General features: G+C 38.8%; 4 protein-coding genes across 4 annotated transcripts in view; 2 read left to right on the forward strand and 2 right to left on the reverse strand.

Moving 5' to 3' along the window:
* Window positions 1-3189: 3189 nt before the first annotated feature.
* LOC113440660 (lanosterol synthase-like) lies at window positions 3190-29866 on the forward strand. The gene is made up of 20 exons (XM_026707209.2): window positions 3190-3322; window positions 4087-4195; window positions 5046-5170; window positions 6130-6226; window positions 7898-8033; window positions 10692-10800; window positions 12277-12395; window positions 12594-12691; window positions 13159-13186; window positions 14183-14236; window positions 14927-14998; window positions 15823-15873; window positions 17079-17228; window positions 19012-19108; window positions 20799-20904; window positions 24532-24597; window positions 24976-25056; window positions 25791-25961; window positions 26752-26830; window positions 28325-29866. Exons 3-20 carry the CDS (start codon window positions 5101-5103, stop codon window positions 28502-28504), a joined length of 1764 nt encoding a protein of 587 aa, XP_026562994.2. The 5' UTR covers window positions 3190-3322; window positions 4087-4195; window positions 5046-5100; the 3' UTR covers window positions 28505-29866.
* A 1589-nt stretch (window positions 29867-31455) lies between these two features.
* Window positions 31456-43945, reverse strand: TTC22 (tetratricopeptide repeat domain 22). The gene is made up of 7 exons (XM_026707210.2): window positions 43217-43945; window positions 40605-40660; window positions 39209-39324; window positions 36939-37057; window positions 34914-35075; window positions 34075-34227; window positions 31456-32196 (listed from the first exon to the last, which is right to left on the reverse strand). The coding sequence occupies exons 1-7, from the start codon at window positions 43772-43774 to the stop codon at window positions 31666-31668; spliced, it is 1695 nt and encodes a 564-aa protein (XP_026562995.2). The 5' UTR covers window positions 43775-43945; the 3' UTR covers window positions 31456-31665.
* A 2501-nt stretch (window positions 43946-46446) lies between these two features.
* On the forward strand, window positions 46447-71223 carry CIMAP2 (ciliary microtubule associated protein 2). Its single transcript, XM_026707290.2, has 10 exons — window positions 46447-46569; window positions 52140-52227; window positions 53769-53939; window positions 55418-55540; window positions 58826-58954; window positions 59462-59605; window positions 62366-62530; window positions 62878-63006; window positions 67677-67807; window positions 69461-71223. Exons 1-10 carry the CDS (start codon window positions 46520-46522, stop codon window positions 69513-69515), a joined length of 1185 nt encoding a protein of 394 aa, XP_026563075.1. The 5' UTR covers window positions 46447-46519; the 3' UTR covers window positions 69516-71223.
* Window positions 71224-71868: 645 nt separating this feature from the next.
* Window positions 71869-72089, reverse strand: part of DHCR24 (24-dehydrocholesterol reductase) — a 21096-nt gene continuing 20875 nt past the window's right edge. The window contains exon 9 of the mRNA XM_026707242.2: window positions 71869-72089. This exon is cut by the window's right edge and continues 3669 nt beyond it. The gene's annotated coding sequence lies outside the window, so the exon portion shown is untranslated.

A 72089-nucleotide genomic window follows, 5' to 3' on the forward strand; every position in this document is an offset into this window, starting at 1 on the left:
ATTAATATAGGCCTTAATTTGGGGGGGGAGGGGCTTAATTTCATTTCATGCCTATAAAACATGCTGGGACTTCCTATTGGGGAGGCCATATTGTTGGAGAAACAGGGTAAATAATTTGTAAAATTAAGAGGAACCTGATTCTGGGCAATTTTGCTTGTCTTTTTGCATTTCCTGAAAATCTGACCTGCGTGGGTCAGACAGGGCCTCATAAGTCATAACCTGTTATTTTCCTGTGCTGCTGGGCTGGTTTTATCAGTTTATTACTTTGACCTTGGACACTTCCTACAATGTGAATTGTGGTAGAATAACAGATAAATACATGTTCAGAATTATCAGAGAAGGAAATTCATGGCAGATTCCAGAGAAAGATAATCCCTGTGAAAGAAGCAAGTTTACAGTTTCCCTGTACATATAATAGAGCGCAACTGCAACTCCGCCCATTCCTAATTCTAGCCTATCCTTAACTGAACCTGGTTGGTGCCCTTGTTATGACTAGTCAGGTACCACAAATCTGCTTAAGTGAACCTTAAAAATTTTTTTGATGGATAAGAACTCAGGTATTTTAGAGGTTGTTACAGTAGAATCTGATGCAGAGTTTCTGAGGGGAGGAGGAGCTAAGAGGCAAATTAGTCTGGAATCCTTGGTATTCAGGAAGAACTCCAGAGTAGACCCCCTCCTAACCACCCAATGAGTATATCTGACAGTTATGGAAGTTGTGCTTTAGTCTAACAAGGTTCTTTCGATGGGTGAACAACAATAAAGAAACTACTCTGAATACATCATAGTGTTGTTCTTGATTCCTTACATCTGACGGTCTCTTCCTATTCCAAGGATATTGGGTTTATTCCAGCAACTCTGCACCAGATTTCACTGCAGTTGTGATAGTTCAGAAACAACATCTCAACTTTAGCTTTTGAATCACCAGGATCTTGCTTGGCAACTGGCCACTCCAAAGAGTGAATCACCAGGATCTTGCTTGGCAAGCTTTGGAATCACCAGGATCTTGCTTGGCAACTCTTGGCACTCCAAACAAACATCTTCGGAGCATTCAAAGCAGGTGATTTCAGATATCAAGCAAGAGAGATGTCGGATAACATGTAAGTTCAATTTCCCTGCATATTATGACTAGAAGAATATATGTGTATCAGGGTCTACTCTGGTGTATTGGGAATGGCTAAAATGTAAAAGATCCTTAGCGTTACGCAACAGGGTGAACTGAATAAGCTTAATCAAAGAATGTATTTTGAAAGATATCAACCCTAATGAATAAATGTATGCTAAAAAAGCAGGGAAAGTGCAAAGAAAGTAAGTTTGACTTTTCTTGATGTCGAATACTGCCAACAGTTGGGATGAATGGATTGCAATTCACTGCACTATTAATAGGAAATGAGTGGTTATATAAACATTGTGCTTAAAATCCAGTTTCTTATATATGTGCTGATGAGTGCTATGAGTCTAATTGAATGGGTTCACATATCACCCTAAGCCTTTATGGGATTGGTTTGATTTTGTTTTTGTTTATAATGTTAGCTAGGTTATATAGTGGGTTAGTCAGAAAATTACAGTTAAACAAGCAAAAGTTTAGCATAACATGAAAATCAAATGTCTATAGATATGAAATTGTACACTATTCTTGATAGTTTGCTATGAATATTTAAAGAATCAATGAGCTGGATACAGTACATATTAAAAGATGAATGTTATAGTAATTCCGGTGGTTTTAAAATTACTATTTATATATATTGTATATTAAATTAATATTTAAGCATATTGCTTGTGTAATGTGTTTTGTTCTTACATGGGTATACTAAAGAGGAATAGATTCATAATAGCAATATCTATAGTGCTTAGATTTATATACCACTCCATAATGCTCAGCACTCCCTGAGCAATTTACAAATCCATATTGCCCCCAACAATTTGGATCCTCAGATTTTTGATCTTGGAAGGATGGAAGGTTGAGTCAAACTTGAGCCGGTCAGGATCAAACTCCTGGCTATGGGCAGAATTAGCTTGCAATACTTCGTTCTAACCACTGCACCACTATGCATAATCCTGTACATATTATTGAACAGTTTTATTGATGATTATGATAGTTTTTATAATATTAGGATATTTGAGAAACCTATAAATTGAAGTAAATTAATTAAATATATCAAATATAGTTTTAGAAATCTTTAAACTGGAATCCTGGTTCCTGAACCCGATTCACCTGAAGATCTTTCCATTTTACTTTCTTTATTGTTTAATATATTTTGCATCTTGCTGTTTTAAGTAAGTTTAGAATGGGTTCCTTCCTGAATTTGAATAACAAAATAATGATATGGTATCACTGTTTAAACCTTCTCCTATCTTATCAGGCTTTCTCTGTACAAAGGAGAAGGTGCAAATAAAATCGAACCAGAGACAGATCTGACTCGCTGGCGACTGAGCACAGTGGAAGGACGACAGAAGTGGTATTACGTGCCTGAAAATGAGGAATGTGCCAGGGAACAGAATGCACTTGAAGCATATACTTTAGGGCTAAATACAGTAAGTGGCTGATGATCATTACAAGTACACAAATAATGTCCACAGTGGCAAAGAAAAGCATGAATGCTACCAATAAAGGGCAGCCTTGATGCAATTTAGCAAGTACTGATGGTCTTTTTTCTGCTTGTGGTTTCTAATCTGACATGTAGTTTAAGGTTTCTTATAGTGAGAAAGGAACTCAGTCTTGTGTATCTACCACCCCAATATCTGTACCTTCTTGTATACTAACTAGAACCATTACTGGTGCAACAATCCTGATAGCCGTAGATATAGATAATGTTAAACGAGTGTTTGTATCTGAAGTGAAGTGATTTGTGCTTTTAGAAAAGGAAGATTCATGAAGGCTCCTTTCATCTTGAGGCTGTATTAAGTTGCTGACAGTGTAAACATTTCCCATCTCGCTATAGAAATTTTCCCTAAAGAATTTTAAACTGAAAAATGGGTAAAAACCCTTTGCTCCAATGTTTTAAAAAAGGAATGTAGCCAGAATAGAAAGGGTAAATTTCTCTTCCTCATTACCAAGATTCCAGACCTCTTGTTGTCTTCTCTGTTAACTTAGATAAAATGTCCCTGAAAGAAATATAGTGAATATATTGAAAAATGTGACCTGACAGGAATATATTTCTCTTATCACCATTATTTATTTTACAGAGTAAATTTTTTCCAGAGTTGCCCAAAGCCAGCACGGCCCAGGAAGCAGTCCTGAAAGCAATTAAGTTTTTTTCAGGTCTACAAGCTGAAGATGGCCATTGGCCTGCTGAATGTTCTGGCGTGCTCACCCTTGCTCCAGGTATACATTCATTCTGTGTTAATCAACCAGTTAAAATTATGTCTGTGCTGTGAATTAAGTTCTCTTTTCACCTATGGAATAAGCACACAGAACTGGGAAAATGGGAGGGGGTGGAAATCCTCAGCTATGTAAGGCCAAGTGGGCCACGGCTCCTGCTAGATTAATGTTGCCTCTCTTTCCCAATTTGGTATTTTCCAGATATGTTGGAATTCATCTCCATAACTCCCATTTTTCTGTCAGTGCACAGAGTTACAGTCCTCACCAGGTTGAGATAGGCTGCTGTACAGTTTTCTGCCTTTCTCATTTGATTCATTTTGGAGATGCAAAGTTTGAACTGGGATCTTGAATTTGGATTCTTTCATATATGAAGGGAAGAGGGAAAGGTTATTCCAGAATAATAGGTTGTTATGATTTCTGAGAAGCAGAAACTATTCTTCCGTCCAGTCTCTGGCAGGTGTCCAGGCGTTTGAGGAAAAATTGGATAGGCGGTCTGCTTTTTTCCTCCTGAAATAATGATAGTTATCTGTAGGCTTTTGTGTTTTTATTTAAAAGTAATAGATTCCAGGAATATTGGAGAAATTACAATTGAGAAAGTGCAGAGATTCTTTGAATAAAATTTTACTATATTTATCCCCCCCCCTTTTTTTAAGGGAAATAAAAATACAAATTTTCCCCATAGATTATGAAACAAGGTGACTTTTAGCGCACAAAAAAATTCCTAACTCAGGTGTTATTGAATAGCCATGGTCTTTTTCATCAAACAGGTCTTTTGATTGCATGCTATGTTTCTAAGATTTCCCTGCCAGAAGAGATAAAGAAAGAAATACTACGATATATACGTTCAAGACAGCTTCCAGAAGGTGGCTGGGGTCTGTGAGTGAAGTGAAAATATTGTTGCTTTTTTCTTTTGGGCAGGGGCGGGGGGAGTAATTTCTGATAAATTCCAAATAATGGCAGAAGGTTATCTGACAACTTTCTATACCCGCTTCTGCTCCCTTGCTTATACTTACCGGTATATCAGTGTCTACAATAGAATGCAAAGTACATCAGCTTCTACTATTTCTTAGTTCTTGAATTACTTCATTTTGTTTTGTTTTATATGCTAGATCAAGATAATGGTGGACGATTAACTTAAATATGACATTAGCTGTGGAATAACAGCTTGCAAATTTCCATACTCCTTTCTGCTTATTTATTGATATACTTATTGTATCAGCACCTACAATTTTCCATGTTAGTTATTCGTTTTTCGTATATGTATAGGTTGCTTCAATGGTCATCTACTCTAAAAGGTTTTAAAACTTTAAAACTTTTCCAAATAGATCAGCATTTTTCAAACTTGCCTACTGTGTTATTTTCAAAAAAATAAATATTTATTGGCTACTTAGACGTTCTGAGAGAAACCTTGTACTTTTCACACTAGATATTTCATGGTAAATCTTTATTTTACACTGTGAGTTGTAAAATAGCAGAAAATGTCAGTTGTCAGTAGCAGTTAAAGTTTTAAAAGCATCTTAAATGTTAAGTTTTCTTTCTAATCCCATCTACATTCTAGCAAGGATTTTGTAGTTCATTAATCAAATAATACTAACAGATATTATCAGAATGATAGAAAGTGGTCAAGGAAGGTAATTTGTAAATTGATTTGTAGATAGGGGAGTTATATATCCAGGACATTTGTGTCTTTTTTAATATATATATTTTCTAACTCTCTATGTGGTAGCCATCTCAGGGAGCAACAACCAACCATTTTTGGCACAGCCCTCAACTATATAGCTATGCGAATCCTTGGATATGGACCTGACCATCCAGATATAGTGAGGGCTCGAATCTCTCTCCATAAAAAAGGTGAGAATCAAGTCAGAAATATCTAGAGAGATATTAAGCCATGAAAATGATCCCTCCCCATATGTTGTCAGATGGTTTCCCATCTAGAATCTAGATGACTTTTATGTCTTTGAACATGTAAGCATCTTTCCTTTTTATTATAATGGCACCTTTAAATAAGGTTGCTGTTCCTATATTCTGACTGAAGCCCGAGGTATTTGCTTCCCCTTTATCTGTATTAAGGGCAGAAGGGTTTTGATAATGTGTTAATCATTGGGTATAGGTCAGGGTGGGATTCAAATTTTTTTACTACTGTTTCTGTGGGTGTAGCTTGGTGGGCATGGTGTGGCTTGGTATGCGAGGCAGGGGAAGGTTACTGTAAAATCTCATTCCCTCCCCTACTCCATTCTCCTGTGCAAGGCAACAAAAGCGGACCCAGCCGATCAGCTGGGACTCGGGAAGCAGATGGGGGCGGGCTAACCAGAGGTGGTATTTGCCAATTCTCCCAACTACTCAAAATTTCCATTACCAGTTCTCCAGAACTGGTCAGAACCTGCTGAATACCACCTCTGGTATAGATGCTTTTTGCTTCAAGCCAACCAAGCCAAGGAGTTCAGCAACTTGTCTAAAAGCAATTTTCATGGGTGTAGAGAGATGGCTAACTAAATGCTAAATCCGCTGGTCATTCTAAGCTTATTAATCCTTCTTCTCCCTATAGCACAAAGGGCAACAGTATTTAATTCTCTAACTTTATACAAATCTAATCAAATCCAGTAATTAAAATCTAAATAAAGGTGTATTATGCATGAAATACTGAGAAGGTAACCAGCTGCACCATTATCTAAGCAAATCAAGTAATATATCAGCAAGTTATATAATAGATAGATCTATAGATTAGTGAAGATTTGTGGTTCTTGTGTTGCTTCTACATAGAGTGAGTGCTGCTTTCCTCTTACCCCGATTGACAATTCTCTTTCCAGGTGGAGCTCTTGGAGCCCCACATTTGGGGAAAGTCTGGCTGGCTATTATGAATGTGTACAGCTGGGAGGGAATGAATGCACCGTTTCCTGAATTGTGGTATGCACTCTAAAATTGTGTTGCATTTTGTTTTGATATCAAGGAGCCATTGAATAAAATTAGCCAACACAGTATTATATTGCCTAATCTGTAAAACCCTGAAGATTTCAACACAGCTGTACTCTTTCCCAAACTGCAGATGAAGACAAGATGTGCAGTTTAGAAATATGAAATATAAGTAAATAAATACCGTGTTTCTCATATAATAAGGCCGGGTCTTATTTTTTTTTGAGCCCCCCCAAAATGGCTAGGCCGTCTTTTCAGGGGTGACTTGATTCCCCCCCTTACATCTTCGGGCGGGCGGCGACGGCTTGGATGTTGACCTCGGCATTGGTGGGGCACTTCCTATCGGGGTCAACACAGGCAGCACCATATCCAGGTGTGCAACAAAAGTACTTCCTAATGGCAAGCCCCCCCCACCATTCCCCCCATTTCGCATATTTTAATATAGGCCTTAATTTAGGGGGAGGGGCTTAATTTCATTTCATGCCTATAAAACATGCTGGGACTTCCTATTGGGGGAGGCTGTATTGTTGGAGAAACAGGGTAGATTCAGGTTATGTTGCATTTTGTTTTGATATCAAGGAGCCATTGAATAAAATTAGCCAACACAATATTATATTCTCTAATCTGTAAAACCCTGAAGATTTCAACACAGCTGTACTCTTTCCCAAACTGCAAATGAAGACATCTGAATTATATTTGCAACAATATTGGCTTCTAACCCAGTTTTGATTCTACCAGGATATGTTTACAAGTTTTTCAATTTATAAAAGTTAACTCTTTGTGGCTGCCTCTTTGAGAGAGATGTGCAGTTTAGAAATATGAAATATAAGTAAATAAATAGATTCAGGATTCAAGCTGCAGTAGCCTAGAAATTCAGAAGGACTTAGCATGGGAGGGCCATACAGTGTTAGCAAATATTAATGCTAGCCGATAAGACTAAGAAGTTAAAATGCCCAGTTTTGAATTATTTTGAACAAAAGATTATTCTAAACTAACAAATGAGTAATTCGGGGGAGTTATCCAGAAATGAAGTCAACTCAGCCATTGGATGGAAATGGGACTTGATTTTAACAACATGAATATTAAATCATCTTCCAATTCAAATTGTACTGGATTATATATATGAATATTTCACAGTATCTTCGATTTGTACAGTGTATATGCTGTGATGGTTTTTCTGTAAGAGACTGAAATGTATTAGGCTACTTTTGTTATTTGTCATCTCAGCCACTGGCAATACTTAGGCAACTTTAGTTTCTATCAGAAGCTAAACAAGATTTGGCCTGAATAGTTTAAGGATACATGATTGTCTAAAAATTATATACTTCTGCCAAGAAAACTACGTGAATGCAGGAATCAGGTCTGAATTCAACATGTCTAAACTTACTGATTCCATCTTCAGCAAAGTTGAAGGCCTCCAAAGGCCTTAATATCCATAGATCAGTAAAATCCAACCTTTACATTAGTCTTAGAAGCTCTGCTCTCTTTTAATGTTTAATGTTTTTCAAAATGGTTGGAATTCCTTTATGAAGCTCTAGAAATTACAACAGGGAGAAATCAAATGTTCTGAGATATGTTTGCAAACCAGGCAACAGTTTTACCTACTATATTTAAGATTCCTGCCTATCTCTTTATGATCCTATTGCTTCCCTCATTCCGAGGCAGGCTGTTACCTACCTGGGTGCCAGGCCATCCTTCTACTTATTGGTGCCATGCCCGCCATATTTTGCTTGCAACGACCTACTGCCAACTCAACCGCCTGAGTGCAGAAGAAGATGAACTGGTCCGGAGTCTCAGGCAGGTAAAGGAACAATATTCACATAATCTCTCACTTATTCTGTATCCAAACAGGAATAACATTACTTAAGATACAGTATAATTGCTGCCCTAATGAGAGTATACTGACTTCTGTTTTAAGCAAACGCAAGAACTTTTTTATATTGAATCTCTTTTATGATATGTGAAAGACTCATAAGACATGAAAAAGCAAACTTGAAATATTATTCCACAGCATTGCTAGCATTTCCAATGAATAGGTCTTTTGACATGAGAAGATTTTTCAAATGTTGGCCATTTGTGTGTCTATTACGCTTGATTTTGGTGAAGAAACTATATCGTGTGGTACTAGGAAACTTTTGGTTTCCTCAACAAATGAAACATATAATTTGAATTGCATCTTGATTCCTTTTCCTCTTTTATACTTCCAGAAAAGCAAATATTTTGCCATAACTCTATTTTAGAGAACTTCCAGAGCTAGCTAGAGATGATTAATTTAGGTAGATGTTGCTTTATGGATTATTTCTCTTTGTTTTTCCCACATTTGCTAATCCAAGAAAGCTGTTCCCAAGGTAAACTCATAGCCAATGCATCCTTGTCAATTTCTTACCAAATTCCTATCAGGGAAAAAAAAACTTGAACTAAAATTAATTCTTCAACCAATAACCCTTCAACCATCAGGGGGAGCTAAGGGATGTTGTCTCTACCCAGACCCAGTAAAAAGATGCACTCATTTTCTGATTACAAATAGACAAGAAGTTTTACTTGAATAGAGCCACAAATAAAGAATTTTTATATTTCACTGTTTGCAATGAAGCAATAACCATTCAGGTCTACAAACAGGTTATAGAGGCATGAAACTAGCTTTATGCATTGTATAATAGCTACAGAACTGAATTCAGTGTGCTGGAATGTCAGTTTCTGGGAGCTTGCTCAGCAAATTAAATGCATGTTATAATTTGTGTAAGCCTATAAAGAGGGACACTAATCTCCACAACTTTAGGCTTCTCTTTGCCTCTTGTACTGACTCTGTCCTGCAGTGAGGATGTGCTGACCACTGCTTTTAAACAAGCTCAAAAATCACCTTGCACTGGCAAGCAAGTGAGGAAAGGGAATTATCGCCTTCTGCTCAAGCCCTATGAATTTTCCTATTGTACCGTGTTTTCCACCTTCTGCATCAAATGCTGGACTAGATGGACATAATCTGATCAGGCATGGCTCTTCTTATATTCTTAAGCACAAAATATCGACACCTCTCCATTGTTTATGTGGTTTGTATTTAATATCTGATTCTGCAGATGGAAACTATCTCAATTTCTCTGTGAATACTTAGATTTGTCTAAACCTAAACTTGGCTAAAAAACAAAACACTGAAAATAACATACATACATACATGCATACATACATACATATATATATATATATATAAATATATATATATTCTTAAGTTTTCGCGGGTACTTACATGTATGGCATTCAGCTTTGTTTGGGTATTTTCCCATGTCATTGTAGTTGTGCTTTTAAAGTTGTAGCAACGTTTCGGCAGAATCTCATCTGCCATCATCAGTCAGACTTTTACAGTTGTTTCACAGACTGACTCACAAACGAACACAGTACAGAAGCCTGATGATGGCAGATGAGATTCTGCCGAAACGTTGCTACAACTTTAAAAGCACAACTATAATGACATGGGAAAATACCTGAACAAAGCTTAAGAAAACACGCACGCGCACGTGCGCACGCGCGCGCACACACACACACACACACACACACACATATATATATATATATATATATATATATATATATATATATATATATACCTTTTAAATTTTGAAAGCATGTCTATGACATTAGATGAGATTTCTGTGAACACAGGACAAAAAGAGAATTAGTTCATCTCTTCTTTGAACTTTATGGCATTTTAAAACTGGGGCTTTCACAAATCATAATCCACTTCATGCAGGAAACCATAATCTGGTTAATTTTATTATTTCCAGTTTGTTGTTGTATTACTATTTCCTTTTTTTTTTGTGTGTGAAAATGCTTGATTTTTTCCTCCATGGACTGCCATGTCGAAGAAAGAACAGATCATTAATGTTAAAGTTGCTGTAGGCTTTAGCAAAAGCTACTATAGTTTTGATATTGTAGTTCTAATAGTTGGATCCTCAGTGGATCTGATATGTGAAAACAAACACATCCAAATGGCTATACATCCAAATCTCATATTTTTTTAGGGATAGCATAGCATAGTATAGCATAGCATAACATAGCATAGCATAGCATAGCATAGCATAGCATAGCATAGCACAGCACAGAATACTTTATTTGGCCAAGTGTGATTAGACACACAAGGAATTTGCCTCTGGTGCTTAAGCTCTCAGTGTACATACAGAACAACAGAGTAATAATTACAGAATACATTAATATATTACATTAATCATTACAGGATACATACTGTAATTCATTTAACTGAATTACAGTACCAGCTGTAATTTCTCCTGCCTAGAGAACCAGAGAGAATCATTAGGGGAAAGCACGAGGTTGTTCCAACCACACAAATATTTTTAAAGGGTTAGCATTGTGTGTGTGTATATATACATATGTAAAACACAGTTGTACACAGGTTAAAGATGTTTTAGCAAGTGGACCAGTCTCATGTCTTTTCATTCTTTTACTTTAGGAACTTTACGTGGAGGATTACTCGAGCATTGATTGGCCAGCCCAGAAGAAATATATTTATGAGGCTGATTTACAGGCACCACATACATTGGTCCTGGATGTTCTTTTTGGTAAGTGGCACTCAGAACAGTACAGCTTCTAAGGGCTTGTGTTTCCAGTTGAAACTTCCTCGATTCGTCAGTCACAGAAACAGACCAGCTGCAGTTGGACTCTTTAAATGCCAGACGCCCCGGATTATTAAGGGCCACATCAGGGTTGCGTTTGACCTTGGGGGGAATGAGTTGGCATGGCTGGGGTGGGTGTGGCCAAGATAGGTGTGGCCAGCTCAACATCCTACAGCCCCCTGCCAGCAAAAATGGAGCCTGCGGCCCTCCTGAGCTCCTTTTTCACTGGCAGAGGGCTGCAGGAGGCTGTCACAGCCAAAAATAGAGCCACGTACAGCCGTCCCAAGCTCTGTTTTCACTGGCAGAGGCACCGCAGGTTGGTCATTTGCTGTTTCCAGGGTGGTCCCATGGGCCAGATCTAAGCACCCTGGGGCCAGATCTGGCTGTGGGCCTTGAGTTTGACACCCCTGCCTGCCCTAGATGGCAAGTAGAAAAAACTTGATGGCACATAATCAGTCAATTAAACCATGAACTCAGACTGAAGGTAGAACTGTAATCCATCTAATGCAGAGGTTGCCAAACTTTTGGACCGCAGGGACCCCCAAACTCATAATTTTAGATCCCAGGGACCACTAACTGGTTCTGTGGGTGTGGCTTGCTGGTCATGTGACTAGCTGGGCATGGCTTGTATGTAAATATTATAAATATTTATATAAATATTGAATTTTTTATTAAAAAAAACAACTTTTACCCAAAATCAGGCAAAGCAGGCGGGCACATTGAGTTGCTCACAGAATAACAGATTCATTCAGAGATCTATCTATCTGCCATTAACTAGCTCAGTCTGTCACATGAAATTTGCTTGCAAGCAAACTCATAACATTTGCTAGCAAGCAAGCTCACAAAATTAACTCACAACACACCGTGCATGTAAATATTGAATTTTTTATTTAAAAAATGAGCAACTTTTACCCAAAATCAGGCAAAGCAGGCAGATTGAATTGCTCACAGAATCATTCAGTGATCTATCTATCTGCCATCGGCTAGCTCAGTCTCTCATATTTGCTTGCTGTGAGTCTGAAGTGAATTTGCTTGCAAGCAAACCTTCAGTCCTAAGGGAGGTTCGGCTGTGCTGAGCTGAAGATTTAAAGACTAGCTAGAAAACAAGAAAACCAACCATTTCCTGCTTCCTAGCTAATCTAAATCTCTCAGCACAGCAGAACAGATGATGTCAGAAAAAGGAAAAATAGAAATTTAGCAGGCAAGTTTACCAGGTAAGAAGTGAGTGGCAGGGAGGGTTCCGGTGGGCCATGTGGGCGGCGCAGCCTTGTGTTTCTGCACAGCCTGGATTAATTGCTTTGTGGGGGTGCTCTGGGGGTGAGATTTCCCTGTGACCCACCAAAATTTTCTCACGACCCACTGGTTGGCAACCACTGATCTAACGGCTCTGCTTCTAGAATGTCTCTTTGCTCCTTTTTGCAGCCCTCTTCAATTTGTACGATAGATACCACCTCACCAGTCTCAGAAAGAAAGCCACCGCTGAGATCTATGAACAAATCAAGGCAGATGATATATTCTCAAACTCTACTAATTCTAGCCCGGTAGGTCTTTTGAAAATACCAGACAGAAATGACTGTTTCTGGAATACAATTCCTTCAGATGGAGTCAGTTGTCTCCACATGTGAGCTCTTGGCTTAGTTTCCTTTCGGACAGAGAGCTATGCTTGGAACTTACTTATTCTGTTCTCTGGAGGACTGTGGGGGTTGCAAAATGCCTGATGGAACTTTTTCATTCTGTAGATCTGCAAACCCTTCCATGTGTTGATCTCATGGCACGTGGATGGTCCCAATTCTGCAGCCTTTCAAGAGCATGTCTCCAGAATCTATGATTATCTTTGGTAAGATTGCTGATGCCAAACCCTTTCAAAACCTGTTTTCACCACATGTGAAATATAAGAGAGGTGTTTGTGGATCATGAGGACAATGGAAGATCAGATGCCAATGAAAGACCAAGTCATCTCCTGTCTAATCCACCCTATTTTCCACTATTTTAAGTCCTCCAGCTGCAACACTTGAGAACCCCATCAATCATTATCAACAGCCTTGCTTGATGGGGAATCTAGGATTTTTAATCTATCACTGAGACATAATCTTCCCCATTTCCCCAAGAGACCGGAGTTGCCACTGTTAATACTGTTAATTCCAGAGAAGTTTCATTCATGAAAAGAGACTTTAGAAAGGTGTTATCTTCCACTTCCTATTTTTAAATCTTCTGCATGCCATCATACTCCCATACTATGCCCTGAAAATTAGTCTTCTAGCCTTTGCACATACTATAATCTGTCTTTTTTATACATCTATGCAGGTTGACAGACGAAGGTATAATAATGAAGGTAAGATTGTGGAAAGAAAATTAGTTATTGTTAAAGCCCATCTATACTTTTATTGCTTTGCAGGCTGGACTCAATTTTTTTTACAGCAATAGTTTTTTAAAGAAAAAATAAAAAAATTGATTATTTTGATGATCCCCATGCACCTTTTTTACCATGATAATGTTCATAAGTGATCTAAACCATAATTTGTACGTTGTTTAGGAGGTTTTGTAAACCCAGCCATTATGGTGTATTTGATATGGCATATTATTTTGGGGCATTCTGAGAACTCAAACAATATGTAGCCTGATCCCCGATTTTGGATCAAAAGGTAAATTTGCACCATGTAGAAATATAAACAGCTTTGAGGGCCTCTGAAGTACTAACTTTTTATTATGGCTTCTGTGAACGCTAGTCTACTTCATTAAATGTGTAAAATGTTATCATCAGTTTTAGTTAGATCATGTTAATATGGAGACGGAAAGAAAAAAAACCTAAGGATTTCTCTCCTCTTATTGTCACTTGCTCTGTTTTGACTCTGCAAAAGTCTAGACTTGAAGAGGAGTGGATGTTTGACACGGCATTAATGTGGAAGCACTGTAAATTTTTAAGTATGGCCTAATTCAGAACATGAGTTCCTAGGTGGCAGATTTTGGTTGAGTGCTGTGAAAATTTTCTCAATAGCAGGAGCACTGTTTCTCAAATTTGACCATATTAAGATGAGTAGACTTCAACTACCAGAATTCCTCAGCCAGCAAAGCTGTCTAAGGATTCTAGATGTTGAAGTCCACATATCTTAAAATTGCCAAAGTTGAAAAACAGCGAGTTTTTTAAAAAGACAGTAGACTACCCTTTGTTACATGTGTTTAAGTGGAAAATAGAATTTATCAGGGATGCTTTAATATGGATTACTGCATTGAGTGGACAAGTTGGACTTGATGATATTGATGAATAAAAAGAGGAATTTGTCTTTTTTTAAAATAAAAAATTAAACTATGTCTATTTCTTTTACCTAAGGTGATGGGATCTCAAACCTGGGATGCTGTATTTACAGTTCTGGGTTTTCTAGAGGTATATTTTCCTATTATAATCTTGTTTAATTGTCGTGCTAGGAAGGCTTAACATAGTTTTAAAAAGACAGCTTTTCAAAGTTTCTGGCCATTAACATATGTAATATATCTCAATCTCATCTCCAGACTAAGAAGTGTTTAAAGAGACAATCAGGATATTTGACAGTTTCTGATCTGAGGAGACAATGTCAAAAGGATAGGGCAGATTGCATTAATGGAAGAAAAGTGTTCAATAACTGTTCAGGCAAAGCTTTATTTACTCCAGGAAGAGATACTTCGATGGCTTCCATCTGTTTTGGACTTACAGATCTTTGATCATTGATCAAATAGATTGATTTTGTGGGAGTTGCAATCTAAACAATATCTGGAGGCACCAGATTGGGAGATAGACACAATGCAAATATTTGCAAGTTATTTTTGAATTGTCCTGGCTCATGATAGTCATGTCACTTTCACATAATTTCTAAGAAACAGGAATCTTATTGATATAGAAATATTTATGTGAAACATGTTCAGTAAACAGAGCATTAATAAAGAAAAGTTTCATTCATGGTTGCTACTCACTTATTATTGAAAAACATGCATTTCATTAAAATGCTGTATAAACTTTTTTTGCTTTCCTGTAAGAGGCCTGTATTTTTTAATCTGTTGACATTTATCTATTTTATAATTTTTTTTTTTCATTTTCTAGGCTGGTGTCCACAATGACCCTGAGTACAATACTTGTCTGAAAAAAGCTCATTCATTTTTGAAATGTGCTCAGGTAAGAAGCTGGCTTGGAATAACATATACTAGACATTAATATTGATTTTAGAGGAGTGCCATCAATTTGATCCCACAAGAGCAGGGCGTAGTAATTGCAGTTGTTTAGAAATCATGTCATACATAATACATGGTGGCTGTTTTGAGGTAAGCAAATACTTTTAAGGCATCCGCTAATTCCAGATCCAGTTTTAAAATTGTTTATACTGAATGGCCAGCTGCTCCTTTGGATTACCCATCTCTCAATGGCTTCTGGTCATAATTTACAGTTTTGATAAGTGCAATAAAACTATACTATTGGGAATACAGTATTTGTTGTTCATAATGTCCTCTCCTTGATTGAAACCATGCATTTCTATACCCGGGGATCTTTTCCTCACAACTCAGAAAACAGAACTTGAACACACCAAAGCAAATTTATATATGCTATATAAGTAACCCTTAGAGAGCCAATGTGGTATTATAGTTAAGGTACCAGGCTACAGTAGAAACCGGGAGACCATGAGTTCTAGACTTGCCTTAAGCATGAAACTAGATAGGTGAGTTGGGTCTAGTCAGTCTCAAATTAGGAAGAAGTCAATAGCAAACCATTTCCAGAAATATTGCCGAGGGAACCTTGAATCAGTGAGAATCAGGACTGACTTGAAAAAAAGTAATCATTACTGAAATATGCCTCACAAACCTGTGGGTAGCAGGGGCCTGGCACTGAGTAACAGCCTTCACTTTGCTGCATGGACATGATGTCAGATGAACCAAAATATGTTTTGTTTTGTTTTTGCCATTGTAAATTGCCTTGGACTAAGATGCTATTAATGTCTTCTTTAGATTGTAGATAATCCACCCAACTACCAGAGATACTATCGTCAAATGAACAAGGTACTTTCAAAATCATAGCCAATAGAAAGGATACAAACTAGTAGAAGCTATAAAGAAGAGAGAAATAAATATTTGACGCTTAGTAGCTTTTCACCTTTTCTCTTAAATCAGCAGCCCTCAAGCTTTTGGGCACCAGGGAATGGTTCTATGAAAGGCAGTTTTTCTATGGACGTGGTGGAGACTGGAGGAGAGATGATTTCATGCGCTATCTGGATCCTGTGCATGCACAGACGGGGCTTTGTTCTCTTGAGCAGCCTGGTTCCTGATTGGCCGTGGACCAGTCTGGGAGTTGGGATGCCTGCTTTAAATAAATATTTGTGGCCCAGAAATGCCTTTCCTAAAAACCTTAATTAATTTGAGTGAAAGAAAAATTAATTTCTTCATTAGTTTTTATCAAGTTGGCTAAATCCTTCAGGAAGAATCCAAACCATGTTCTAAATGTTTTGCTTGCTTTTATTTCTTTCCTTTCAGCTGTATTCTGACAGAGTTCTAGCACAGAAGTTTAAGAAACAGCTGTGCAATAAAGTATATAACATATTAAAAGGTTCAAATGCATTAAAGTAACTCTCCCTGAAGCTTAAGTTAAGAGTTATTGGATTGTATTAAATGATAATAAATTTAATAAAGAATACGGTGCCACCTAAATTCCATACTAATAGATGAGGATCAAAGATACTTGCACCAATACTTTATTATTCAATCATTCATTCATTCCCCCCCCACCACCATCATACCGTAAGGTAACTCTGGGTGGCTTACAGTCATAAAATATATATCTACATTAAAACATAAATTAAAACCAAAGTCTAAAATCTAAGGACATATAGGGAGGGTGGGGCAGAATAGGAGGAGGGGTTGTTACTTGACCAACCACTGTGCTGTTTCCCCACTGGTCCCAGAGCCAGTTCTTTAGGCCAAAATGAAAGAGGGTTGGGGCCAATCTCACAAGATGTTCCTGAGGGCAGGAGCAAAAGTAGAAAAGGCCCTCCTGCTGGACCCTGCCAGCCAAAATAATCGGGCCAATGGGACCCACAACATGCCTCCTCTGCTGGCACAAGTGGGATGGGACAATCCCAGTGGGGTGACACAGTTCCTCAAGTAACTTCCAGAACTGAGTCTAGAGCTGAAATATAGATCCTTTTCTTTTATGGAAGCAAGCAATCTACAAAGAAACGTCTTCTTAATGTCTTTTTCAAAATCACTAGGGAGGATTCCCCTTCAGCAATCGGGACAACGACTGGATGGTCAGTGACTGCACTGCTGAAGCAATTAAGGCATTGATGTTACTTGAAGAACAATGTCCTTTTATAGAAGATCGCATAGCTCCACAATGTCTCTTTGATGGCATCAATGTGGTGGGTCCAGGGAACCCCCAAGGAGATAACATGGGATTGGGCTTAATGGGGTTTCTAACAGTGGTGGGATTCAAAAATTTTTTACTACCAGTTCTGTGGGCTTGGTATGGCTTGGTGGACGTGGCTTGGTGGACGTGGCTTGGTGGGCATGGCAGGGGAAGGACGCTGTAAAATCCCTGTTCCCTCCCCACTCCTGTGGGAAGATTACTGCAAAATCCCATTCCCTCCCTACCCCATTAACCTTCTTTCCAGCTCCGTTCTACTGTGCAGGCAAACAAAAGAAGACCCAGCCGATCAGCTGGGACTCGGGAGGCTGAGAATAGATGGGGCGGGGCCAGTCAGAGGTGGTATTTGCCAGTTCTCCGAACTACTCAAAATTAGGACATTTTTTTAAAGGAAGGACTAAACGATCTGCCCTCGACTTTCCTCCACATCAAATATCCATAAGTAACTACAAATATTGAATAGGCAATATATAAACAATAAGAATGTAAGCACTGGACTTTTCCCCTTCACTCGAAAAGAATGAACTTCTGGAAATAAGCATTTCAAAAGGAATTCTTTATTGCAGGGGTCCCCAACCACCGGGCCATGGACCGGTACCGGTCCGTGGAACATTTCCTACCGGGCCGCCGATTTGCTGGGCGCCGCCATCTTGTTTGACAAGAAAGTGCTTCCGGGTGAGCTTTTCCGGTTGGAAAGCGGCATTTGGGTCCTGAAGGAATCCTCGCGCCTTAGTTTCATGGAGGTGGGGGCTTCGAACGAAACTAAGGCACGAGGATTCTTTCAGCACCCAAGGCAAAGCGAGCCGAGCAGCCGTCCCGAAGCCGTCCCGAAGTGAAGCCCATTGACAAGGTACAAAGGAGGAGTTGAAGGTGGCGGGGAGAAGCGGGGGACGGCTGGCTGGCCGGTCGTTTGGCTCGCCTTGCCTTGTCATGCGTGCTGATGCCGGTACCGGGCCGCGGATCATTTTGTGATGCCGGTACTGGGCCGTGGCACAAAAAAGGTTGGGGACCACTGCTTTATTGAAAGGGAATGATCCCAGCACTAGTCAAAGCAGAATCTACGATGCTTCCAGGCATACAGGAGTAGATAAAGGGAGTTACAATCTCTCCCCTTATTGAGATGTGGATTTAGTCAAACAAAACAATTGTTAATTCCCCCCTCCCCTTCTCTGGGAATGTATCTTAGAAGAGTTCCTAGTGGTATCTTCCAGAGCTGGAATTTTTATGGTCCCTTCTCATCTTGTTATCTCTCCAAGAGGTGACAAGTTTCTAGACATCTGGCTCCAGTCCTCCAGTGGTATATCGTGTGCAGTTATACAGAGTCAGTACAAGATTTAATATAATCAGGTTACATCAAAAAGGATTACTTGTACCAACTCCCCCCCCCCCCATCTTCTTCCATTGAAGAATGGCAGATACACAGATCTGACAAAGAATGGTGATCTACTTACTCTTGAGTTTTAGGACATCTTCTATGTGTATATAGATTAACCAAGATGTTTTGTTGCTTGATGTAAAGGAGAAGGTGATGCCTTCTTTCAAAAGCGAAATTTTACAATATTCTGATATTGACAATGGAATAACATCCATCATTGTATACACAACTGGGCCTGCTAAAAACTTGCTATTATTCCTGTGTGTTTTTTTATTCAAATCAGCTGTGTAATGATAGGATGAGCCTCGAATTTGTGCCTAATTTTTGTGGGAGGTGTCTAATAAGGTCACTTCTAATGCCATGCCACCTGTTTCTTCCTGCATCTATTTCTATAAATATGCAGCTCCTGAACATGACAAATTCTGATGGTGGTTTTTCCTCTTATGAAACCAGACGGGGAAGCTGGCTATTAGAGGCCATAAACTGTGCAGAGACCTATGGTAAGAAGAAATTATCAGGTGTTATGTGCAAAATTCAGAATAGAGACCATGATTGGAATGTAGCTAGTTTTGAGGGCATGGATGCAGGCTTAGGAATTGAGTAAATCCTGCTAGTTTCATTCTGGATTGAGAGATCACCTGAACTCTCAACCTGTGCTAACAGACACAAGTCAATCAAAACCAGGAACTGTGTCTGAAGAACTCAATAGGCAGTCCAGTCCAAAATAGTAATTGATTCAAATTCAAAGAAGGAAAATGAGATGAAGTAAGGAAATCTCTCAAACCCTTTGAGCAAAAAAGGCTATTTAAACCAAAAGACGTGAACATCATTTAAAACCAAGCACAGGAAATCATCATTTAATAACTGACTCATGCAACAACAATTTTCAGCTACAATTGTGATGAAAAAACTAACTTTTCAACCAGTCCTTGCATTCATGACTACTGCAGGCCTGTCAAGGAAAGAAAAGCTGAAATAAGACCAAAAGCACAGTTTGGTTTCACTCAGAGACCACTTCGCTTGATGAGTTGCTGGTCTAAGTTGTGGTTACTAAATGAGGACTTCCTGTATACTCCTAAGTCATTTAATGGAACTGAGCTGAGGAATCACAATACTTTGTCTAATTGTTGTATTGATACTCCCTTAATGTAGCCAAAATGAAGTCAGTTGGTTTCTTTGCTCACAGAAAAGCTAAGATACTGCAGCATTGCTGCTAAAGTGTCCTGTTTGAGTTTCCTAGCTTCCTCAAGCTTGCCTTGGAGATGGTCCAGAAATTATAGTGAGATCACAGCGCAATGATTACTCTCTTGATTAAAATGCAGATAGACATATAAGGTTGTGCAAGTCATTATGCATGTTTATGAGTTTAAGGAATCAGGTTTCAGATCTTACTAGTAGTAGATGACCATGCTGAGCCCAAGGAAAGAGTCGAACATGTTATCAGCCTCGAGTTCCTTTGTACCCACAATAAATCTGTACCGGTAGTCCTAAATTTATGACCACAATTGATCCCAGAATTTATGTTGCTAAGTGAGAAATTTGTTAAGTGAGTTTGCCCCATTTTACGACTTTTCTTGCCAGATTTGTTAAGTGAATCATTTGAGTTGTTAAAATTAGCAACGCGGTTGTAACACAAAAAGGGATTGCATCACTCTGGGACACTGCAACCGTCATAAATATGAACCGGTTGTCAAGCATCTGAATGTAAATACCTTGACGATGGGGATGCTTCAGCAGTCATAAGTGTGAAAAATGGTCATAGGCCACTTTTTTTTAGTGCTGTTTTAATGTCAAAGAGTCACTAAATGAACTGTTGTAAGCCAAAGAGTACCTATAGTCATTTGAACAGCCTTGCTTCTGGAGTTACTGCTCTTGTCACACTTCTTTGAATAGTAATTTCCTGCATGAAAAATATGATTTTTGACTAGAAAGGTGGAGACTTTTCTAAAGTAGAAGCTATACCATGGGCATGATACTTGATAGTTCTTTTGCAAAAAGAGAACATAAAGTCTATTTTCCTGCAGGCTTTAAGAAGAAAAGTTAACTATTGTTCTCACCTTGTTTTCATCACTAGGCTTGCTATTTTTCAGTGAAATGTTTTTAAATTATTGGTGTTATTATTGTAGCCTAGATCATTAATACAAAACAATAGGACACCTGTACTTCAAAAACTTTCTTTATGTTTTCCAGCTGACTGTATGGTAGATCACACCTATATTGAATGTACCTCATCCGTAATGCAGGGATTGAAACTTTTCCAGAAGAAATTCCCAGATCACCGGACAGAGGAAATCAGGTAGCTGAAACAGAGGAGATTCCCCTGAAACTAAGAAGGAAATCAGTGTTGTAAATTGCTTAGAGTTTAATAATTATGTACTTACAAATCTGATCCACATTGCCTGTTTGGTGAATCTTGCGGCCATGTGCCTTCACATTCTGAAATCACTGTCAAATTTCAGTGTGAATTTTTTTTATGGTTCATTTTCATGTCCTGCGAACCACAACCCATAAGTATCCCAGTAACTATTTGTACTTGATATATTCTAGAGACTTTGATGTCTCAGCCTGGCTATTTTTGAACACTGAAAGAATGCTAGACTTGTGTTAGCCAATAGCTTGACTTGACACCCAGGCAACTTGAAAAGTGACTAAATAGTTTTTCTGAATACTTGCTCAAACTTGCACATCACCAACAAACATTAGAAGAATTATTGATGATTGCTTTCCCTCCTGGCAAGGGATTCTCAGTGGGAGGGGAGACAAACGAGGAATCTAGAAATTTTCTGACAGTGAGAGCAATCAACCAAAGGAACAGCTTGCCTTCAGAAGTTGTGGGGACTTCATCACTGGAGGCTTTCAAGAAGAGATTGAACGGCCGGATTCCGGTTTGAGCCTCTTCATGGACAGACCAAAACTGCGATCATGCATGGTTTTGGTCCGTGCTCACCACTGGAGTGCCCCGAGCCTGCTGGTTTGGGGGCTAAGCTACCCTGTAGAGGTGGTGAAGAGGGGGGAGACTGCCAGCAGGGTTGAGGAAGCCGCATCTCTCCTCCTCAGCTGGCCATTACTCCCTTTCCCGAAGGCAGTTGCAGTGGTGGTCAGAAATGGCCACCTCAAAGAAGAACTCGACCGGAAAAGAATGTGCAGGAGGAAGATAAGAAGAGAAAGTTTTGGTTGACCGGGTTAAACTGCACAAGCAACAACTAAGGTACCCTGGAATTTAAACTAAAAAAAAAGTAACATTGTTCCCAAAGAAGACTTTGAAGCAGCGAAGGAGAGAGAAAAGGGAAAGGATTTGGTTTTTCTTCTTCTCTCCCTTTCCCTATACTGACAGCTAAGAGATTTAAATAAGAAATTGAAAAAAAAAAAATCCACTTTGACATCAATAGGCATTTAAGCTGAAAATAAAATGTCAAAGGGATAATAAAGATTTCTGGATACTTAAAAGCTTTTAAAAGCAGGAAAGGAGAAAAAGAATAAAAAGGCGGGATCTGGAAAAAAGGGAGGAGACTGCCTAGAATTAAAAGTGTTTAAAATGGCACTACTTTTAGAAGAACTGAAAATGGAACTTAAAAAGTACAAAGAAGATGCACAAGAAGGGAGAGGTTCTTTTGGCTTCATATTTCAATTCTTAGAAATAGAGATCTGGAACTATGAGAAACAACAAGAAATGCCTGCAGAACAAGAAGATTGGGACAAAGAAGAAGCCATCTTTAATGAACAAGTAATTTTATGTGGGGGGAAAAAGGAAAGTGGGGAAAGAGAATGAAAAGTTTAAGATTTGAAAAAAAAACCAAGAAAAGGAAGAATAGTTTGAAAAATAAGTACAATATTAGAAAGCAACAGAAGAGGGGAATACAGAAGAGAGAATTAGTGGTAGAGAGACAAGGGGGTAAAAAGGGGAGGGAGAAGAAGAGAGGGAAGAAGGAAAGGAAAAGAAGTTATAAAGGACAGAAACAAGATATGGAGAAACAGGGCCTATTTAGAGATAATAGGTGAAAATTTAATTGAAAAAGGGATTCTGCAAAGGTACATAAGATAGTATTGTTATATTAAAAATAATTTTAGAAAATATGAAGCAATGTATGATTAAAAAGATGGATAAAACAGTTATTATAATCTAGTGAAATGTTTGTTAATAAATAAAGGAAATAAAATGAATGAGAGAATTGAATTAGGAAAGGATGGGAACATTTAAATTATTTAATGTTTTATAAAATATAAGGGAAGAGAAATAGGGGGAAAAAATTAATTATGGAAAGCTTATAAGTGTTCCCAAGGAAGTGTGATATTTAATTGAAAAGAAATGTTAAAGATGTTAAGATTTTAATGAATATTAATAATAGAACTGAATTGGAATGGAATGAGCATTTTAATTACATATATTTATAATCACTTTTTAAGAATATAGTGTGTATTTTAAGAATGTACCAAGCAGAATTCGACTGGAAGTTATGTATTATATTGAATGTTATAACTTCAAGGTATATATTGAAGCTTAAATAAGAGTTAAATGGATAAAATTAAAAGATATAAAGGTGTCATACTCCAATTAGTAACTACAGGAGAAAATTTGTTTAATGAGAAAAGAAAATATGAAATTGAAACAGGACAGACAAAAGTATAAATATAATAATTTGAATTGAGATAATTAAAATAAAATTGAGAAAATTAAGAGAGGAGAAAAACTATGCAGTAAATGTAAAACAGTAATAAGATATGGAATAGAACATAAAAGTGAGCATGAAATTGAGTTTGTGTCTCTATGAAGAAGTGTAACCCGGGACCATGCTATTTTCAAAAAAAGATGTTTTATTTGTATTATGGGGTTTTTTTTTTTGTGAAAACCCAAATAAAATTTTCAAAAAAACAAACAAAAAGAAGAGATTGAACGGCCATTTGTCAGAAATGGTGTAGGGTCTCCTGCTTGGGCAAGGGGGTTGGACTAGATGACCTAAAGGTCCCTTCCAACTCTTAATCGGTATCTACCAGTCACTTTTCTTAACTCGTCACTCATTAAAACAGCAAGGATAGCAACGTCTTACTATTGAGGCAAAAAGAGATGAGGGATGAAGGCAAAACTGTGTGTGCCGCTATACTTTTCTGCCATTTCAAGGACTAATAGATTACACTTTAATACTGCTCAAGAGTGCCCCAAAAGTTAGCAATTAAGTGACATCTCCTTAAATATTTAAAACACAAATACCTTCCCCATCAGAAAATGATTTAAAGATTGGATAGTTCACTAGTGATTTAACGTAGATAAAACATAGAAGTGAAATCCCATTACTGAAAAGATCATAGTTGCAATTCTGTTACTTATTCTGGAGTAGATTCAAGGGAAAAGAGGGAACTATTACTTTAAGACTATAGTTTGAAAATATAAATTCCCTCTTTATAATAATTAATTAATTAGTTTGCTACCCATCTCGCTGCAAGGCAACTCTGGAATATTCCTGGAATTCTGCCTAGATTAGATAGCAAGTGTCACAACCTTCCAATTACTTTATATTCAGTAGTAATCTTCAAATGCCCACACATTTTGGTACAACCTTCAGGTACGCTCACACATTGCACAAGTCACAAATATGAGACTTTTGCCAAGCATCTGAATTTTGATCACATGGCCATGGGGATGTTGCAGTAGTTGTGTGAAAAGTGGTCATTAGGTACTTTTTTCAGTGCCATTATAACTTCAAACGTCACTAAATTAATTGTTGCAAATTAAAGACTACCTGTACGTTTGAACAATGAGCAAGTGAATCTCAAACTTCTCCTGGTTTAGAAGCCAGTCCTTGGTATCCAAGTTTTAGAGCCTTGATCACTGAATGCCATTCTTTCTGGTGACCCACTTTGATTAAAATTCCATCCAGAAGATTTTCAGTTCTATCATAACCAAACCCTTTGGTTTCTTTCTCTGCAGTGATACTATCCATAAGGCCCTGCAGTATTGTCGTAATACACAGAAACCAGATGGATCTTGGCTAGGGTAAGTTGCTTCTCATTGCTACTCAGTGATTTTAGTTGCACTGTGCTGATAAAATTTGAAAACGATTCCTTTCACAAAAGGAAGGCATCTCTTTTGGTTGTGTTCATCCAGTGTTTTGCATAAGGGGCATTTAAAAACATCCTTCGTTAAGACACAATGACTAAAAACATGTTCAGTTATAGTGCTGTGCAAGTTGAACCAAGTGGAGGGTTGCAGCAGGGGATCAGGGCCCATTTTTGATGAAGACTTTGTAGGAGATAGTGGGTTTAAAGGTATAAAAGCCTCCCAACTAGTTGAACCATCACACTATATGTACTTCGTTCAAAAACCATTGACCTTAATATATTTCAATGGTTCATGGATCTCTTTTCCTTGCAGGAGATGGGGTGTGTGTTTCACATATGGCACCTGGTTTGCATTGGAAGCATTTGCATGTTTGGGATACATTTACCATAATGGGTAAGTAAGTTACTTTTCTGGCAGAAAATTAGGGTCAGTGATTGACTGATAGCTCCTCGATTTTTTACTTTGGAATGAGACAAGGGGACATAACTTTATTCTGCTTTGTTGAAAATTCAGTGTTAACTCCCTAAAATAATCTGGGTAGCACATGGCCCTTCCCATATTTCATATTTTTATAAGCTTTAGAAAAATCTGATTCTCTTTAATAGAGATAACTGTACCAGGCAGCAAATACAAAACAAATAAATGAACAAAAAAAAAGCACACATGTTTTGGTGTGGTGTACACAAAACGGTATGGTAAGGAAGAATAACTGTTTAACAAACAGCACTTTTAAAAGCATGTTATTCTATAATTCCGTTCTTTCATTTAGTTTCCGAGTTTGGAGAGGAATATTGTGAAAGTTTGAAGGTATGAAACAGTGAGATAGGAAATAATCATGCAAAAGATAAAGCCATTTTTTAGTGTTACATATTTCTGATTTCCTGCCACTTTCTTTATTATATATAAAGAAAAATAAATCCTTTTACTGGTAGTTTCTTCTTTCATCCATACCCTAAACCTTGTGTTGCTTGCTTGAAATTCACTTGGAAGCAACCCAGTCCCATAATGTAACAGATCAAATCACAGAATCATAGCATTAGAAGGGACCTTGGAGGTCATCTAGTCCAACTCCTGTTATCAACTGTATCATTTTTTAAAAGAAAATTAGTATGTGTCGTATTTTTCAGACTGGCATGCAACGAAGTAACCAGGGCCTGTGCCTGGCTGGTCTCCAAACAAATGAAAGATGGCGGCTGGGGAGAAGAATTTGAATCCTACAAGTTTCGCAAATATATTCAGCATACCATTTCCCAGGTCCACCAAACTGCGTGGGCTCTGTTGGGGCTGATGGCTGTTAGGTAAGTGCAAAGACCTAACAGTGTTTCTTTTAGGGAACCCTGATGTGGAGGAAAAGCTAATATATATCAAGGAACACAAATTAGGCCTAGGCCAGAGGTCTCCAAACTTGGCCACTTTAAGACTTGTGAACTTCAACTCCCAGAATTCTCCATCCACCTCCATCCGCCAAGCTTGGAGACCCCTGGTTAATACACTGGGTTGGAGGTTAAATAAAATGAAATGAAGTTTAATTTTTGTCTGGTCCCACCCTCTATATTTTGAAGTATGCTCCTCCTCGCCAAGGGTGATTCTCAGGCTCCAAACTGATCATAATGCATGGAGATCCTAGATCAGAGGTCTCCAAACTTGGCCACTCTAAGACTTGTGGACTTCAACTCTATGCTATGCTGGCTGGAGAATTCTGGGAGTTGAAGTCCACAAGTCTTAGAGTGGCCAAGTTTGGGGACCCCTGGTCTAGGCAGTAATCCTTTTAGATGTTTTAATTTGCCAACCAATTTCCAAAAGATACATGAAACTTTTCAATTTTTTTCTTTTGTTGGAATGCTCCTGGCCTCACATTAGAAATTCTGTATAATCTCTGGTCTCCAAGAGTGGAGAAAAGAATTATAACCCAAAGCTTTAGACTAGAGGGTTGTTGTTTTGGCGGAAACATTTTCATCTTGATCTTACTAACTTATCTTAGCAAAAAAAAAAAAATACAAATAGCTCCTGTTCTAGAAACCCAAATAGGACTTTCTGACTGAGTCTATGCTGTCAGAACTAATGACCATTATTTCATTTGCTTTGCAGGTATCCCGATGTTCGTGTTCTAGAAAGGGGGGTCCAAGTTTTGATTGACAAGCAGCAAGCCATTGGGGACTGGCCTCAGGTGGGTGAATAGCTGTTGTTTTATCCCAATCAGATAGACCACAGTAGCTCATATGGTTAAGACCAGAGGTCTCCAAACCTGGCTGGAGAATTCTGGGAGTTGAAGTCCACAAGTCTTAAAGTTGCCAAGTTTGGAGACCCCTGGTTAAGACATTGGGTTGGAGGTTAACAAGCCTGTGTTTGAAACATGGGTGCTGTTGCTTCATGGGGACATGAAAGGAGCCCCCCACAAGGGTCCCCCTGGCAACAGTGATGTCACCAGCTAATCCTTTCAAACTGGAAGTGCCTCTGACAAGAACAGGACAGGATCCATCAGGTCTTCCAAATGTACAGATGCAAGTACTAAGAGACTGAGATGGTTCATGTTTTCTTTTCGGTGTAATGCTGCCAGAAAGATGTTCCCTCACTGATGGTTTAATGCAACATCTATAATGCATGAAAATTGACAGCAATATGGCAATAGGGGTGGGTGAGTGGAAAACCTATCAATGTTTGCTGTTCTCTCCCTTGCATTGAACTAAAAGCTTCCTTGGGAGATATCCATCTAAATGAAAACATGGAAACATTCACCCTCTTAGCACTGTTAGAGTTAACGGCAGAAATTCAAGTCCAGAAAACACACAGATGACTGATTCAGCAGGATCATTAACTTCTTTATAAACATATCATTAGTTAAGTTTACCATACCATTAGTAGATTCTTGCAACGTAACATAACACAAACAGCAAGCAGCAGCAGCTCAGAGCAGAATCAGTTTCAGCAAGCAACCAAGTTAGTTTTTCTTTCAGAATTGAGAGCAAAGAGCTAAGCCATGCCCAGACTGTCAGCCCCAAATTCAGCTCCCCTTGGCTGACTTTGTTAACTATGTCTCTGCCAGTTAATGAATATACTCTGACAGGCACAGCACATAAGCCCAGTGATGGGATTCAGCCAGTTCACACCACTTCGGGAGAACCAGTTGTTAACTTTCTGAGCAGTTTGGCAAACTGGTTATTGGAAGAAATCATTAGGGTGGAGAACCAGTTGTTAAATTATTTGAATCCCACCACTGCGTAAGCCAGAGACAAAGATTAGTGTGATTTGGTAGGTAAGGTGTGTTCCCATGTCCCTCTCTCAGCAGCTTTCTTGTAAGACAAAGATGGTTACAACTGTGAATTCATTTGCATAGAACTGGTTTCGCCATACAGAATTTGGATATTTGCTCTGAGATGCCAAAATATTTTTTAGAGGACCGAGTTACACATTACAAGATGAAGTAAATGTTGGCCTGAGGAGATTGTCTTGCCTAGTCTAATAGGAAGCCTGCCTTGACTCCAAAAAGTTAGAGACCTGATTCATTCACCTTATTTATCAACTAAGTTCTGGGCAATGTATGAAAGGTTTGTTCTTTGTATGAGTAACCATCACATCCTTTTGCTTTGGATTTTACCTTTAATGTAAAAGCATTAAAGCATAAACAGACTTGTCAGGACATTTCTTCCTTGCCTTTTCTTAGGGTGACATTGCTACCGGATTCTACAAAGCTGGCACTCTCCATTATTCAGCCTACCGCAACATCTTCCCTATTTTTGCATTGGCTCGTTTTACCCACCTTTATCCTGATAGTCCTCTTGTTAGGGAACATCTGAAGAATGGACCAAGGCATTCCACAGAGGACCAGACAATGAAGCACTGAATAAGATGCATCAACATTCCAGGAAAAGCCAGCTCTGCCCTTTACACCATCTTAAGATGCTTATCTTTTAACATTTTTCCTTTTAACATTTTTTTTTAAAAAATACTGAGTTAGTAGACTGAAGTATTCACATTTTGCATTTTTTTTTTGCAAGCATCATTTTCTCATTGCCATCATGTCAAGTAATAAGGAGAGCCAAGAGAGTTTGCCCTTTTGTGGAAGCAGCGGTGCAAAATACAGTACTTTTATATTACAGTGAGTTTTGGCTGATGGCCAAACAGTCAACCTCGTTGTCTGAAAATTTGCTCCTCCCAATTGCCACCTCACAGGAAGAAGAAGATTGGGGGAGGTTTTCTGCTAGTGGTTTTGGGGGTGGGGGGTAGACAAGAGGGCAAGAACGTTGAGTAATGCATCCATATTTGTTCTTAAAGTGGCATAAATAAGGATAAAACGAGTTTCTAATACCCTGTTTATATCAGGGTGAGTACTGCCAATGACGAAAACAAATTTCATAGTAATAGTTTCCTGCCAGCTCAAAAACTGTTAGGTAGAACATTGACTTGGCCGTAAAAAATTATCCCAAGGGATGCTGGATGCTGGTAAAAGACAGGGAATTAGAGAGAATCACAGAGGCAATGAAACTGAAGTCTAAAACAAATGACAGGTATCAAATTTAGGGAGGCTGGAGTGAAGATATATAAGGCATATATATTCTTATATTGTAATGCAGTTTGGGTCCTACTCAATGTCTTCTGGAGATCTTCCAGAACCCAACATATAGTTTGCCAGAATTCTATTATGTACGTAAGATAAAGATATACGAGATATAAGATAAAGTATAAATGCAATAATAAATAAAACTGACAAAGAAAGAATTAAGTATGTGTGCATGCACATACTACACATTCTCTTTGTCACAAACCCACACAAATAGTAGCACTTCTTTGATTCCAGCTGAAAATTGCTTTTTGAATTGAATAGGGCTTTGGGAAATTATACTGTATGAATTACTGTTGAATATTTAATTTAATTTGGAGAGTGATACACTCACACCAAGATGAAGATGATATGAGCGAGATAATTCAGGATCTGCTTTTGGTCTTGGTATGCCTGTATAGCTTATTCTTCGTAAGTTGCCCAGAATTGCCTTATTGGGAGAGGGATGGCATATAAATGTAATAATGATGATGATTATGATGATAATAATAGTGATAATAATAATAGTTCTTCTATTGGACAGCTGATTCATATATTATCTGTGGGGAAGGGTGTTTTACATATTCAAGAAGGTGTAACTTGAATTTGAAAAATATTTCTTGTGTTTATGTACTGTATATAATTAAACATTAAATGGATATAGCTTAAAAGTATAATGAGTTATAATTTTTTCACCTCAGGTCAGACCAAGAAAGGGTGGTTAGTATCATTTGTGTTAGCCATGGGATCTTTTGCTCTGGAAATTTTTATATCCATGGAGTTTATGCTGCAATTGTCATTTTCTGATACTAGAATGAAGATCATAGAATTTTCTTTTGAGTTGACATGCACAAGCTAGTTTGCCATTTGAATAAAATTAAAATGTTTACAATCATCATTTTCTTCCAATAAATACATTCTAATTCAAGTATATGATAGTGGAGTTTTATGTTCTCTGTTTCCTGACAAGTTGGTGAAAAGTTCCAGCTGCCTGGGCTTGATTTTCTTGGGGAAGGAGTCACTGGAGAATTATGACGTTTTTAAAATGAATTACAAATTACAAACGGAAGCAAAAGAGATATTCCATACACTAAAGATCTAAACAGAAACCTTGCACATCAAAGTTCCTAAATTATCAAACAAATAACAGGTTTCTTTTTATATCTAATTCTAGGTAGCACAAAATGTGTCTTCTCTACACAATGCTATACCTGTTCCCTTCTTGGAATAGCAATAGCTATCTCATTCAAATCAAGAGAGCAAGATTCTTAATTGGCTTTTAACCCACATAAGAAGCTGTGGCAATTCAGCTGTTACTGAACTCTTAGGATCCCCTATGGACATACTGGCTGGTATGGCGACTGGATAGTGTAGTTCTTTCTATGAGGGCTGCAGATTCTCTATCCCTGTTCTACATTTTAACTCCTTTTCCACATCAATGACCTGTAATCTGCTAAACAATGGAAACTGCAATGGTATTCATTACATTACTATTAGAATAGCTTCAAGTAGATACCAAAGAGATAAACAGGGTGGAGCTGCTTAGGACTTAGACTAAAGGTCCACTAGGAAAACTAGGAGCCATAAGCTAGACTGGGAAGTCAAAAATACTCCTGGAAGAAGACAGGTCAATCACTTCTATTATGTGGTTAGGAAAACAACATAGATATTAGAAGTCAGGCTCAGTTTGAAGGAGCGTTAGTTACCTGGAGGCATAAATGGGACAGCAGCATAAATCAGAAATCTTCAGACATTTTTGTCTAAAGGTATGTTAAACAGCTGCGGTGGCACAGTGCAGTATTGCAGGCTAATTCTGCTGACTGCCAGCAGTTTGATCCTGGCCAGCTTAAAGTTGACTCAGCCTTTCATCCTTCCGAGGTTGATAAAATGAGGACCCAGATAGTTGGGGGCAATATGCTGACTCTTTAACCCGCTTAGAGTGGGCTGTGAAGCAGTATATAAGTCTAAGTGCTTTTTCTATTGCTAAAGAACCAGTTTTCATCTGCCGTTCAAAATCAGTCTTCAGGTGGAGGCTGTGGTACAGTATCAGCACTGTGTAAAGTACAGATTCCCTGACTTAAAGATTTCACTTATTTTTCATAATTTCTTTGTTCTTTCCCCTCTTTTCTCTGACATCTTGTCTGACTCCTGTAAGAATTTGCTTAGGTTTAAAAACTTGTACACTGATTTTGCTTCAATGCAAATGAAGATCATGCACGAGCACTTCTATATGCACAAGATTCAATGCACCCATATTTTTGAATGTATTATTTTTTTTAAAAAAAGAGACACAGAGAGAAAGAACAGCCATTTCGGAAGATCACCATAACTCTGGTTTCTCCAAAGGTACATTAGGTATTTGAGTCTGTAGAAAGCATTATGGCTCCCAAACACATAGTCTCTTTCTGCCTAATGAGGAGAGTTTAACCACTAGGGTAGTAGATAAATGAAGAGATAGGAGCAGGTCAAAAAGAGAATGAACGTTCACTTAGCCTGGCTCGATTAAAATCACATTTCATGGTCTCAAAAAGCAGCTTCACCAGTTCGGTCTTCCCTCGAGCCAGCATAGCTTTGGAAAGTTCAAGCACCTCACTGGTGTGATGCCGACAGACCAGTCGAAGTTCCTGCTGCACTTGCTGGTTCGGATATTTCTCTTCCGCCTTCTTCACCCACAGCTCTACCTCCTTCATTAGCATCTCCATGTTGATCTTCTTCTGAGCATACAGGGTAAGCAGCAGCTCCATTAAGCACCGGAAGCTCTCTCTGTGCGTGGAACCCACATCGTCCAGCTCTATGGCCTGCTTGAAGCACGCCATAGCTTCCAGCATCTCGTTTTTCATCCAAAGGCATTTCCCTTTCAGCACCTGGAGTTCAGGCAAGACGTTTCCCAGGTCTAATTCCATGGCTTTAGCAAAGAGTATAAGGGCTTTGTTGAGGGCGTTTTCATCCACAAGGAAAAGCTCCTGCATAGCATCTACTCCCAGGTAGTAATACACCTAGAAATTTTTAAAAATGGGACAAAAAAACCCGCCAAGGTCATACATGTTTAAAAAGCATCATCTTTTTATCTAAAGAATCAAGAAAACCACAATTGTAAACTTCAATGCTTTTTTCCCCTGTAGCTATGATCGATCATGAAATGTTTTTTCCCCTGTAGCTATGATCGATCATGAAATGTTTTACAAGGAGGAGTATCTTGAATCTCAAAGTTTAACAACTTTTGCATCAGTCTGCAGAGATGAAGTATCAGAGTAAGTATCAGCATGCAGAAAGTCCTGGTATATTCCTTCTATTACAAAAAGGACTGTTTCTCTTCTTTTCTTTTTCTTGTTTCTTTGGTCAACATATCATGAATTTAATGATGCCACCAGTGGTGGAATTCAAATTTTTTTACTATTGGTTCTGTGGACGTAGCTTTGGTGGGCAGGGCTTGGCTTGGTGGGAGTGGCTTGGTGGGTGTGGCAGGAGAAGAATACTGTAAAATATCCATTCCCACCCCACTCCTGGGAGAAGGTTACTGCAAAATTCCCATTCCCTCCCCATCCCACTAATCTGCTTTCCAGCTCCGCTCTCCTATGCAGGGCAAAGGATCATGCAGATCCTGCTGGATCTCTGTTAAATAGAGACTTGGGCCATGTGGTTAGGCAAGTTCTGCTGGTTAATGTGGTTAGGTTATTCTTATGAGCTGGATTGTATTCAAGGCCTGCAGTGCTGGGTTTGTTTATCTGCAGTAGTGGTTTTAACCCTGGAACGCAATCTGGAGTCACTTTTGGGAAATGAATGCCCTTACTATTATTACTTCTGTACTATTACTGAAAAAAACTCCTAATTTTTAAAATTAAGCAGCACATAGGAAACAAAAGAGACCTTAAGAATTTGGGGTAACTTATCTCACTATCCGTCATTTTTTGTAAGACTATCTCTAAATTTTATGTTCTTCTGTGAGGGCTTTCCAAGAATAAATGAAGGCGAGAAACATCCCAGCTGTTAACCCCTCTACCAGAATGGCTCACCTAACACCTTCCTTAGGACTCTTCACAGTGTCAGGTGGAAATATGTATCTAAATCAAAACTTAACTGGATTGTATGTATATGTAAAGTGCATGCATATGTGTATGTGTACGTCTACATGTATGTATATCTATATGTAGTAGAACTTTTAAATCAACACAGCTATGCTTTAAATACAGTACTAGTGTGGTCTTTTCAGTCTGTTTTTTTTTCCTATTAAAAATATGCTGAATTGCTGTTATTTTCTGCTGGTTTTAATTAGTGCAAGTTGAATTTTTAAAATTACAGCTATTCTGTTTTTCTCAGACTTTGAATATTTTGTGCTCTGTGTGTGTGTGTGAAGAGCGGTCAAAGTGACATAAGCAACATTGAATCATTTTGGTGGTTACAGGGCCTCCTCACTCAGCAAGGATCTGAGTATCCGATGTGACATAGTAAGTGGCTGTGGATACTCCTATTTTTGATTGGCTGTATCAGTTTAATAAATCCATGAACGGATATTTTTTTAAATGGAAGCAAATTAATTTTGAACAAATAAACAAAAACAATTCTTTAGCTCTGTGCTGTAGTTTGCTGAATAATAACATTTTATTATCTGATTAGGCTTCTAAGCTACCATCATCAGACTTCAAGGATGGCCTTTTAAAAGGGGTTCCAACATCATTGTTTTCTCTCTGTACATCTTACCTCTCTTTCAATCAATCCTTCTGCCTCTTTTTGTCAGGAAAAAAACAAACAAATGGAATAGCTACCCAAAGCCTTTGGTTTAATACCCAAAGTAGTTTAGTGTTCTCTATCTGGAAGTTCCTGAAAATAGTGAATTCAGTGAAAATATATGGGCAGCCATGGATAATTTCACTTACCTGGCCAAGATCAAGGTAAGTTTTCAGGCAGGGGTGGACTTTGATGACTTTTTCAAGATCAACTTTGGCCCCCAAAAGGTTGCTCTGGTCTGGCATTTCAGCCAAGCCTATCTTCACACGTTCCACATCCCGTAAGTACAGTTTAATCAGCATCTAAAGATAAATGTATAGTGCTCAGTTGACTTGATTTGGTTTGATCACTGCTAAAACCTTGGGGAGCTGCTGAAAGAGAGAAACTGTGGCCCCATATGCCTTTCTCTGCTTTTGAGCCTCCTAGAAGGGAGCAGAGGGGGTGTGTGTGATCTGTCTAAGGCAATGCTTTTCAAACTTGTGTGGACTTCAACTCCCAGAATTCCCCAGAAGCATAACTGGTTCTGGGAGTTGAAGTCCACAGATTTTAAATTTGCCAATGTTGAGAAACATTGGCCTAAGGAAAAGATGGCAACTAAGACATTCACCTAGAAAATAAGAGGTGGCAAGCTATCTAACAATTGTATACCAAGGCAGAAGGCTTGGGCTGAAAACCTAGAGGTTTCTAGGTGAAGAGTTTTGAAACATGTGTTGGTAAAATTGTCTACTATAATGCCAATGTCATATAATGTTGTGTATACAGCTAAATGTATATAACCTTTTGCCTTAAAAAATATGTTCAATTGTGTCCAATCAGTTTGGTGTCATAAAATAATTTTTAAAAGAAATTGGATCCTTTGGAAATCCTATCATTTATTAGTGTAGGACTGCACTAATAAAATAAACTTTAACTTTAATCATCTGTACAAAAAAATTCCCAAGTGTTTGCTATGTGACCAAGCAAATTGTTTTAAGGATGAGTTACCTACCTTAGCACGCATACAATACGCCTGCCAGTTAAGTCCTGGATCAGGGATTACATCCAGAGCCATGTTGCAAACTGCCATTGCCATCTCTAGCTTGCCAAGGAAATGGAAGATTTTTGACAGGCGGTTGAGAACAGGCGGATTATCTCTAGCAACCTCTATTGCCTTAAAAGCAAATATATTTTTCTCCATTAATCATCAGTTGTCATGAACATTGATCAGTTACATTCATAAATTGGACAAAGGTTAAAAGATGGAGCTCTTTGGCCCCTTGTGTTAGGTGGCAAATGAGTAAAAGAAAGAATTTATCTACTATGTTAATTTTTGTTGTTACTGTAAAAGCCCGGTTTCTCACTTTGACTTCATTATCCAAGAAAGTTGTTGAATTCAGCAATCATTTTCACAATCACCCCCACCTGGATGCTGCATTAGATTGCATCTTCCATAATCATCAGCCAGGTGAGGGTTTGTAGTCCAAGACATATAAAGTCTTCCCAGCTGTCTGCCAAGACATTTTAATGACAATTTGGACATGCCCTTATCTTTAATTCATGGCTGAAAAAAAAAAACTTGATTAGTTCCTTAGAACATCGGTGTCAAACTCATGGCCCGTGGGCCAGATGCATCACATGCTGGCCATACCCACTCCTGGTTTAGCGAAGGGGAAAAAGTTGCAATACATCATGTGACCACAATATGACACCATAACTTTGACACCTGCGCTAGAAGGAACAGAAGATTTAGCAAAGCAATGGAATAGCAATAGCACTTAGACCTATATATTGCTTCGCAGTGCTTTACAGCCCTCTCTAAGCAATTTATAGAGTCAGTACTGACCTTGAAAGGAGGGAAGGCTGAGTCAACCTTGAGTTGATGAGAATTGAACTGCTGGCAGTCAGCAGAATTAGTCTGCAATACTGCATTCTAACCACTGTGCCGCCACAAAGATAAGGCATATTCAATTATTTCGACTTGGCTAATAATTAAAGCTTTAGGAATATTCCTCATATCAGTGAGCTAGTATTACAGTAGAATTTAAGCAGATGAGCAACATCCCTCCTCTTCCTCCTTTGTAATTGTGAAGCTTGAAAGAAGCTTTTTGCTTCTCTTGCTTCCATACAAAGGTGAAGATGGAACCAATAAAATCATCTTTTCATTATAGTCCTGAAGTATTTGTTCTGGGCACATCCTTGTTTTAAGTTACTCCTTCCTATGTAGAAAAAGGAATGTGTTGCCCCCACATTTCTGTGTGGACTGAACTTCTCCCCACATCAATACCCCAAATTTCCTAACTTAAAAATAAGATTTGAAGTATTGTCAACACCCCTTGAAGAAAACTGCATGAATGGGATTGTGATCAAGCAAAATTTCCTGTTTAGCATTCTGCTGACACTCATGCAAATGGCTAAACTTGTGCTATCCAATGTAACCTGCTGGGAGGCTGAGGTTGCTAGCATAGAGATGGATGTACACAGCTCGGGTTAGATTATCAACACAACCACAATTCTTTGCATCTGCTTCCAACTAACCAATTTCCTCTTCCCCTTGCAACGTGGTTTAGGAGTGTGTGTGTGTGCTCGATTTAGGATTGGGAAGGGAAGGATATGCCTCTCTCATGATATTGAGAGAAGCAATCAACTTTGAATCCCACTATCACTTGTAAAAGAGAGGAAAATGGAGAAGAAAGATATAGTCCTAGTTCTGTGTTATGCAGTAGGAAGAACATTAAACAAAGAAGCATTGATGAGCCATGGTGACACAGTGGTTAGAATGCAGTATTGCAGGCTAACTCTGCCCACTGCCAGAAGTTCCATCCTGATAGAGTCAAGGTTGATTCAGCCTTTTGAGGTCAATTGTTGGGGGCAATATGCTGACTCTGTAAACTGCTTAGAGAGGGCTGTAAAGCACTATGAAGCGGTATATAAGTCTAAGTACTACTGAAATATTGTTTTTAATTTTTTTTGGAGGGGGAAACTGGGTGTCATTCCCATCCTTGTCTTTTTGTAATGATTAATTATAACAGCCTACCTTTCCAAAGCAATCCAGGGGATCGGTTCCAGCATAACCACAGTCATTAATGCCCAGGGGAGTAGTTGAGAAAGAATATTTCCTTTCTAGTAGCATCCCAAGATAGCACCAGGCTAAGGCTAGAGAAAAAGGAGGAGATCATTCCACTCAAAAATAAAGGGGAAGTTTCTGCCTTATTTTTAAACTTAAATTTTTACTTATTAATTGGAGACAGCCCCTGGTATAGGTCCGTGATGGCAAATGTTCCACAAGTACCACACATGTGCCACAAGTACCACACAGAGCCATTTGTGCTGGCATGTGAGTCATAGGCAAACTTACCTCACTGCGCATGTGCGTGCCTCACAGCTGATTTTTTTTGGTTGGTTTGAGGCCTTTTTTGGCCTCCCAGAGGCTTGGAAAAAGCCTCTGCAAGGCTTTTCAGGATGAATTATAGGCCCATTTCGTCACTTCCTGTAATACCGGAAGTGATGAAACAGGCCTATAATTTGGCCTGCAAGGCTTTTCACACAAAAAAATAAGTGTGAGGTGCAGTGCAGGTAAGGGCATGGGGGGGTGGGGATTGTGTGCGCATGCACAGGGGGCATGGGGAGAGGGGTGCACATTGCATTCTGGGTGCTGGCACGAGTGCGTGCGTGCTGGCACGTGCACAATTTTTGGCACAGGAGCCCAAAAAGATTAGCCACCACTGGTATAGGTATAGAAAGGGTTTTCCACATCAGAAAATGCTGGTGCATTCTACCTAAGCTGGTTTAGTCCTTGTTAATATCTGGATGGGGAACCATCAGGGCAATATAGACCTATAGGCTAAAATGTGAAATTGAGAAGGTATCCTGCCTGGAGGATAATTTCAAACTACTTATATAATGCTGCCAAGATAGTGACTTGATGGACAGGGATATGTCCATCAAGTCACCAAGAATTGAGTTCACTCATGGGAGTCGCGCCTTAGACCATTCTTCTTTTCTTCTCTGCTTCTGAACATCTAAAGCTGATGGAAAGTAGAAATCAGCTTACATTTGTTGCAGCTCACATTATGTAAATAATTGCAATAAGTAAATGCCCACGGACAGTACTTACATATTCATTGTTCTGTTTATATCTCTGCATTTAAAAAAAAAGATTTGTATGCCTGCATATATTATTCTAATCAATAGATGCCTGGACTGTCCGTTTCCCCCAATGAAAAAACACCCGGTACAGCAACAGAAATGCTAGAAGACTACAGAATGCTCTTTCGAATCCATGACATGATTGAGACTAAAGCACCTGAGTATGCAGAAGTGATTGCAATCAACCTGGGGGTAACCCTTCTGATAATGCGTGCGAATTAAGGAGAAACTTCCTAACAGTGAGAACAATTAACTAATGGAACAGCTTGCCATAAGAGGTTGTGGGTGCTTCATCACTGGAAGTCTTTAATAAGAGACTGGAGAGTCATTTGTCTGAAATGGTAGAGGTCTCCTCTTGTTTGAGAAGGTGGTTGGTTTAGAAGACATCCAAGGTTTCTTCCAGCTCTGTTCTAATTGATTGACTGATTGAAATTGAGCTGGTAAGAAAATGGAATTGTGTGTGTATATTTGTATAGGCATTTGTGCATTTGAGCATTACAGGAAATGAGCCATATTGGTCCTGTCAGCTTTGGAAACCTTATTCATCGCTGCCACATAGCTTGAGAAAGTGAAAGGGGGGTGATTTTAATTGAGTAGCTCTAAGTAGACAAAATAGAATTTTTTTTTTAGTTCAAGGTCATGGAGGAACAAAAAGGAACTTTCTTTGGGATTGGTTCATGTGATGTGATGATGAGGGAAAAGGAGATGGATTGCAGTTTGGGATATTGTCCAGGGAACTTTTAGTTTTGAGATTTCACAGATGTGTCAGGTGCTATTCTAATAAAGGTACTTTTGAGATTATGCTTGTCTCGGAATTACTGATTGGAATGGAGGTTCCCTGGAATGCTGACATTATCTCGAAACTACGACAGGTCCATGGCAACAACCAGTCTGTCTTTCCTGTCTTCTCCTTCTCTATCTCAATTTAAAAACCTACATCAATTGAGAAACTCTATGGCTATGATCAAGTGAGTTGCAGCACACAAGCTTATGTTTTGTCAAATTGTTAATCAGAAAAGATGCTACCAGATTTTTGGCGTGTATATGTGTGTGCAAGTGAATACATGCATTCTGGCAGTGGTATCCCAATGTTCTGACTTGGCTTGATCCTTACTATATAGCATTTGCAGGCTATAATCAATGAATCATTTCTCCTACCTCTGTAGTGTAGATTAGATGACTTCAGTACTTGTTGAAGCAAAACCAGAGTTCTGTTGAAAGCTGTCAGTCTCTTCTTCTCATCCTCACCTTTGTTCATCCACACCCCATCTAGTCTGAAGCAAAAAAGAGGAACTAATATCATTCATACATACAGATGTGTACATGCAGGATTTGCTGAACTGATTGGCAACATACTTTTTAAAAAATCCTATATAATTAATTTTTTAAAAACATCAAATGTTGGAAATACTTCTTTGAATCCCGTTCTTTCCACCCTCTTCTAACTGTGATACTTCTAGAGGATGATGTGGCCCAGAGGAAGTTTGTTGTATCATTGTGAATTAGCCACCTCTGTTATTTTTTGATTCATTCTTTTAATTTGATAATGGGAAGTTGCCAAAGTATTCCCAGAGAGGAAAGTTGGTATAAAGTAATCAGATATAAAAAGCATTCAGACAAACCACCTTGCCTCATTCAAATCATTACTTCCACCCCTTGGTTTAAAATCAATATTGCTCATTACTTGCCATGGAAGCCAGTTGTGTACTTGGTCTGATATGGATATTGAGATTGGCTGTCTGTGTGCTGGGTTCAAATTACCCACAGCAATTTTCCAAACAACAAACTGCCTTAATGTACATGCTAACTTTCAAGAAGTCCCCAGGTAATTTGTTGTTTCTACTAGTACATCTAGGGCACGGGCATCAAATTCGCGGCGTCACATTGCCGTCACGTGATGTTTCATGACTTTTTCACATTCGCGGAGCTGGGGTGGGTGTGTCCTGCGTGTGATGCATCCGGCACGCAGGCTGCCAGTTTGACACCCCTGATCTAGGAAATTACTTTCACGGTGGTTACTAAATACTGATTCAAACCATACAGCACATATTTTAGCTAATATCAGATTTCATCCAGGTATTCATTATATGTCTGAACCCAACTGAACCCAAAATTTATGTTGCTAAGTGAGACAGAGGTTAAGTGAGTTTTGGCCCATTTTACAACCTTTCTAAGCCACAGTGGTTAAGTCAACCATTGTCTTTGCTCGTCAGAAGGCTGCAAAACGTGATCACATGACCTTGGGACATTGCAACTGTCATAAATACATGCCAGTTGCCAAGCATCTGTTTTTTTAACCACGTGATCGTGGGCAATACTTTTAAGTGTGAAAAACGGTCCTAGGTACCTTTTTTTTAGTAACGCTGAACAGCCCCTAAAAGAATGGTTATAAGTTGAGGACTACAGCTGTTTGTGCTCTAGCTTTCAGTGGAACAAGAAACGTCTGCCATTTTGTCCCAAAATGTTCTCCCCCTGTTGTTAATTTTGAAATCCTTTCTTCGAGGAGACACAAGTGATGGGGAATTTTTATACTGGACTCCTTCCCTTGTCTCACCTGATATGCAGAGTGGCCATGGCAAAGTACCAGCTTCTTTTTTCCTCTAAAGGGATCTGAAATTGGGAGGAAGGGAGGGAGAGGGGAAGGACAAAAGAGTTTGATTAGGCACTGGTGACTGAGTGATCACATTCCCCCAGTACCAGTCATAGAACATTATTTCACGAAATTAAAGATGATAGTTCCTAGCCCTGTTCTTGCTCTAATCCACAAACCTTAAAGTCCATCTCATTTGCTATAATAAATTCAATTCTAAAAATGAAGAGCAAAATCAGTTCATCAGCTCTATTCAATGTTGAGTAGTAGCGATTTGTCCGTCCTGTAAATCTACTGACGTTAAAAAAAATTCAAAGTATATATTTAATGGGATTATAGGAGCAACATTAAAAAAACACAGGTAGAAATTAAATGCTGCAAAAAAAAAAAATCAAAACAAAATTGAGAGGCAGAGAAAAAACAGAAACAAAACCTGAACTTTCACGACTTGTGGACCTCAACTCCCAGAATTGGCTGAGGAATTTGGGGAGTCGAAGTCCACAAGTTGTAAAGTTGTCAAGGTTGGAGACCCCTGGTTTATACCATAGGCAAAGTCAGATCCTTTCTTGTGACTGAATATTCTCATGCCTATATGTAGTTAACAAATTCAGTAAAATCAGTCAGATGATTAATCTTCATTGAGAAAACATCCTTTTCTTGGAGACTATGCCAGTTTATACAAATGGGTCATCTTTAATAAACAACGTAATTGGTAATTGATTATAAATCCTAGGGTTACTTCACTAACAATTTTTATATAGGTGATATCGTTCAAATACAGCAAATCAAAAAAATAGTTTTTATATTGCAGGAAAACTCAGGGTAAAGAACTATATTTTTATTGTATATGTCTGTAAGGCAACCACTTTAAAATATATTTATGAAGGTTCTTTCGATGCCATTCTGTCTGTTTTCTCCACTGCCTAAGAACTTCGGATCCTGTACAATGGTATAAAATTAAACATAGACCATCCCTTTAGTGTAAATATTGTGCTATAACAAATAGTTACAGCTTAGCTTCCTGTCTTGTGTTGTGGCTCTTAGGAGCTGGGAGCATAAAATTGAGCATTCAGAAGGAAATAACTTCAGGACAGTGTTAAATCAAGAAAATAAGAGTGATAAAAATAGCAAACAGCAACCACCTATCCCAGATCCTTGGGAAAGACTTGACAGGTGGAGAAAAAGTCCACATCAAATCTAAACTTCTGGCTGAATCTGTGACCGAACCACAATAATAATATACCATGAAACCTCAACATTTGCCTATCCCAGATCCTTAGGAAAGTCTTGATAGGTAGATAAAAATGCAAAATCCAGTCTAAAAATCTGGCTGGCTGCGTAACCAGAACAATGAAGATCCTAATTAGAAAACTGAAAGTTAATATTGTTCAGGGCTATTCAGAAATGCCCTTGACATTCAATTTCAAATGTTTTAACCTATTAACCTAAACCCTTCCTGCCCTGATTATTTCTGGATATTTCTTATAGCCATAAGAAAAGTGCCTATAAAATGCTCCAGCCAACCATGAAGAAATTAGTTACAGAGTCCTAAGGCTTATTTATTTTGTCTGTTTAACTCATGCATGATCAAAATTTGCTACAATATAATGTAACCATGATTTCATGATTAAATTATTGTAGACTGTGCAGGAAACACTAATCAACTGTACTTTATAAGCCACAACGGCTAGGTTCCTCACACAGAAGAACAGACTTACACAGAAGAACCTTAACAGAAGAACAGATAAAATTATGATTCTGTCAAAAAACCATGTTCTCATTATTACCCACTGGCACTGCCATTTTCACTTCCTCATGCAGGACTAGGAATTTTACTAGGGGGATCACAACAGTTCTGGCTCAAAGAAAAAATATGGCTTATAATGGAAAAAGCCTAAATGTAGTAAGCATAATTGTGGATGTTCTAATAACTTGCACTTTTAGCCAGAGAGAGCAATAGCAAAGAGCTTTTTCTTGATGCTGGTGAAAGGTCATCTTATAAGAACAGCCTTTTCCCCAACATGGTGACCTTTACTTGTGGTGGTCTCTTCCAGCATGGTCAAATATTCATGGTGTCTAGGGATATCAATAGAGCCCAACCTATTTAGAGAAATTACCCTGAGGAAGTCTGTTAGGAATTTCCTCCTGGTACCATGTCATCCAGATCACAGAATGCCTTAAGAATCCACTTTGCCTCCTGCAAAATTCCTCCCACTCTTAGCTCTTAGTGTTTGGCACCAGCTGGAGTTTTATTCAGCATACCAGTAGTCCTCGACTTAAAACCACAATTGAACCCAAAGTTTCTGTTGCAAAGTGAGACATTTGTTAAGGAAGAAGGTCGCAAAAGGGTATCACGAGACATCATAAACATGAGCCAAATATCAAGCATCTGAATGTAAACCACGTAAACCATGAGGATGCTGAAAAGGTTGTAAGCATGAAAGATGGTGCTTTTTTTCAGTGCCGCTGTTACTTTGAACAGTCACAAAATGTAAGTCACGGACTACCTGTATGTGATAGAATTCCAGTCTCCCACTAAATACAAAGGACACAAAGATACGTGATAACTTATTTACCTGCTTTCCGTAAGCCAGAGCCTTGCTGTAGAGAGTGAGACCTACAGTCAGTTTCTCCATCTTCTCCTCTTCGTTTGTTAGCCTGATATCAAAGGCATAGGCATAGCCCTGTTCAGCCAGGCAACGAGCTGCCCTGTCCTGGTGATTCCCCTGCAGCTTGTCTTCTGAATCCAAACCCATTAAGTTGGAGAGCTGCTCAGTGCATTCAACCTCTTCTTGCTCCTGGCTCAGCCTGTCATAAATGTAGGCCAGGTTGGCCCAAGCGTTTAAGTTCTCAGGCTGTTCTTGAGTGATATGTAGAAAAATCTCCTTGGCTTGCTCCACTTCCTCCAGGTAAAAGGAAAATACCCCGAGAAGGTTTTGAATGGCATATTGCTGTGAGCCAGTTTCAAACTCCAACTCGTAAAGTAGGCTTTCTCGTTTCAGCTTCAAGTCTCTCCCTTGGAAGCTGATTGGTGCAGATGTTTCAAAATTTAAATTCATATCTAGATGAAAGTGACCAGGAATGTAGTCCATCTCATCAATAAGAGTATCAATGTCCACGGTGGTTTCTTCCATTTTCCTTGCTGGAAAGGCTTCTGACCAGCCCAGGAGTCTTCAATCAGCAGCTTTCCAGGATTTCCTTTCTTTCTTTCCGTCTTTCAATTTTGTTTACCTTTCTGAATTCTCCACCCCCTCTTTTTTTTTTTTTTACACCAGTATTTCTGGTTCTGCTGTTTCACATGATGCCTGCAAAAGGAGGAGCCAGATTAAATGCCTCTTCTTCCTTAGTCAACTTGCTGCTTCATATTCATCATTTGTTCACTGAATCACCTAAAGTGGAAATCAATTCCAGTGGTTGATAGTTAGCAAGGCTGAAAACCAACCAAAGGAGAGTATGGAAATCAGGCATTCTGAATAAACCATAGTTATAAGTAAAAAGGGTTAATAGTTCATGCTGCAAGCTGAAACACTATTATGCATTTCATAACCAGTTGGCTCGAAAGCTAAGCAGAGGTCTTTCTCCATATCATCTATCTAGGATAGGAGTTCCAAAACTTGGCAACTTTAAGACTTGTGGACTTCAATTCTCCAGCTATGCTGGCTGGAGAATTCTGGGAGTTGAAGTCCACAAGTCTTAAAGTTGCCAAGTTTGGAGACCTCTGATCTAGGATTTCCAGGCATTATGATCAGTTTGGAGCCTGAGAATCACATCTGGCGATGAGGAGCATAATTCAAAACATAGAGGGTGGGACCAGACAAAAACTAAACTTCATTTCATTTCATTTACATTTAAAATTAAATTAATAAATACAACTGTTCATGTATGAATAATAAAATTAACATAATGTAATTAATAATTTTGTGCTTCAGCTCCATTAAGTACCATCATTTAGAAAAATATACAAGGGACTGGAAACTTTGAAGTCATATGTAATTTAAAGTCTCCAGCTTGCCTATAGCTATGTTCCAGAACAGGGACCTCCAAACCTGGCAACTTTTAAGACTTACGGATTTCAACTCCCAGAATTCCCCAGCCAGTTATGCTGGCTGAGGAATACTGGGAGTTGAAGTCCATGAGTCTTAAAGTTGTCAAGTTTAGAGACTCCTGTTCCAGAACATAGATCTGGGACAGAGCAATGTATAATTTAAGATGAACAATGCAACAGGGCAGGTATGATTTCTTGCTCACTGTTTTTTCCAAACTGATTATTAATTCCCAGGTTTGTGTTTGATTCTAAATTTTCTTTAGATGGGAGAATCCTTGATATGTGTGTTGCAAGTAGTGGTGGGGAAAACAATAATTCTGTTATCATCCAAGTAATCCTTATGGCCACAACTGAGCCCAAAATTTCCATTGCTAAGCGAGCTTCCCTCCATTTTACGATCTTATCACAGTTGTTAAGTGAACCACTGCAGTTGTTAAATTAGTAACAGGGCTGTTAAGTGAATCTTTCTTCCCCACTGACTTTGCTTGTCAGAAGGTTACAAAAGGTGATCACAAGATTCTGGGACACTGCAACCACTACATGCAAGTTGCCAAGCATCCAAATTTTGATTACGTGACCATGGGGATGCTGTAACCATCATCCGAAAAACAGTCATAAGCCACCCGGGCAGTTATCCCCATTTAAATCATGAGTTTCTAGCCGAAATTCCAAAACTTAAAGATTTATTAGGAGTAAACATGCCGGCACTGCCTGGGTGTAGCTGGCTCTGAGACACATCATTCATTGTCACCATTGACCCTGGTTTTCCTCCACCCCCTGGGTGTATCATAATTCATATTCTCCAGTGGGACACATCCATAGCCAAGAGTCATCAATCATACTCAATACATCAATTTAGGGCAGAAACTTCAGTCACCTAGAAATGATCTTTGAAAACATTTATGGAATGCAAGCTGCCTGCTGCTCCCGCCTCCCTTTCTGTTGGCAACTCTAAAAAAGACCATAGAAATATTTTATGAGTTGACAGTAACTTTGAACAGTCACTAAACAAACAATTGTAAACAAACAATTGTAAGACTATCCGTGTAGCAAACATGCTAACTCATATCTAAAATTGTTATTGTATCTCAAGTTAGAATAATCCAGCTTTCAGTTCTCTTTTCAATTTGAAGTGAGGTAGGGGCCAGAAAGCCCTGCTTTTTCTGCTTCTTCCACAACTGAAAAATGAATGATGGATTGTTAAGTTTCCCCAAGAAAAAAATGCTAAAGTTCTTCAAACGTTGCATAGTACAGTATGTGCTTTGGAATACAAAAATACCGTGTTATCAACAAGAGGATGAAGCATTGTATGTTAAGCTGACACTGCCAATAACACCTTGTGTTATTTCTTCAATGAATATAAAGGAACCTGAGATCATAGGTTTAGTGGGGAATGGTTCATTAGCATCTAGGCCAACCACATTAGTTAAGAATTATGAGAGTTTTAGACTAATGCTAAGGATTAGCATGATCACTATAAATCAAAGAAGGAACAACTGTGGTATGTGTCCTCCCTAAACACATCTTTGCCATTCCTTCTGCTACTCTTTCTTTGCTGTTACTTTGCAGTTGCCATGAAAGACCCGCTGGGCAGGATCTAACCATCTCTTCCAAGTATAGTCCAAGACTGAGTTGGAAGCACTGAAGCCAGAAGCACTGACAAGGCTTTGTGAAGAAAGCTGGTTGCCCTGAAGACACACCTCTGTTAGGACCATGGAAACAGAAGCTCCAGCGTCCAGTGTTGTCATGGCAGTGAAATTCCAGAGCCATTTTCTTCTACAGCTGCCAATCAGGAAAGTGATCCTTCTTTTCCTTTTCTTCTGGGCAGCAGAAGATGGAATCAAAAGGCTTCACAGGTGCCCCTTTTGGGACTCAACAAGCAAGGTATAGACAACTCCAGCAAGATTCGGGACAGGTGCATTTGTGTATCTCTCTCTCTCTCTCTCTCTCTCTCTCTCTCTGTGTGTGTGTGTGTGTGTCTTTACATACACATACACATACATACACACACAAAAGGCAAATGTTGAATTTGTTCTTCCCTGGTGCGAAGTAGCCAATTATCACATAAGGCAAGAAATTGTTTATTCGGTACAGATAATCCTCAATTTACAACCATTCATTTAATATCCATTCAAAGTTACATGGCACTGAGAAAATCACGCTTCTACTAACTGGAACCATACCAGCAGAAGAGAGCCATGAAAGAGAGTGTTTGCCACCTTAGCTCCTGGAGATAGCTCACAAGGATATATAAAGATACCCTGATCAATGGTAGAGAAAAGTTTCAGAGATCAGGTAGTGGCCGGTTTCATTCCCCTATCCCTGTCCTACCAGAAATCATCAATATATGGGATTAATGCCACTTTTGTGCTGAACCTGGACCTGAAGCTCAACAAAAACAAGCTCAAATAATCTATAATCTAACTGCTTTCTCCAAAACTTTCTCCAAAAGAGGAGGATAGAAATGGCACAGAATAGATAGAATGGAATAGAATAGAAAATATGAGGATATAATAAGAGCAGAAAAATATCAACTTTTAATTGCTCTCATCAGCCTAGTATAAGCCTGAATATGGACTCCTATCAGTGCTTGAGTCAGAGTCACTCCTTATTTTACAACAGTGGCATTCTACACACCTCTTTGCTTTGTTTGTCCTCTGGAGCTTCTTGAAAAACCACAGGATGCCCTTGCAAGCAGGCATTCAGGTACAACTTCCATGTTCCAACAGCGATTAAGGCCTTGAGAGAGCTGCCTCCCCAAGGTCCTCTGGAAACTGAGCACTTCCATCAGATGCCCACAGTGTCTTCTCCTGTGAACCCAGATTCACTAATAAAGCTTCACAAAGATTTTCTTCTACCTGACAAAAACGTATCTCTTGATACCAGCAGAATCTCTTCATGTAAAAGCTGAAATTCAGTCAAAGATACTCTAAGAGGGGAATACCCAGCCCCTGGCCCTATTCAGGTGTTAGTAATACAGGCCAGGCCTACTTGATGACGAGGCAAGCTTTTTTATAGATAGACCAGGCATTTAGCAACATCCTGTCCCCCTAATCCCATCCCTAAATACATGAAGGGACACAAGTGCCACAGTGATTTGTGTTCTGCATATACTTTATATTCATATAAAGAATGTTCTAAGTACTATTGTCATAATATGAGAAATATTCTTCATTTTGCTCTATGACGGGGCCAGTTCAAGGAATTTGGGGTCCAGTGCAACTCCAGGTTTGGAACCCCTCCACTACACACAGTTTAATACGTCAAATGGATCCCAGGAAAAAAGAGAGGGAGGAAGAAGAGCCAGAGCTTTAGAGAAAAGAGCACTTTGCACTGACAAAATGATGTGGGAGAGAACAGAATGAAACAGCATCACTTACCCTGTTACCTTGACTCAGGCATGGGCTGCTGGGGGTTCGCAGGGGTTCGGGAGGGCCCCTAGCTAAGATTCTGTGCAGTTCGGAGAACCCCCAAATCCCACTCCTGGCTGGCCCCGCCCACCCCACCCTGCCCAGAAGTCCCCACACGGCCTGTTTTGGATGCAAGTAAGTGCAGGGCGCATGCAGAGGCTTGGGGAGGCAAAAAACAGTTTCTGGTTTCCAGAGAGCTTCCGTAGCCCGGGGAGGCCATTTTCGCTCTCCTGGAGGCTTGAAGAAAGCCTCCAGAGCATGGTGCAGGAGGCCAATGTTCTATATTAACATTCTCCAAATCCTGAAATCCGATTGGTCCACACGGACCACAACCTGATTGGCTAACTGAGCGGCCGTGATTGGTGCGCTAAGAATCTACCGCAATTGGCCAAGCCGATCGCGGGAGATTCAAAGCGATGTCATTGGCCGCCGAGCCACGAGCCGGCTCTATATGAAGAGCCGCCACGAGCCACATTGTTGTTCAGAACTAAATACCAAATAAAGAGCTGACTGTTCACTGTGAGTCTCGCATCTCAATGAATCCGATCTACCCAATCTAACAGCCAACTAGGCCATGCCCACCATAGCCACACCCACTCTTTGCTAAAAATTTTGAAGCCCACCCCTGCCTTGACTGATCTGTTGGCTGATCATGGAGCAATGAGTGGATACCTCTGCTTTTTAAACCCTCACTTGCTGCTCTGCTAAGGTCCTCTCACTTTTCTGAAGTCCAGAGTAGCTGCATCCGATGCCACCTCCTTAAATCAGCTCTGCCCTACTTTTCATAGAAAGATATTTGCAAGGTGGAATCATGGATTCTATGTAGAAACAATGTCATCTGCAGCACTTACAACTGTCCATTAAACATCCTCTACATCAGGGGCTTTCAAACTCAGGCCATGAAATCTGTTTGTTTTACTCCTGGAACTCCAGGTCAAGAGGCAAAGCACAAGCGAGAGAACACTGGCTGGATTTGAGGGAATTTTTGTTGTTATGGCTACTCTTATTTTCTCAAAGAAATCCCATCAAGTTGTGATGGGCCCATAGAGTTCCACATGTGTGGAAATTTTCCTCACATACATGTGAGCTGACTTCACTACCAATCCTATAAGATGCCCCCACACACACATAAAAGTGATCCTGAGTGGTAACAGGGGCAGGAAACTAACAGGAACCAGTGGTCTAGTTAGGCCAAATTATTACATTTATTGACCATATCTCAGAGGTAGTAGGGCTAGCATGCTGACCTAGTAAGAATTGATAACTAATACCAAGGTCATCAGATTGTTTGTCAGAAACATTTCAACATCATGCAGTGCTTTACATTGTATTTGCCTTTCTTTATCTCTTCTTTGTAAGGTACTAGGCCAAAGGTATATAAGTGGTCTAGTTTTGCTCAAGGCTGTTTCAGTTACAGTAGTTGCTAAATAGCTGTAGTTGTTTGCAAGCATAATAAGGGCATGATACATCTTCAGAGTGATTTGGTTCCTTTAAGAGAGATAGATTTTGGCCACAACTCAAAGAACGCAATTTGAAAAACACTGTTGTAATGATCTAAATAATTTAAATAATTTTTTACCTTTGTAGCTGGAATATGGTGTGTGTATAAGTGGTGGGATACAAATTCTTTTACAACTGGTTGTGTGGGCATGGCTTGGTGGGCATGGCAGGGAAAGGATACTGTAAAATCTCCAGTCAGAGGTGGTATTTGCCTGTTCTCTGAACTACTCAAAATTTCTGCTGCTGGTTCTCCAGAACTGGTCAGAACCTGCAGAATACCACCTCTGGTGTGTATGCATAGAGGATCTTGAAGCTAAAACATAAAATGGGTTATTTCATTTACAACCCATCTTTCCTTCAGGACTTCGGGGTTTGTAGGCATATATTTCTCCTATTTTATTCCCAGTGTTAAGTCTGGGCGGTGGGTCCCAAGGAGAGACAAGACTCGAAATAGTGACAACAGCTCTATTAGGAAACCAGATACTGAGACAAAACTCCCAGCCGAGACAGCTCCTTTTATAGAGCTGGCTGCGGCTAGGCAGCCTATGACATGCATTTGAGCTTGCCGCGCTTGGTTTTACCCAATTGCGGCAGCCAAATAAGAACCAATCAGAACACTTAGTTCTGTCCAATCACGGCCCGGCTTTTCCGGACCAATAGGAATGCAGGCCTACAAGCCTGCTAGTATGGAACACCTGCAATAATAGATCCAGGATGATTCCTACCAGTTGGAATGCCAAAAGTCTTTAAAAACTTGGCTTTTCTCCCTGGTTACTGAACCCCTTTTGCTTTTGTCATACATGTGATTTGTCTTGTCCGGACATGGAGGAGGAGGCCTTCTTCTATGTATTATTGTTTTGATTCTTAAAATTTAAGCCACCCACAATCGCTTTGGACAGGAAAATTTAGATGACAACAGCAATGAATATAATCATCCTGATCAGTGTTGTAAATGTGAATTTAGCATGAGAGACAATTTCTGGCTAAAAGATATCTAGTAAATATCTTGGTTGAGGCTAAACGGAATCTGGATTTCCCTGATTCTAGTTGAACACCTTAACCATGGAACTACTCTGGCTGTCATCATTATAATTTTAGTCCTGTCGTTTGGTTGAAATTTATTATTTAATTACATCAACAATTTCACAGACTTAGGAGGCGCCAAAAAAACCCTTAAAAATGAAGATAAGCAGTTCACCTCTTGTTATCAATAGGACGATTAATCCCCATATTAATAAGAAATATTGGTTGTGTTAATAACATTGCATTGCCTGCTCCCATTTACTTAGAAGGCAAAATAAAGCCTTTAGGGTGAAACTGATTAGGATCATGCCAGTTTCAAACAGCAACACAAGAGGGTTGAAGTGTGCTAATTGACTAATTAAGGTTGCAGAACTGAGCTTATTAACCTGCGGTTAACATCTTTTAGAGAAGCGCTGCACTGCAGAGGACAGCGGTTTAGGAAGAGATAATTTGGGGAGATAGCTTCTTCCAGCAATTTCTCCCCTCTGCAAAGAAGGAAAGTGGTAGAAAGGGGGGGAAATGAAAAAAAAAAAAGTTAGACACAGGACACCCATTACGTCTTAACTTTTCAAAGTTTATTAATAAAATGCCTTAAAATACGCTGTCTCAAAATTGCAAATGTTTCCCAAAGGCATTACATAGTAGGTAAATGGAAAATAACATATTTTTTTCAAACTGATTATTAAAAACGGCTTTCCTATTTCCTTGTCTTAAATACCACACAGCATAGATATGTTTATACTAATTAAGTAGTGTTCCTTAGCTCAACATCTTCAGATGTCTTCACTTATACAACTCACCATCTCAAGCCAGAAGGTGGATTTTTTTCTGACATGTTTGGAAGGTGTCGTGTTGATGAAAACTTCTATATAAACACTTGGGTTTTAATATAGATTTTAATGTAAATTACTAAATTACTATGAATTATATCCGATGAAAGAATTGTACAATGACATATTCTTTTCTCTCTTTCTTGCTGTGGCTCCATGTCTATACGTTCTCAGATCTGCTATGTAGGTTCCTGCTACTCTAGAGCAGATTTGAAATAAGCATGTGAAAAAAAGAGATGAATCAGTTCTGTCAAATAGAGGCAATTAGATAAAGCCCTGTGTTCAAATTCTGTAGATCAGAATCACCTCATGAGCAGTCACGTACAGGAATATTAGAATTTCTATATAGTAGACTTCTAAAATTGATCTGGGTCTGGTACAGAAGCCCCTATACAAAGTTGCAGCACTAAACATTGGCTGTGCTGGTTAGGATGATTGCAGGTTCTTCACCCCATTCTAATTCTGGAGTGTCCTATAACAAAACTTCTATATTCACCTCAAATGATCGGTTAGAAGTTGATTACAAAGGAATATGACATAGTACGAATGTCTTGCTTTCTTATTTTATCACAGTGACTGGCTAGTTTTTCTGGCTAAAATTTTACTAAAGGCAAAAAAAGGATATTTTCATCTTTGGGATATTCTTCTTCTGACTATATATTCTGAATGTGTTTTTTTTTTTTCTTGTTAGATTTGATGTATCCGCCATTTATCCGAATTGGAAGAAGCCCAGTACTTTTCTCCAGGCCCCGTACTGTAAGAATGTCTGTTCAGAATTGGTGAGTATATTTCTTAATGGGTCTCACATCCACAAAGTAAAACTATTTCCCCCCGTTTCCTATCTATGTGGTTGAACAAGAACATACAGTTTTCACTATCAAAAAGATATTTTTTGAAAACAAAACAAATATTTTGAAATTCCCTCCTGTAAAATTCTCTGGAACTTTTTGATTCACAGAAATTTAGATTAAAAGATGTGGGAAAGCTACAAAAATAATCATCACTACTCTCCAGTATCATGCAGTCTAATGTCCTTTTTGGTTTCCTGGCACACGGTTGTATGTAAAGATCTCAACCCTATCCCAGAAATTCTTCTCTACAATATAATGTTTTTCTGTTTCTTCTATTGGCATACCTTTTTCATTCTAAATTTCCAAAAATGTAAATTCATCATCACTAGCTATCTATTGCTTGGAATACAAAAGATGCAGCCACGTCATGGCTGGTATTTTACAGAAATCACACAGAGAAAGCAGAAAGGGCTGGTGTGGTGGCCTAGAGGTGGAGCTCTCGCCTCACAATTAGGAGGCTGTGAGTTTAATCCTAGGTAGAGGCAGATATTTCTGTCTCTGGGCACAATGAGAAGATATCTGCTGAACAAAACTCCGCACTGGAGACAGGAAGGGCACCTGGCCATTAAACACTCTGCTAGCTTCATTCAGCTGCCCAGACTCCACCTGCAAGGGATTAGGGGCAGGGGTGGGTTTCTACCGGTTCTGTCCACCTCTGTAGAACTGGTAGCTTTGAAGAGCAGCAGACATAGAACCAGTTCTATGTCTGCTGATATTTTTGCCTACTCTCCCACCCGTGCTCTTACCTGATCTTTATTTCCTAATTTTTCAACTTTAGTTGCCGAACGAGGCACAGCTGCAGTTTTAAAAAAAGCAGGAAAAGAGGGCTGTTTCAAAGGCTGCTTCTCTGCATGGCAGGTGCCGATGACGATATACAGCTTTTCTACCTATTCCTCAAGGCTATTCCTTCTGCCCATTATTCTTAGTGTGATATGAAAGGTGTCCTTTGTGGTTAAAAACAGGGGTGGGATTCAAATTTTTTAACAACTGGTTCTGTGGGTGTGGCTAGGTAGGTGTGGTCATGTGACTGGGTGGTCATGTGACTGACTGTTCTTTTTTGGCAGCACCCCTTCCCTGTTGTTGTTGGTTTTTTTTGCCTCCTGGACCTCAGGGAAGCTTCCTGGAGGGGCGTTTTTGCTTCAAGAAGGCTTCCCTGGGGCCCAGGGAGATAAAAAATGGAGATGGGGGGCGGGCGGCATGCAGCCCTCCAAACAAAATAGAACAATGTCTCCAAAGCTTACAATTGTCCAACAGTTGGCATTCTCATGCTCTTCTGTCTGTTTTTGTACACCCTTTGGTATATCAGTTTATGTGCTGTTGAAAAGGCAAAATGGGATCCACTTTGGTACGCAGTAGCACAAATCAGGCAATATATGATTTCATGGAATGCTGATTATTACACCCTTAATGATACTGACATTATCCTGGAAGTTGGGAAGGTGTCAATATTAACTTTGTACTTTCTTTAGTGCCGAAAATTAGGACCGGGCACCTATGTGACTGACGATGGAAGCTTCAGCTCTACTGCCTTGCAGAAGAAGGCATCAAGCTCTAGTTGGGCCAAGTCTCAGGAAGCAGCTAGACTCACTCAAATGCCACATTTTAAATTTAAAGAAATATGCCAGCAGGAGAAAGCTCGGGTGAGTGGATCCATTTAGGTCCATGGCACTGAGTGCTGATAATAGACTTGTCCACACATTCATTGAATCAATAAGATCTCAAAAGGAGCATGGTAACAAAACTATTTGTTGTTGTACCAGTTTGCAAATTCCTCATTTTCAGGGCTCTGGCTCACTCGTATTAAGGCTACTGGGTCTGTCTGCAAATGTCTTATTGACCACTAGATACAGAAAAGAATTCTTGAAAATTCATTTCTTTATTTTCAGCTAGTCAGGGGTGTCAAATTTGATTTCATTGAGGGACGCATCAGGATTGTGTTTTACTTTGGGGGCATCGGGGGGGCATGACCGGGGGGGGCATGGCCAGCTCAACATCACTCATGTTGGGGGCGCCAATGGCGGCCCAAAAAACTCTGCCAGTGAAAATGGGCTCCTGAGCTCTGTTTTTGGCTACGACAGCTTCCTGAAACCCCTGGGACCCTTTTGAGCTCTGTTTTTGCTGGCAGAGGCATCATGAATTGGTCCTATCTTGTCTCCAGGGTGGCCCCGCAGGCCAGATCTAAGCATCCTGAGGGCCGGATTCAGTCCCTAGGCCTTGACACCCATGAGTTAGTAAAATTATCAGAGACCTGGTAGACTTGTAGTGTAGTATGGTTTTCATACATTTCCTTGAACATAAGCAGAAATATCTTTGGAACTGTAGAGCCTGATTTATCAGACAAGTCAACCATGAAGGGGACTATCCATCTTAATAGAACGTAATTCCAAGGTTGTTTTTTTTTGAAAAAGAACTACATCAAATCCTCCTCTTTAGGATTATTACATTGTCACAGCAACACTAGAATTCAGAACAATGAATTCCATCCATCTGTCCATCCATCCCATTTCTTTGCAACTGTATTCTCATACATGGTCCACTCAGCAATGGCAAATGTTAAGTTAAAGGCTCTCAGAAGGTAACTTGTTACAATGCTGTGCAATTATTCTCAGAAACATACAAGTGTTATGAATAATTTTATTACTTTCCTCCAACATTTTTGCTCAAAATCTTCTAATTTATGTATAATTCTGCATTATATGAAATTATCTATGATCTACATCCTTGGCTAGTCACAGTTTTTGACATTTCTTTACTTTCAGTTAGTGGACTTTCCAATTTCTGCCAGCCAGATATAATCCCTACAACACATAATTACAATCTAATGTTTCTTTGACCCATAGATCCCTGTCAAACACATTCACTGTGTAGTTGATCATTTGGGCACTGAAGAACGTGTTTTTATAGAGGAGAGGAGACAAGATTCAACACTCACCCTAACCAAAATTCCCCACTGTTATTAGGAATGAGAAAACAATAGTTGTGAGCAAGAATGCCAGGGTACAAAAATACATTCACATGCAATATGTATATGTGTATCCCTCTCTTCTTCTCCCAGCCTTTCTAACAGTTGCTAGCGTCCATTTTCTCAACTATGTTCTTATGTTTATTTTTCTTCAAGAAAAGAAAACTGGGACCTGGGACTTACAATCACACAGATTTTCTGCAGCTCATGGAAAAACAGCCACACAGTATTAGAGGAATTTGTGATACTGGAGCAATACGATTTAAAGACTACATGAGGGTATGACTTGGTTTTTATCTTTGCCGGAACTAATAATTTGAAGAACATTAAAAAATAAAGTAAAAGTTAGACAGGCTTCTAGGTTGTTGAATTATCACTCAGTATTATTTGAATAGAATGATTTATATATTTATATATTCTATTACCCTTAGCACAGCCATCTGATTAAGGTGTATATAGTTCAGCACATTTAAATGATGGTTAGTGGGATAAACCTGGACTACAGTTTCTTTGTGAAACATAGTCATTGAGAAAGAAATAGTCCTGGGCATTGCTAATTAAAACATGTGGAAATGGTATGAGATCTAGAATAGTGCATTATAACTGGGAAAATAAATGCTGGGATCCTGAATGAAGAATAGCCATTTCCAACCAAACAGAACAAAACAACCAAAAATTCATGTTTATAAGGTATTATAATTTGTTGAATATGTATCTTTTTCATTGGTTCTTGCTGTGGCACAGGTCTAAAAATAAGATTATTTTAAAGCCAGTTGGAGATTATTTTGTTTCCATGAGGGAATTTTGCATCTATAAAATGTGCATTGTGGGACAGTGCGATTCTATACATCTAAACATTGGCTTGTTGGCTATATTTATGGGATATATTTCTTCATGTTACTTGGTCCAGGTTTTACCCAATTAATCTTTTTTTTTTGAGTTTACACTGCAGACTGAACAACAAAAACAAATTGGGTTCACACAACATAGTTGATTAAAATATGCCTAGGTATGAACCATATAAACCCAGCTATATCCAATAACTTAGAAGACAATGCACAGGACTCTCCAGTGCAACAGAAGGAGAGGAAGCAGAACTCAGATGAGTTTCTGTAATGTTAGGATATGGATATCGAGTATTGGAAGTTGAAGTTTCTCCCCACAATTGGAAATTTCATTGCATTGTCATCTAGCATGCCTGATGACAACCTACAACCTAGTGCCTTGCTGTTTTAAATCATAGCTATCTATAAACACCAGCGAGCATGGTTAGTGGTCAGGAAATATGATAGTTGTTGGCAAAAATTCTGGAGGGTACCTGGTGATTTATTTTGGGTCTAGTTAGTACTGTCTAGGGTCAGTACATGCATCAGCATTGTGTGTCTGTATGTATAAAAGGTGGGATTTTTATTTTTTATTTATTTGATTTGTCAGTTGCTTACCAGATAATAGGTATAAGGATAAACATAGTTATGAATACAAGAAATGAGTACATATAAGAAAAATAAAAGAAACAATAGGACAGGGACGGTAGGCACTTTGGTGCGCTTATGCACGCCCCCTTTTTTGATTGCATGGATGCTACCATGAATCTTGGATTTTTTAAAATCACTTCTTGCCACTCCACATAAGAAGAAATAATTTCAGCTTAGTGCCATAAAGACCTAGAAGAGTAGAGGTCAATTCAAGCACCAACCTAATTTAGTATTTTATCTATTCATTTTTGTTTATAGTTGGATAATTTATGTTATTCTGGCTTGAAAATATAAAAAGTTTTAGTCTACTTTGTATGTTGTTTTCCATCAGTATACTATCTAGCTGTGATTACATGGTATACTGTACCAGAAATAAGCCAATCACATTTTAATACAGAGTGTTATGCAACCCAGCATAATCCTGCAATGATGCAAACTGGCAACCTTTGTGTAAAGTTTGCATGATATAAAACCTGTTCTTATGTACTTGGGTCTTAACATCATCACAAATATATGAGACACATAGTTATGCCCAGATGTATGTTTTTCATTTGTCTTCCTTTTCCCTTGACATCCAAGCCATGACTCTGATGCCTTTGGTATTCCTCCCGCTAGCTTTATGTCTAAAACAAGCTTGCTGCTTCCTTAACTAATGGAATCCAAGTCTGGGCAACTGAATGGAGATGAGTGTTTTACTGCGGATACCCTTCCTGTCACCAATGTGGAGTTTGTTTCAGCAGATATATTCTCAGTTTGCCCAGAGAGAGAAATATCGGCCTCTACCTGGGATTGAACTCCCAGCCTCCTGATTGTGAGGCGAGAGCTTCACCTCTAGGCCACCATACCACATATGTGAAGTGCATACATTACTGACAGGAAATCAGTTTTAGCATATTTCTTACTTAAAAGGGCTTGAACTGTTTATTATGCAGGAAAAACTAATATATAATTTTCAGACCGATGCTTATCTAAGCACCAATGAATTAACATAATATGTTTCTCCATGGCATGGCTGATGTGCTTGTCATTGCAACGTAACAAACAGGAAGCCAAGAAATAAGCAAATTTCCTATTCTGACAAAGTCTTCATTCATACAGCATGCTTAAGAAGACAAAGGGAAGGGTAAATATATTTTGTAAGCACCACAGCTCACTTAGCAGTGGGGTTGGTGAGAAATGCTCCTAACACCAAATAGTCCTGGATATATTTTAGGTTAAACTGTGCTTCCCTGTTGAGTAAACTATAAAACTGAATCAACTCTTAGATAGTTATCAAACCTCATTCAGACAATCCTCTGAGAAAAACTATTGAAACTATAAAATTGCAGAAAAAAACAGCTTTCTTCAGTGCAGAACTCATCCCCAAGACCTAGCAATGCAAAAAACCCTGTCAAGTAGTAGTTGTACTACAACAGTAGCGATTTAACCCAGTTATTTTAATTACTATCTGCTTGATCAATGGGAAAGCAGCTATTGATGTAATGAAATTTTGCATGTATTCCTCTGCCATAAGGATTTGAAGGATATAAATAGATCTAAAAGATGTAGTAATTCAGTAATTTCCCCCAAATTTGGGTCAGTTAAGACACATTTGTCTGTAGTTAAGTATATTGTGTGAAAGGCCATATAGGAGAAAGAACTTTTGTGGATATCTAATACACACTTTGATCAGAATTCCAGCAATTGCATATACCCCCTGTCTTAAGAATTTCAGGCAACTATTTCTCGAGCACAGGCCTTCCAGCATAAATAGAGATTTTTGTTAGGAAACTTCTTTGAACTTTTAGAAATAATCTTTTGCATATCAGTAATCTTTCAGCCACAAGTCTTATCCAGGGAAGCTCCCTTTACCCAACTTAAACATTACCATATCCATCTCTTTCCACTGTAACATAGGACTTTGTTTCCCTGAGAACACTTCAGCATGAAAGCGGGGGAAATCTACCTAAAGAATGTTAATGTTATATAGATCTCATTAGGTCATATTAAAATAAGTAATGATGGTCAACCTTGGACATATATATAAAAAGATTCTTTCCCTCCTTCCCTCTCTCCCTCTCTCTCTCCCCCCACCCCCTGGTATTCTTAGGAATGTTATCCTGGCCCTGGCACCTATGGAAATCCTTATGCCAAACTACAAGAGAGGGAAAGAACTCCAGTCACTGCTGTAGGATTAATGGATAGTAAAACTCCTAAACAATTCACCATTGTCCATGCGGCAAGTATATCTTCTTGATTTTCCACTTCACTGTTGTATGTGACTAATGCTCCCATAGAAGCAACAACTCAACAATATACTTGTTGAATATGGACTATGAACCCCTTCTACACCCCTCTATGGTCCAACTGTGCTCTGGCAACATTTTTTTATTATTATTTTTGGCTGCATTCCCCCTGAAGCTCATCTCACTTTAGTCCATGAATGGGGCAAGCATAAATCCTTTGAAGCCAAAGCAACCAATGACAACAAAACCCCTCCATGCTATTGGAGCAAAATTGAATAAACTTTTCTTAATGGGTTACAAATAGCTTTGCAACTGTCCAATGGCAGTGCTTACTTGACCCTCATATTTCTTTTTGATTTCCCATGGAGCAGCCATGGAGTCAAGTGCTGGATCTCCAGATAGAGCATAACTACTTTTAGATAGGGATCAATGTTCACCTGCCTAAAGGTAGCTGTTTTCATGTGTCTCTGTCTGATGCTTTCTCTCGTGATTGACTTTAGGGAAGCGGTTTGGGACCGGGTACTTACAATATCAAAAATAGTGTGGATGAGATGTTGAAACGGGTGGTCAGTATTCGAGGTCCCTATGAAATCTTCACCGGCAACAGATCAAAGCCTATGGTTTCTGGACATTTTTCTGGTGATGTATGTTTTCTCCCTTTTCTGCTTACAAAGAATTCTCCACAATTTGGTTAGTAATATACAGACTGAATGCTCATCCATTTTATTGGACTAATGCTGTGATGATCCAGGGCATGGCACAAAGGCAACACAGTCAGATAAGCAATAAAAGTCCCTTTATTATCTCCAACTTTGCCCCCAATGTCCAGGTTACCTTCTGGCTGAAGAAAAACTCTCCTTTGCCTTTGACTGCACAAAATTAAGTCCAAAAAATGAGCAACACAAACTGTAACTTAAGTCCAAACAAACCAAACTGAAGTAATTAGTTTGGCAGGACAGAAGCAAGAATCTCAGGCTTGAAGGCACAGCAAAACTCACATGGTTGGGAAGATGCCAGGAACACAGATAAGCCACAACAACACAGGATAAAGTCACTTTGCTCCTAGCAGCCTGCCGCACACAGCCTGCCTTTCTTATCATCTGTCTTCCCAGCTGTGGCTAATGAAGGGAATCAGGGCTCTCTCCTCCCTCGTAAGCCACACAACCCACATTTCTCTCTTCTCCATTCCTCCCTGCATGCCCTAGGATGAAGAGGGAGTGGGCCTGGTTCTTCCTCTGAACTCCCTCTCCCTTGTTCTATCTCTCCCCTGCTCTGCCCAGCCGGACTTTGCTCTTCCCCAGCCTCCTCCACAGCCAACCGGCTTCCTCCTCAGATTCAGACTCTGACAGGGGCATGACAAATGCTTTGATCCATGATAGCCATTGGCCATGTTGCCTCTGAATGATCAAAGCTATAGGTGAAAATTTGGGAAGACATCAAATTGGGGAAGGCTACAATTTGACTGAGACAACTTCAACACAGGAGTGAATCCTTTCTCCCAGTCACTTAAAAAAAACAAAACTCTAGGACAGGGGTATCCAACCTTGAAGACTTGTGGACTTCAACTTCTCCAGCCAACAAGTTCTAGGATTTTAAAAAGAATAGAATTAATAAAAGTTGTGGTTGGAAATTTTCTTTTAAAAAAGTGATAAATGCTGTACTATTATAACAGAAACAAATAATAAGATTCAAATTACATTTTGCAATCCTGTATTAGATTGGCATTCTATAAGTCCTAGACTCGGTTATTTAAGGAAGTTTAGATTCAGAAAATTGAATATTTTAGTGAAAATATCACACTGTGTTTCCCTGACAGGAAGACAATGTGGAATTTAAGACCATTTTCAGAAAAAGGAAGATCAGAAAAGTGCATGTTTAATAATGGGTTTATTACTGCTCTGGAGAGGTGCTAAAACCGTGCTTCAAAAGAACCTGAACAAAAACTGACAAGTGTGGTGAAGCATCAGAAAAAGAAGAGACTTTTGAAATCCTTACCACCACACTTCCATCAAGCTAGGCTGCTTTTGAACCCAGGTTTAACACTCTTTCAAAGCAGTAGTAAATTTATATTCAGTAATACAAGCAAAAGCTGAAGCCATATGGAGATAACCAGATCACACATACACGTCTTTCAGCTATAGAGTTCCTTACTCTATACTCTTTATGTGCATGACTGCATTCCCACTCATGCTAGTAATACTATTGCTAAATTTGCAGATGATACATTGGTGGGACTCATCTCCGGGGAGGATGAGTCTGCCTATCGAGATGAGGTGGAGTGGTTGCTTTCATGATGTGGAGACAATAACTTGGTCCTCAACGCCAATAAGACCAAGGAGCTTATAGTGGATTATAGAAGGAACAGATCAGACATCCAGCCCTTGCTTATCAATGGAGACCGAGTGGAGCAAGTGGCCAGTTTTAAGTTTCTGGGTATTACCCTAAAAGAGGACCTGACCTGGGATGCTCACATTGGAGCACTGGTCAAAAGGGCCCAGCAGAGATTATACTATCTGAGACTTCTCAGAAAACAACAACTGAATGAAAAACTGCTGGTGACCTTCTACTGCTGCACCATAGAGCATTTTAACATACTGCATCTCTGTATGGTTTGCCGATTGCACAGTGGCAGATAGGAAAGCACTCCAGAGGGTTAATGTCATTGCCCAGAAGATCATTGGTTGCCCTCTCCCCTCTTTGGAAGAGCTTTATAGCTCCCGCTGCCTTTAGAAAGTTCAAAACAGTCTCAAGATCCATCTCATCCTGGGAACCCTTTTTTTGAACTATTACCATCTGGCAGATGGTACAGAATAATAAAAACAAAGACAAATAGGCTGAAAAACAGCTTCTATCCCAGGGCAGTGGCTCTTTTGAATTCTGCTGTATAATGCAGTGTTGGTGTGGTGTTGGGGGTTTCTTGTTCAATGTGCGAAGGGTGAAGGATGTGTGTTTGTGTTTATTTTCATGGTCCTGGTCATGATGTGCACTGAAGATGGTGTTTGATTTCGTTGTATGAGGTGCAATGACAATAAAGTAAACTATTTCTTCTTAAGTCAGGTTCTGAGCTTGAAGTAGTTCCATGATAGATTACTTCTTTTCCTGAGAAGTGATGCTGTTAAGAAGCTGATGGTGGAGGCTTCCTGGCAGAGGAAACGACTATATCATCATCTGGCTGAAACCAAAACAGAATAAATTGCCTATAAAGGAGAATATTTGTAGCTCAGGGTTGAAATGATGGGTCCTTGGTGCTCTTTGAGCTTGGCTGTTTTTCATTACTTTCATCAGATGTTCAGCAATGGAAATTCTGGTCCCAATTGTGACTGTGAAACTAGGGTGGCCTGTAGGGTACATTCTACCTATTTTCATTTCTAAAGCAATATTTTTCTCTTATTTAATCATGGCAGAGAAAAACCTCTGAGTTGTCTGGTTGCAATATCAAATCCTTCCTGGATGAACTGGAGACAAGGGAGAGAAAGAAACACGGTGTTTTTGGTACATTTTCACGGGATCCTGATTATCCAACTGAACGGATCTTCTGGTCCAAAATTGGCATGTTATCACGTGAACAGGTAGGTGACTTTCCTCAGCTTCTTCAGCAGTCATCTGGTGCTGATTTTTTTCCTACCATTTCCAATGAGGATGGGAACAGAATGAAGTACAATTTGTTTTTGTTTTTTTTAAAGAATGCATTTTTCTTTTTTCTTTTCAAAGTATCAAAATAGCTTCTCTAAGCAGAAAACATTAAAGGACATCCAGAATTATATTTACTAGGCATCTGTGCAAAGAAGAAGAATAGGGGGAACCGACAAGCAAATCTCCGAGGTGCTTTTCTGTAATGGGTGTTTAATGAGGATGATGAACATATAGTAATATCAACCAATAACAGGAAATAATTGCCTGTTTTTTTCCCCCCCAGTTCCAAACAGGACCAGGCTCCTATGACATAAACCCCATTAAGAGAACAGAATATAAAAACCAACCACCATTCTGGATTGGTGCGAAAAGATTTGACCGACGTGCATACCGTCTCTGTTTTGGAAATACGGTAAGCGAGAAACATGATTATAATTTCTTTTCTCATTGCAGCCCTGGCACTCAGAGGCGGGCTGCTACATATTCGGATGGGTTCGCCCAAACCCCTTGTTCCAATTCTGCATGGTTCAGAGAACTGGCAAGTTGGACCACCGGCTGGCTCCACCCCCACCTGTTTTGGCCATTTGGGGGGTGAAAAACAGCTTGAAAAATGCACAAAAAGGGCTGAAAACACCCCAAAGACAGCCTGTTTGGGGGGGGGCATTTTCAGGCTGATTTTGGCTGGAAAAATGGCCTGAAAATGCCTCAAAATTGGCCTGAAAATGGCTGAAAAACAGGCCGAAAAATCAGCAGAGGCGGGGCCAGCCAGTGATGGGATTAACCGGCTGAATCCTACCTGTTCCTGGGGCAAGTGGCCAGGAGGGGGGCTGGATATGATGAGTGACATCACCCACCCAGTCACATGACCAACCGGCTATGCCTACCCAGTCAGAGAACCGGTTGTTAAAAAATTTGCAGCCCACCACTGCTGACACTGTGCTGTCCAAGACACCCAGTATCCATTGAGCTTCTCAATTATCCAGGTCATGCAGATAATCCTTTACTTACAACAGTTCATTTAGTGTTCAAAGTTACAGCGGTACTGAAAAAAGTCAGATTAATTTTTTCACACTTATGAAACTTGCAGCATCTCCATGATCACGTGATCAAAACTAAAATGCTTGGCAGCTGACTCATATTTATGATGGTTGCAGTGTCCCGAGGCCATGCGATCCCGTTTTGTGTCCTTCTTACAAGCAAAGTCAATGGGGAAACCAGATTCACTTAAAAAACCGTGTTACTACCTTAACAACTGCAGTGATTCACTTAACAACCGTGGCAAGAAACGTTGTAAGATGGAGCAAAACTTACTTAACCAATGTCCTGCTTAGCAACATAAATTTTGGGCTCAGTTGTGGTCGTAAGTCAAGGACTACCTGTAGTTGTCCCAAAGGTGCTTTTTTTCCAAAAAAGCAACTGACCTTTCTTGGGTTTTTGTTTTTGCCTTTGAAAACATTTCACTTCTCATCCAAGTTTTTCAATTCAGAATAGAAGAAGCGTCTAAGATGAAAGCAAAATGTTTTTCTCAAAGGAGGAAAAAAACCCAAGAAAGTCCAATTGCCTTCTGGAAAAAGCATCTTTGGAACAAGACAGCCAGTAAGACAGAGTCAGCAAAATCTCATTTAAGGAAGGGAGCAGAGGACTAGAAAGACAAGAAAGACAGATGACAATCACAAATGGGTTTATCATGCATTGCAAAAGAGATGGGATTTGCAGGGCATGGTTGTAACCATCATCTTTATTTTTGGGATGCCACTCCTTCTTCAGATGTCCCTGGGAGAGAAATAATTAATCTCTTTCTCTATATTGCTTTTAAGGCAATTTCTTAGCAGTTTTAAGAGTGTGGTATTTCCTTTGCCCATTGATTCAATCTTCTTAAAATTCTGGTGCACCAAAGGAAGGTGCTAGCGGGGTATTTGTTTTCCTTATGCCTTTTCTTTTGTCATTTGCATTTATCTGAGTTACTATGGTGATATTAGAAGCACCCGAGCAGCTAGGAAAAGTTTCATTTTGAAAAAGTCTCACTTCCCTACTGATCTGGACTTATCAGCAGTTTAGGCTCAAGTGGCTGGAGCTGGCAAAAACAGAATTCTGGTTTCCATTTGCAAATCCAGGACAAGGTTTAAGAAAGTTGCTGCTTGTGTACACAAAGATTCAGGCTAAATTGCTAAGTGACTGGAACAACTTTCCTCTGATTTAGTGCATAATTGTCTGCATATATGGTGTGCTACATGAAATAATGCTATTTGTGCCACAATTTTTCTCAGAGGAATAGCCAAATAACAAATGTAATTCTGGCAGAAATACAAGCTCAGTTCTATCACTAAAGAACTGCTGGGTTCAGGGCAAACAATGTTGAGGCAGATTATTCAACTCATGTGGTTTAAAGCAACTGTGGAGTAGGTCTTGGATTAAATATCGATAGATGGTCTATAGTAGCTTAACTTCCCTATTCCCCAGAGGTAGAATAATCAAACCCATCATTCTTTGATATAAAGCCAAGATATGGTGATTCTAAGAGGCCTTTGTATAATTACATATTTAATCTGTTCTCTTTAAGAAGAGCCAGCAGTTTTTCCTTATAAGAATACTGGTATCCATACAATATTCTCAATGTAAATACATATTTATACTGTGTATTCCTTGTCTAGCAATTGACTAACAAACAGAACTGGAATGCCTAACACCAGACGTGTCACTAGAAGACAAAACCACAAAACTCCATCTCGCTGGCCATGTCATGTAGGGGAATTCACTGGAGAAAGCAATTATGTTTGTAAGAGTTAGCAGTAAAAGGAAACCAGGTCATCAAAAAACATGGTGGTGGGACATCATCAAAGCTGACACCAGTCAGAGCATAGAAAAACTAAAAGAAATAGCACAAAATTGGAAGATGTGGAGAGACCTGGCCCATTGAATTGCTAATAGTTGGACTCAATTGAATGGATATCATCATCATCATCATTATCATCTATAGATTTAGATCAGATAAAATAATATGTATCTTTCAACATTCTCTCCACAAAGACCAGTTAGCTTCTAATTCTATTATATGAATTAGAACAAACAGGTGACAATCCTATATCCTTCAAGGATATGGATATAACATGCTGGATCTTTTATTCAATTTTAAAGGATTGGTCAAAGTTAAGATTTATACCGATATCAAGTGCATTTCAGACACAGCATGTATTTATTTATTTGTCTATTGATTGATTGATTGATTGATTAATGCTTCCCCCTTCCATTTGTGTAACCAACTGAGATTCCACCAAATTCAGTTTTAGTAATTTTATATACTATGAAGGTAATAAAATGCATACATGGAATAACTGAGATATACTTTCACCCTATGGACATCAGTTGGAGAACTGTCATCATTTTCAACACAGAGCATCCAGTTGAACATTCAGTACAAATTCTCAATGTAGCATGGCTGCAGACATAGCAAGAACTAACAACACATGGTTGTGAACCACTGCTGCAGTACCTCTGCAACAGATGTAAGGCAATTTGTATTTAAGGATGCAAAATACTTCATCCTAAGCAAAGTTTTATTCTGGTGGAGCTCAGCTGCTCAGGATTTCATAGAACAAGGGAAATCCTGTGAAAATCACCCTGTGAAAATCATAGTGTGATAAGGATACTTTTAAAAAAATTGTTTTCCAATCTTGTCTTGTTGCTTCTGCAACTTTGTTTTATGCTGTTGAGTGTTTATTGTCTGGGCTGTCTTAGTCACTTTTTCCTTTGGTGATCAAAAAGACCTCAACTATGTTCAAAAAGACCTCGATTATGTATCAGAATGGTCAAACAAATGGCAACTTCAAATCTCAACAAATAAATGGTCTGTCTTACATATTGGCAAAAAAAATCAGAAAATAAAATACAAGCTGAATAGTCAAGACCTTGTTGATGATCCAAGCTCTGTCAAGGACCTTGGAGTACGCATCTCTAATGATCTAAGTGCTAGAGCCCACTGTAACTACATAACCAAAAAGGCATTTAAGAGTTGTTAACCTAATCCTACGTAGCTTTTTCTCTGGTAATATCACACTACTAACTAGAGCATACAAAATATTTGCTAGACCTATACTTGAATACAGCTCATCAATCTGGAATCCACATCATGTATCTGATAATAACACAGTTGCAAAAGTCCAGAAATATTTCACAAGAAGAGTTCTCCACTCCTCTACTCATTGCAGAATACCTTATGCCACCAGACTTGAAACTCTAGAACTAGAAAACCTACAACTACGCTACCTTCTGTCTGATCTAAATATAGTATATAAAATCATACATTGCAATGTCCTACCTGTAAATAAATACTTCAGCTTCAACCATAACAATACAAGAGCACACAATAGATACAAACTCAAGATTAACCGCACCAAACTTGATTGCAGGAAATACAACTTCAGCAAGAATGGTCCATGTTTGGAATACTCTACCTGACTCTGTGGTTTCTTCCCCAAACCCCCAAAACTTTAACCTTAGACTGTCTACTATTGACCTCACCCCTTTCCTAGGAGGCCTGTAGGGGGCATGCATAAGTGCACCAATCGTGCTTACCATCCCTGTCCTATAGTTTCTTTTTTTATTTTTCTTATATGTATCCATTTCATGTATTCATAACTATGTTTATACTTATACCTGTTATCTTGCAAGCGATAGACAAATCAAATCAAATCAAATAAATAAATAAAATAAATTCCAAGATAATCTTCCAAGTAGCTTAATTCCATAGCTAGTAGGGCATGTCAAATTTTTCAACTTTCAGTTTCCAAACATTAGGGGTGCTCAAAAGTTGTGACATGCCTTGCAGATTGTAAAGATATTTTGGTTACTTTAATATAATGTAGATGTGCTTGTTAAGTAAGTACATAAATATCACAATTTAAAACATTTTGTTTGTTTCATTAGCTAGCCTCTAGGATTCTTCCTCCTCTCCTTCGACTTTACAGAGAAATCCCTGTGGGTTTTTTGACATCAATATAGGAGCAATTTGTCATGGCCTTGTTTTGAAGTGGGCAATCAGGAAGATTTAAGCATTAACTATGTCCCCAATGCTCTATTCTACAGAATCCTGTCGGTGTTGGCCGCTATGATACCACAAAGCATGAGAAATATTCAAAGAAGTTGAGATACCGTTCCCTTTATATGAATGAAACACAACGTTATCTTAGTAACTTGGAAAAGGACAAGTGTTTACAGTAAGTGAAACATGATAAGAATGACAAATCATTGTTTTTAAATCCCCAAACTTCCATCAGTTTTTGAATTTTTATTTTTAATTTGCATGCCTGACCTTGTTTTCTAGTTGTTTTGTCTGTAGTTTAAATTCACATTTACTTTCTAAAATGAAATTTATCCATTTGTTTGGAATATTGATCCTGATTCCCATTGGTACATAGGGTCTCACAAAATCTTGCACTGTAGATGGAATTGAATTCATAAAAGAGATAACAACAGGGATCTAACAGGACAGTGTTTAGAGTGAAGACGTTATTATATTTTTAATTTATTATAATTATCCTCTCTATTTTGCTCTGCCTCTAAATTCACCTGGCTCAGTTTCTAAACTTCATGCCATAATTTGGAATTTCAGTGTTCCAATTTTCAGCTGTAAAACTCTCCCCACATTCATGATCAATATAATTCTGTAAAGACAAGAGCACAAATTCTTAATATGATCTTTTATGTTAATTATGACTATATTGATACGACCTTTTGCAGTTTTATTCATGCACTTCACTCTGCATTTTAGCAAAACCAGCACGTGTACACATACACACGCAGAAAATAGTCGTCATCATTGTACATATTTATACTGTATTTAAGTGTTGGCAGAGTTGCGTAGAGGACAGAGATAAAATGGAATGAAACTGCATGCATCCTGCTGTGTAATCTATTTTTAAATGAATGAATCAGTATATTTCTAATGCACTATGTCTGCTTCTGAAACATGACTTAATTCAGAATTTAAGGATGCAAAGGAGAAGTTTGGCTGAGAATTGAGGAAAGAGCATAACCAGAACTGTTGCTTGTAGATCTAGAACCTATACAGATAATATGAAAATGGCTTCGAGATAGGAAACTCTTAGCCATTCCTTAGACCATCACCCATATAATGATAAAATTAAATGTAGCTAAATAGTTGACATCTACACTGACTTGGAAGATCATTAAAGATAGATCTAACCTAGAACTAAGGAGAAATTTCCTAACATTGGGAACAATTAATCAGTGGAATGGCTTTCCTCTAGAACCTATGGAGGTTTTCAAGATGAGACTAGAGCTCTAGAAGCTCACTGGATGTTTTCAAGATGAGACTAGACAGCCTTTTGCCCAGAATGGTAGAGGCTTGAGAAGGAGATTGGACTAGGCCTCCTTCTAACTCTAATATTATTATTAAGAAAAATGTATGAGTTTTTAAGCATCTCTATGCCATAAAAACTCAAAAAATTAGATGTAAAAACTAAGCAGAGGTAAGACCCAAGAGAATGGTTCTTACAATTCTCTTTCTACTATTGCCTTGCATTCAATGTTTCTTCTTTTTCTGATTAGTCTAGACTCTAGCCCATACATTAGGCAGAGCCAAAGCTCCATTCACCTATAAGCTAAGATCATTCGGAGAGGTCATTAAGTTTGTTGGGATGCTTACCTTCAGCTCTAAGTTCTTCAGAGGAAGAGAAACCCACAGTTCTCCAATTTTCCTTAATTAGAGCTTTCAACAGTTTTTAATCAGTATGTCCAATTGTTAAAGATGCTAATTCAGCGATATCTGGATGAACATATGCCCTCAACCTTGGCTTTGATAAAGGATGGAATATGGGAACAATTTATTGGATTTTTTTTTTCCACAGGGAGAGGATCACTCCTTTCAATAAAGGTCGCCAGAGCAACCCAAAATCTGCCTAAAAAATTGTTCCATCTGGAAAAAAATACACTTAAATAATCATGTATGACCTGTATGCCTACATAACTTTAGTTTGGTCAGCCTAACTGCAGGACCTGAAAACTGAAAAGATACACTGAGGAATTTCTTATTCTTGACTAAAAATCAAGGTATTTGTTAGAATTTTGTAACTGTAACTTTCTCTTTTAAAATCAGTGTGCTGCCATAATTATGTCAATACTGTATTAAAATTGCTAGTAACTTAAATGGTTTACCTAAGTTTTCTTTAATGCTTTATTTAATGCTTCATTTAGCACTACTTGTTAAATGTTGTCCTTTATTTAATTAAAAAGGTTGGGGGGTGTTATTGTTTCCCTGATTCTAATTCTCACAGGCCACAATTATATCATGTTATTTTTTACTGGATTCTGGTATCAAGGGAAGTTTGTAATGCAATAAGGAAACTGCAGTTCAATGTTTAATTTTTAACAACAGGGTCTTATTAGAATCCATAGCTTTCAAAAATCAAAACAGACTTATATAGGAAAAGATCAAGTCATGGGCTGTATCTGGTGGAGAGAAATTACTGTTTTCCCATTTAAAAATAATGCACATAGTAATGTTGTAAACCTTATTTCTACTTCAGTGGAAGCATTATTGGCAAGCTGTTATATTTTCTTGTGTTATCTTGAATTTATCAGTTCATATCCATTGAGCAGCCATAACGAACAGCACAGGACTTTCCTAAGCTATATTACATGGAAAGAACTTCTTTTCTCCAACCCCAATTTTACTTTTAAAATGAAGGTAGGCAATCTTACCTCCTTCGGCTTGCTCCTACATCTACACAGGTTAAGTTTAAGAAAGTGAGCTTGACTCCTGTTCTAGTTGAAAAGCATCAAAGGCAGTTTTATCATGGGTGGGAGGTAGGTACAGCAACCCAGTGGTGTATCTGTTCCAGAATTGATTCAAAATATGTGTAAATAGATCAAATCCCGCTATGGATGTTCACAACTGGGGTTGAACAGAAGGGCAAATGATAAATGCCACCTCAGCTAAACTTCTCCCCGAGAACCCCAAGGAATAATTGCCTGAAAAGCAGTTACGCTAATGGAATTTAGCACTCCTTTTTGCCTAGAATGATCCTCATTTGAGAAAAAGGAACAAAGGATTATCAACATGGATTAATGATCTCTGGACAGTCTGATGAACTGATGCCAGTGCTATAAATTCAAATGCACACATCAAAAGCAAATCAAAACCTCTTGACAGGGAGGATATCTTGGCTGAAGATGGGCTTCAAAAATAGGGATATATTTTGGCTGACCCTGGATCAGAAACATGCTTGTATTCCAATAGTGATAGCTTTATCCATTATTACATACTCAAAGCTCCAGGGTCACAAGCTATTCCCCCAGTTTCATATTGTTTTTACTGTTGCTTTTATTAGATTTTTATTACACCCGCCTCAGCCAGTTATAAAAGAATTGTTAATATACTAAACTTAAGCACATTGCATTACATTTTGGTTTTGTTCTGGATTGCAGCCCATGACAAAAAAAAATGTGTACTGTATTGTGTATCAGTGTATTGACAAAAAAATGTGTATTCTGCTTTATTCTATTGCGCCTCCCCTCCTCAAATATTCATTGTGAAAGGGGACTGGGTTTTTCATGGACAATTATACGAGAACCATTAATCCCCAATAAACATTTGTACTTTTTGAATCTATCCTTCCTTTGTTCTCATGCTTCCCTCTGGAGCTTGCTAGCTGGAGAATTCTGGGAGTTGAAGTCTATACATCTTAAAGTTGATAAGATTAAACAACACTGCTCTGGAACTTAATATTGAATGATATCAGTGGCACTTTGTTATTTAACACACAGACACTTAAAATATTAAGTAATACAGATAAGTCCTTGACTTACAAGTTTGTTTAGTGACCTAAATTACAATGGTACTGAAAAGAAGCTTATGACTGTTGCAGCATCCCCAAGGTCACGTGATCAAAATTCAGACACTTGGCAACTGACCTGTATTTATGATGGTTGCAGTGTTTTGGGGTCACGTGATATCCTTTTGTGACCTTTTGAGAAGCAAAGTCAACAGGGAAGCCAGGTTCACTTAACAACCGTGATACTAACTTAGCAACTGCATATATATACAATAATTAGTGTTGGCATCTTAATCTCGTACATTTTTGCCTAGGATTGTGCCTTAAATCAATAGATTTAAAAAAAATCAAAGATAAGAAATCAACTTTTTCCTAAATTAAATATTAACTAAGAGGAACGATTGCAGATCCATGACATACCTATGGAACTTCATTGCACCAAATGACTTATGATATTAAATGTACAATAAAGGAAAAAAAAATACTGTCCATACAATTTTATTCAGGCACACCATAGCTGTAATTATAAGGAAATAGTACAAGTTCTGCCCAAGTGCAGCAGTACAACATCACTGACAATTGCAAAACAAAGTATACTGATGCTGTTGTTATTTACCTGCATGATTGGAATAGTGTGCTAGGATTGTTGCAACAAAAATCAAACTTGCAGATACAGTAATACCTTGATACTCAGCTGCTTTGA

Source organism: Pseudonaja textilis, chromosome 3 (genome assembly GCF_049901715.1).
Source record: "Pseudonaja textilis isolate UNSWEBS1 chromosome 3, rPseTex1.2, whole genome shotgun sequence".
Lineage (NCBI taxonomy): Eukaryota > Metazoa > Chordata > Lepidosauria > Squamata > Elapidae > Pseudonaja > Pseudonaja textilis.

Excerpts from the sequence above, each read along its gene's own strand:
- TTC22 (XM_026707210.2), bottom strand. The coding sequence starts at position 43,774 with ATGGAAGAAACCACCGTGGACATTGATACTCTTATTGATGAGATGGAC. Across the intron at positions 39,325-40,604 it reads ATGGCCACTCTGCATATCAG|ACTAGATGGGGTGTGGATGA; the intron begins GTGAGACAAGGG and ends TTTTTGCTTCAG. Across the intron at positions 32,197-34,074 it reads CTTACCTTGATCTTGGCCAG|GTGTATTACTACCTGGGAGT; the intron begins GTAAGTGAAATT and ends AAAAATTTCTAG.
- LOC113440660 (XM_026707209.2), top strand. The coding sequence starts at position 5,101 with ATGCGAATCCTTGGATATGGACCTGACCATCCAGATATAGTGAGGGCT. Across the intron at positions 10,801-12,276 it reads GGTCCTGGATGTTCTTTTTG|CCCTCTTCAATTTGTACGAT; the intron begins GTAAGTGGCACT and ends TCCTTTTTGCAG. Across the intron at positions 24,598-24,975 it reads CCAGATGGATCTTGGCTAGG|GAGATGGGGTGTGTGTTTCA; the intron begins GTAAGTTGCTTC and ends TTTTCCTTGCAG.
- CIMAP2 (XM_026707290.2), top strand. The coding sequence starts at position 46,520 with ATGGAATCAAAAGGCTTCACAGGTGCCCCTTTTGGGACTCAACAAGCA. Across the intron at positions 52,228-53,768 it reads AGAATGTCTGTTCAGAATTG|TGCCGAAAATTAGGACCGGG; the intron begins GTGAGTATATTT and ends TACTTTCTTTAG. Across the intron at positions 58,955-59,461 it reads AATTCACCATTGTCCATGCG|GGAAGCGGTTTGGGACCGGG; the intron begins GCAAGTATATCT and ends GATTGACTTTAG.